Source organism: Chiroxiphia lanceolata, chromosome 25, assembly GCF_009829145.1.
Source record: "Chiroxiphia lanceolata isolate bChiLan1 chromosome 25, bChiLan1.pri, whole genome shotgun sequence".
Lineage (NCBI taxonomy): Eukaryota > Metazoa > Chordata > Aves > Passeriformes > Pipridae > Chiroxiphia > Chiroxiphia lanceolata.
This window is the reverse complement of record NC_045661.1, coordinates 3,760,269-3,831,293: the sequence shown is the minus strand read 5'-3', so window position 1 is coordinate 3,831,293 and position 71,025 is coordinate 3,760,269. Positions and strand designations below refer to the sequence as shown.

Sequence of the window (71,025 nt, the reverse complement as noted above, 5' to 3'; positions counted from 1 at the left end):
TGAGAGGTGGGAATGAGTTCTCAGGTGATCCAGCAGGACTGGGTGCTGTGGCCAGGACATGTGCCCCCTCAATGGCTCTCAGACTGGGAGTCTCAATGGGATTCACACTGGGAATCCTGATGGATGGGCCCCATACTGGGGATCCCACTGGATAGATCCCACACCAGGAATCCTGCCAGCTGGGTCTTGTACTGGGAATCCCAACAAATGGGTCTCACACTGGAAATCCTGATGGAGGGGTCCCATACTGGGGATCCCACTGGATAGATCCCACACCAGGAATCTTGTCAACTGGGCCTTGTACTGGGAATCCCAGCAGGTGGGTCTCTTACTTGGAATCCCGATGGATGGGTCTCACACTGAGAATCCCAACAGGTGGGTTTCACACTGGGAATCCTGATGGATGGGTCTCACACTGGGAATCCTGATGGATGGGCCCCATACTGGGAATCCCACTGGATAGGTTTCGCACCAGGAATGCCAACAGATAGGTCCCACACTGGGAATCCTGTCAGATGGGTGCTATACTGGGAATTCCAACAGCTGGGTGCTGTACTGGGAATTCCAACAGGTAGGTCTCACACTGGGAATCCTGATGGATGGGTCTCACAATGGGAATCCTGATGGAGGGGTCCCATACTGGGGATCCCACTGGATAGGTCCCAGACCAGGAATCCTGTCAGCTGGGTGCTGTACTGGGAATCCCAACAGGTGGGTCTCACACTGGGAATCCCAACAGGTGGGTCTCACACTTGGAATCCCGGTGGATGGGTCTCACACTGGGAATCCTGATGGATGGGCCCCATACTGGGAATCCCACTGGATAGGTTTCACACCAGGAATGCCAACGGATAGGTCCCACACTGGGAATCCTGTCAGATGGGTGCTGTACTGGGAATTCCAACAGCTGGGTGCTGTACTGGGAATTCCAACAGGTAGGTCTCACACTGGGAATCCCGATGGATGGGTCTCACAATGGGAATCCTGATGGAGGGGTCCCATACTGGGGATCCCCCTGGATAGGTCCCACATCAGGAATCCTGTCAGCTGGGTCTTGTACTGGGAATCCCAACAGGTGGGTCTCACACTTGGAATCCCGATGGATGGGTCTCACACTGGGAATCCTGATGGATGGGTTTCACTGTGGATCCTGACAGGATCTGGGATTTAGTTCAGGCCTTTCTCTCCCTGCTCCTGACCCTCTAAGAGGAGGGGGTGGGTTCACAGGTGAGTGCCCAGGACTGGGTGCTGTGGCCAGGCCACACGTCCTCCCTCATCCTCACTCCTGCTCCTCCCTCGCCTCCTGCAGGAAGGGGGGTCAGAAAGAGGTGGCTCTGGGGGGTCCTGCTCCTGCTCACTGGTGGTGGGAAGATGTAGATCCAGGGCAGGATCCCAGCACAGCTCCCAGAACAGTCCCCAGCCATCACTCGCGCGCGCCGAGCTCTGTGTTTGTTTTTGTAATCCCCCTTTTTTTTTTAATTGTGATTTTAGGGGTGGTGAAAGGTGCTGGATTGACAAGCCGTGGAGACTGAAGGGCCTCTGGACTCCACCGAAGTTTACATTTACAAAGGACACAGAGAATAAATAGAAGACAGTGTTTAGAGTCCTCTGTAGACACTTCAGACTTGCTTATAATTCTGCAGCAATTCCATCACCTCCGAAGTGATTGATGCTCTCTATAAAGTCTTGCCTTAAAACATTTTCCTATGTGTCAGGGGAAGAAGTTTATTACACTTTACCGAAAGGGCAGGATTTGTATTGAGCTGAAGGCTGAGTCCTTCCCAGCCCCATCCCCAGGAGAAAAAATAATCAGAGTGCTGGAAAAAAAAAAAGAGCCTGACCCAAGGCAGGAGTGTGGTTTGTGGTGAGCTGGGTGTTGGGATGAAGCTCTCCCTGGGTGCTACAGACAGGGCAGGAGTAACAGGTTTTCATCAAATTGTTGTTTTCTAAAAGCTTATATTTTCCTTCAGTAGAAATGTGAGATGTATCTGCTTTCAACAAAAAGTAAATCATGTTTTTCATTAAATCACCGAATATATTGAAAAGAGGCTGCTTCGGGATGGAGCTGCATGTGTTCTGATCAAAGCACCAGGTCTAAACTTCAGCCTAAATTTCTGCTTTAGAAGTTGTTTTGATTGGGTTTTAACATGGAAAATTCGAGGCAAGGCAATGCTTTTTGTCCCTGTGTCCCAGGGTATCCCTGGGCTGTGGCACTGTGGGGCTCTGTGGGGAGCTTGGCTGCCCCGAGACACTTGCAGGAAGGCAGTGCAGGTGATTTGGACTCTTGGATGGATTTCCAGGCGTTGGAAGCAAGGTTTCCCTTCCCACCTGGTGCTGGTGAGGGGCTCAGTGCTTCAGGGGGGCTGTGAGAGGGCACCCTGATGCCAGGCCAGCTTGGCAGGGGGAAGCTCCCTGCTTTACAAGGCAGGGAAAATCTGCATGAGGAGTCACTTGGTGATGAAATCACCCGGAACAGACACAGATTTCACCTCTGCAAACACGGGGATACCTCAGGGGTGTTAATTTTGAAACCATCTGAAAACAGCTCACATCTTACCCCCCCCCCCCCAACACTGGCTCTGGGCCGACCCCAAAGTTTGCCCAGTGTGGCAGGAGGGATGTCAAGAGCAATGAAGAAAAATAGCAGCGTGTGTGGAGCCTGTCAGGAGAAATAAATCTCCTCTGCTGCATCCTGGGCCGGGCTTGGCTCTGAGAGGAAGGTGCTGACAAACTCCTGCAATACCACAGGAATATCCCAGTTCGTGGAGAGAGGGATGTGACCCTGGGGAGCACCAGGAGCATCCTCAGTCCCAGCCATGGCCAGGGATGCCTCCCTGCTGTGGGCAGGGTGGAGGGGCTCCCAGCCTCTTGCCCAGCCCCTTGCCAGCCTTCTGGAAGTGGAACCTGGAACTAATCCATGTTTGGTGATTTCTACAGGCTCATAATGGTTGGACTCGATGATCTTAGAGGGCTTTTCACACCTTAATGATTCTATAAAACTCTTGGGAATGGCAAATAATTTGCTTTTGGGGGCAGATCAGATTGCTATAAGCACTAGATACCCCATTTTTTCCCCTCTGCCAAGCAGTTTCTCCATAAGGGTTGTGCCCTCCTCCACAGCCAGAACCCAAATGCACCCAGACCCACCCCACCAGTGCACTCACTGGGTGTCTTCCCAGTAAACACTTCCAGCCAAACAGGCTCCTCATGTGCCTCTGCAGGGCTGTGAGAAGTGGGGTTCTGTTTAAAATGGGGACACACAGTGGGAATGTTTCCTGGGACTAGTCCAGGCTCCAGAACAGGGGAGGGCTGAGGTGCAAAGATGCCAAAGGGACTCTGGTGGGCACAAACCCTGCAGGGAGTGCTGGTGTTCCCGGGGCACACACAGCCCTGGGGATGCTCCCTGCAGGTGAGCCAGGCTGATGTGAGTGTCAGAAGGGGGCAAGGTCCACCTGCCAGGTGTCCCCACGCCCCGTGGTGCTGATGTTCACCAACCTGAGGCTTCCTGCTGTTCTTTTGCCTCTAATACAGCAGCTGATGAAACACCCAATTTCTTTAAATACTTGTTGAACAAAGTCAAGCCGTGTTTCCAGGCGAGGCACATGTGAAGCCCTTTGGCACTGGCTGTGGAAACACGGAGCAGAGGCTGTGAGGGGACATTGTTTTCCCCATTGTAGTTCAGTTGCCTGGAACAACAAGTGCTCGGTGGCTTTTGGTGGTGGCACTGGCATCACCCTGTGCCTGTCTGGTTGCTGAGTTGAATCTTTGCATCAGCATCACTCCTGGTTCTTAGGAATCAAACTGGGGGGTGCTGACATGAGGCTGATGACTGGTGGGAGCTCGAGTGTCCATCCTGCTCCTCTCCTGGAACATCCCTGAGATCAGGGCTGGATGCTGCTGTGCAGCCACAGTCGCTGGTGCTGATTTATCACCGGGCCCACCGGCAGGGAATTAGTCGTGTCTGCCTACATTTAATCTCCAGTTTGATGTTTTAGGGAGAGCCTGATGTCAGTTCAGCTAATTATCTCCTAAAGACTCTGCTCCTTCCCTGCTTTCGTGCTAGATTCACCTTTTCTTCTTTCCTTTCCGCAATGCCCTCAGGTAAAAGACAAATTGCAACATATAAAAAATGACCCCAGTCACTTAATTCGAACCAGAGAAGACAATAACAGTCTGGAGGCAGGGCTGGATTTATCTTTTCTCTCCGAAGGAGGCCCCTCCTCCCTCGATGGCTGAGCAGCATCTGAAGTAAATTGAGGGTAACCTCTCGTACTGCAGGGATCTTCCAGCAGGGTTTGCCGGTCCCAGGGACATCTGCAGCCCTCATGTTGGATTTTGGCAGCCTCTGAGCCCATTGTCAGCCAGTCCCATTGCATTAACTGGTAATGGACAGAGAGCTGGCTGCCAAGTCGGCCCATGTGGGTGGAACCGAGAGCTCCGGCCACGGGCACCAGGATGGCAGCAGAGCTCGGGCAGCTCTTGGCTGCTGGACTTTGATTCAGGGCCTTTCCAGAGTCTGTTTATCCACCCTAAACTGCAGCACTTGTTCTCCTCTCTCCTGTTCTCCTCCTGGGCTGAGCGGGTGTGTGCTGGTGTCTGGGCAGCCATCCGGACCTGACACAGGGAGGAGCTGGGAAAGCAATTAGAGACTCGCCCTGCCTGCTAATTCAAAGGGATTTTTTTTTTTTCTTCTTGTGTCCAACAACATGGAAAAATGCAAATGATGCAGATCAAAAAGAGGAACTGGGAAGCTTGACCTCTGGCTTGTGAGCTGTTGGACCAGCAGCTAGGGGATGAGAAGCCAAATGTCAGACTCATGATGCCTCTGCTGTGCCTTGGGATTTAGGGGGTTGTTAATTAGTTTTTCCAAGTTCTGAGGTGCTTGACTGTGTATCAGTCACAGTTGGGTTGCTGTGATAAGTTCCCTCTTTGCTTCTTTTCTCTGGCCAACATTTCCTGGGTGCCAGGGGCTGGTGGGACAGTTTTTCACACCTGTGTGCCCAGAGACCACCACAACGGTGGTGTGGATGCACCACGGGTGATGGAGCCACTGGACTTGTGCATTTAGTGCTGTGGATCTGTCGTGGGTGATGGAGCCACTGGTCTTGGTGCATTCCTGACAGGGTTCCCCAAAATACAGGGCACACAGGCTTGGGAGGAGTGGAGTTAGTGGAGTACCCTCAGCTTTGTAGCCCCAGGTTCCTCATCAGCCCCTTCATCCTTCCTGTATAATCTGCATGTCATCAAAATGCCATTAAACAACAGCCACTTAGGTGGGTGCTGGCCAGAGGACAGAAATTCTGCTGGCAGCTCCCACTTGGGACTAATTATCTATGGGCCATTTCCCAAAGCATGAATGTCACAGCTGCACAACCCCAGGCACAAGCAAGTGCTGAGGAGAATCAGCTGATACCCACAGTGATGCCCACACCAATACCCACAGCACTCCTCCGCCCTCCTGACCATCCCCTTCCCTTCAGTTCTCCATCTCATTTTCTGATTTATGATCAAAATCATTCAGTGACCAAGGAGTGCGCTCAGGACACTTTATAAAACCTTTAATTGCATTTCATAACCTCTTTCCATAAACCATCTGCTGCATGTTTAGAAATTTCCCATCTCTTGTTTCCTGGCTCCCACAGCGAACGCCCTCAGACACTGTGGTGTCTGGGGCAGCGACTGCAGCACTTGAGGAAGAGCTTGTGTTCTCTTCTCTGAGCTGTCTTCCTTATATTAGGAAAATGTTCTTCCCCCAGAGGGTGGTTGGGCACTGAACAGGCTCCCCAGAGCAGTGGGCATGGCCCCAAGGCTGCCAGAGCTCAAGGAGTGTTTGGACAACGCTCTCACGCACAGAGTGGGATTTTAGGGTGTCCTTTGCAGGGCCAGGAGCTGCACTGGGTCATCCTTGTGTGTTCCTACCAGCTCAGGATATTCTATGATTCTGTGATTCTGCAATTCCTTGTGCCTTGGCTGATGGAAGGGCAGGTCAGTGAAATGTCAGCCCCTTCCCTGCCCACGGGAAACAGCCACATCTGTCACCCAAAGGCACGGGCACACTGGAGGGTGCCCCTAAGTTGGCTCCGTGGCCTTGCAGAATCCGTGCTGTGTCCTACACTGAAGCCATGATAAATCCCTGCTCTTTTTTCAGCCAAGCAGATTCCTGCAGCTCTCGCTGCCTTTCAGGGGTTGTTTGTTTGGTTTTACCACAATATAAGCAAACTGGAGATTGCAGGAAATTGCAGCGTCCTCAGCAAAGCTCTTGACTCCTATGGAGGAGTCTTTCCACACAAAAAGTAATGACAAAGTAGTGGTTTCAACCCTCGGGATGTGAAAAGTGCACAGATAAGTTTTATCCAGAAGGTCAACAACTTTTAACTTTCATCCTTCAAATCCAAGCCTCTTTCCCAGGAAGTTCAGCTGCGGGTGGCTCAGAAAGCTGCTGATGCTTTGGACAAGGAGCTGCAAGAGGCTCCTCTAAGCTCCCTGCTCCATCCTCCATTGCTCCATGTCCCACTCTTCCATGCTCCAGTGGTCAGTGCCCCATGTTCTTCTGTTCCATTGCTCCATGCTCTGTGTTATTCTGTTCCATTGCTCCATTCTCCATATTTCTGTTGCTCCATATTCCACATTTCACTGTTCCATTGCCCCTTGCTGCGTTGCTCCCTGCTCCCTACTCCAAGCTCCATCCTCTATTGCTCCCTGCTCCCTGCTCCCTTCCTGCCTCATGCTCCATCCTCCACTGCCCCATGCCCCCTATTCCCTGTCCCTTTACTCCCTTCTCCCTGTTCCCCCACTGTGAGTAGCCCTGGCTCAGGGCAGGGAGGATGGATGGATGGATGGATGGATGGATGGATGGATGGATGGATGGATGGATGGATGGGGTGGCCAGTGGATGGCTGGAGGAAGGCTGGCAAAAGCCTCTGCCCCAGGATTTGGGCTGCCAGCCCGGTGCCAGCAGGGATTGGGATTGTCCAGCTCAGGCTGAGCACAGCACGGAGCTGTTCCAGAACATCAGTGGCAACACATGGCCCTCCCTGTGTCACTTAGGGGAAGCAGGAAAACAAACAAACCCAGGACAATGGCCCAAACATCTTCGGGGGGGGACTTGCAGCTTTCTAATTTTATTTAAAAAAAGAAGGAAAAAAGTAAATTTTCCCTGTCAGAGCACTGCTACCATCACGCAATGACACTTAGGAATATTATAAACAACTGTGTCAGTTTATAGGGCTGAAGATGTTTTCCCGTGGCTCGCTCAGCTTCCCTCTCCTTGGCGGGTTGGGAGCTGGGCAGGATGGCCTGGGAAATGAGGGATCAGCAGGGGGGTTTGTGCAGACCTTGGGGCTTCCCATCCATGCCTCCAATTCCCCCCAGAGTTGTTCTTGCAGCTGAGTTGCTGAGGGACTGCAGTTGCAGCTGAGGGACTGAGTTGCTCCCTGTGTCCCTCCTCAGCCATGGGCATCATAGACTCAGAGAATCATAGAATCATAGAATCAGCTGGGTTGGAAGGGACCTCAGAGATCATCAAGTCCAACCCTTGGTCCACTACTGCTGTGGTTCCCAGCCCATGGCACTGATGCCACATCCAGTCTGTCCTTAAACACCTCCAGGGACGGAGAATCCACCACTTCCCTGGGCAGCCCATTCCAATGGCTGAGCACCCTCTCTGCAAAGAAATTCTTCCTAATATCCAACCTAAACCTCCCCTGGCACAGCTGAAGACTGAGCCCTCTTGTCTTGCTGAGAGTTACCTGGGAAAAGAGACCAACCCCCCCCGGCTCCCCCCTCCTGTCAGGGAGTTGCAGAGAGTGAGGAGGTCTCCCCTGAGCCTCCTCTTCTCCAGGCTGAACAGCCCCAGCTCCCTCAGCCTCTCCTCACAGCACTTGTGCTCCAGTCCCTTCCCCATCCTCGCTGCTCTTCTCTGGACCTGCTCCAGGACCTCAATGTCCTTCCTGAGCTGAGGGCCCAGAACTGGACACAGCACTCCAGGGGTGGCCTCACCAGTGTTGAGTCCAGGGGAAGAATCACTCCCTGGACCTGTTGGTCACACTGTTCCTGGTTGAGGCCAGGATCCATTGGCCTTCTTGGCCACCTGGGCACACTCCGGCTCATGTTCAACATCGCTCACCCCGGCCAGGGCACAAAGGCAGGGCGAGATGACTCCGGCTCCTGAAACCTCCCCGGCAAAACCCCCCTCCCTCCTCTCCCCGGTCTGGTCCTCATTTTCTCCCAGCTCAGCACTTTCTCTGCCTGCAGCCCCATCAGCTGGCAGGCTGTAAATCAGAGCCCGGGCCTGTGTGGCCGCGCTTTGCTCCGGCAGCGCGGCCGAGGAGGACGTTGTTTCGGAGGGGTGGGGAGGAATTATCTCGGCAGCGAAGGAAACCACCCCGGCGTGTGCTCTCTGCTGGCCCTCGCTGCGCTCCCTGTGATGGTTTCCTTCACACAGCTGCTGCGTGGAGGGTTTTTCCCTGCAGCAGAGCATCCCTGCTTGGGTGTGTTCTGCTCAGAGCCTGGCTGTGATGCCTGAGGATGGAAGCGCGTGTCCTGCCGGAGGTGCCCGTGAGGGGCATCCAGCCCTCTCTGCTCCTGTTGTGCTCAGAAATGAATGGGTCTGCTCCAGGCTTTGCTCTACAACGCTAAAACCCCCTAAAAACCTGCTTTATTCTGCGTGTCCAGGGCTGCAAAACACATGCTGGAGCTGGATTGCTGGCGCTGCGGTCCCTTACCTGGCAGATGGAGCGTGTAAGGCACACCCTGCAACGCTCTCACATGGAGCAGCAGAGGATTTATAAGATCAGTACGTGACTGACAAATAAGGGACTCCCACAGAGCAAAGACGAGAGCAGGGGAACCAGAAATGCTCTATGTTTGGACATGAGTCAAGGAATTTGCAGCCCCTCTTGCTCGGGCAGGTTCTTGTAGAAAATTTGCCAAATCAACCGAACGCCGTGAAAACATTTCTTGAGGAAGGGTTGGGGCAGAGATGGGTCTGTAACAAACACCCACCAACAGCCTCGTGTCCCACCCTGGTATTTATGAGATGCACGAGGAGGGTGTTGATAGCAGAGGCATTTTTGCAAGCCGATAAAACGGAAAAAGAGATTCCACTTGGCGAGGAGGGGTGGTGACTTCGAACGCGTCGAGGGCAATGAAGGAGATCATTCCATTGTTCTAAGATTTCCATAACTCACTGTGCTTAAGCACATAAAAATGTAGACATTCTGGCAATAAAGTTTGGGTAATTTTTGAGTATGAATCAAAAATCTCTCCCTCGTGCTCCCCCTCCCCCCTTGTTCTGCCTTTTGTTGTTGCTGCTGGGGCGGCCCCCCCCCCCCCCTCGCCCGCTCCACCCCATGGCCTCACGAACGGAAAAATGTCTTCAGCAGAAACCTCCCAGCGTTTCATTCTCTAATCTGCAGCATCTGTGCCCGGCCCTGGCCTGGCCTGCCCCTCATCTCACACTCACAGGCACGTGCAGGTGGAGCCCCTCCTGCTGGGCAGCTGAACTGCTGGAGGTGGCACTGCCACCACTGCGATGGTGTCACCTGCACCTCTGGGTTCCCACCGCCCGGGCAAGGGGATGTTCTCTCAGGGCACCCCATCAGCAGGGCAACTCATCACAGCCCAGGCACCTGCCCACTGTTTGCTGTCCTCTACCTGCCACGAAGATCAGCTTTGGGCTATTTGTCTTTTATTTTATTTTGCTTTTATTTTATTTTGAGCCCCACGTGCTGCCACAGCCCTCGATGCATTCACCAGCATCCCCTCAGGTCACGGTGGGATGGGAATCCGGGCCGTGGCAGGCAGCAGGGAGCATGATGGCAGCAGGAGCACCAGGGTCTGATTCCTGCTCCCACTTTTCCCATGGGTGACTGCAAGCCAAAGACATATGGTGGGTGCAGGTCCCTGTGGCACTTGGGGTCACCAGCTCTTTGAGACCCAACAGCCCTGGTGATGGGTGGCCATTTCTCCTCTTCAACTCACCAGATGGAGACACTTTCACCAAGAAACTGGAGGGATGGGGTGGTTTCCACCCATGGAGGCTGGGGAGACTCTCTGAGGGCTCAGTGCCTGCGTTCCCAGGGGTCCCTCCTGCCAGTGTTGGCAGTGGGGCAGCCCCTCACCAGCCTTCTCCTTCCTGCTGTTTGTGGGAAGTGCCAAATATTTTCCGTGAAGATTTGTTGGGTGAAATAAACATTGTTTTGTCAACATCTGATTTTTCTGTGGGAAACAAGTTAGTGCTCCCTGTCCCTCCTGGGCTGCACAGGCAGAAGTTTCCCTGCATCGCGTCACCTTTGCTGCTCTTCCTGCCCTGGTGCTGGATTGGGCTGTGACACCTGTGCCAGTGGACTGGGAGCTCTGCCAGCCCATGGTGGTACCTGCTGGGGGTGTTTGAGCTATGTAAAAGAGCAAGGTATTAAAAATTCTCTTGAGTGAGGAGAAACTCCATGTCAGCCCCACCTCGCTGGTCCCCAAAGCCATTGAGAACGCTGGTGTGTGTTCACTGGTACTGACCATGACTGACCATATGCGAACCAGATGATGGCAGAGCCAGGAATTCTCTCACCCATCAGTCACCTCAGATAAATAAAATCACCAGTTTCAGCACCTGGAGGCCTTCAGAGCCCAGCCTGGCAAGGCAGGACATGAGCTCCCGGTGGGAAAACTGCGGGAACCTGGGCTGGGTGTGAGACATCCAAGGGCCACGGGTGACACACCCAGTGTGTCACTGGTACTTTGTGTTGCCCCGTGTTTTTAGCCTGCTCCAGGGGTGAAAAATCCAGAGACCTGGGCTGTGCTGATGGAGCTGTGGTGCCCAGCACTGGGGCCATGGCAGTGACAGTACAGAGCTGGGAATCTCGGGATGCTCCCTGTCGGAGTCATCACACTCCTACCCAGCAGACCCTCACCCTGCACCTCTGGGACTTATTCCTTTTTGTCTTTCCCTTTTTCCTTTCTTTTCCTTTTTGTTCCCCTTTTTTTCTTCTTCTTTTTTTTTTTTCTCTTCAGCGAACAACTTTATTTCCCACTTTGACATTTTCCAGGCCCACCTGGGAGCCTGCTTGCCAGAAGGAGAAATGGCACAAGAGGAAATACATCTTCACAGCCTCAAGAGAGGAGAAGGTTGGAATCTGAGTCCATAAACAGCATTACTGTGCACTGAGCAAAGGCAGAGCAGGTTGGGCTCTGGAGAGTGTAACCCCACCTCTGCTGCTCCAATGCCAATTAAAAATAACACAGAGAAGTGGAGCTTGTTTGTTTTTCCCTCTTGGACTGGGGATGCCGTGCAGGGAAACCCCTTTCACAGATTTTTTTGTCTTGGGAACCCCCCAGGGCACGCAATAGCTCAGGGCTGGCCCGGCTGGCTGGGACCTGCCAGGAGCCACCAGTCCAGAGGTACCTGTCAGTGCCCTCCCTGGCACCACAGCCCCCAAAAACCACCATAGTGGGCACAGAGACAGCACTTCATGGCACAGAGGCAGCTGGGGAGAGTAAAACCACAGGCAGGAGATGGGAACCCCCCCCAGCTGTCCATGGGGTCAACATCTGCCCTGGATGGGCTCTGCCAGCACTGATATCCCTGCCCTGTGCCTGGCTGAGCTCCTGCAGCACCCAGGGTGGGACACAGGGCTCCCTGGGGGTCAGGGAGCTGCCTCCAGTGAGGAGCCACAAATAAGACTCATTTCTGCCCCAAACCAACAGCCCAGCTCTATCCACTGCCCTGAGTGTGGCCACCACCAGTGCATGTCCCCATGTCCTTGTCCCTGTCCTGCCACTGCCCTGGGTTGTCACTGCCCTGCCTCTCCAGCTGTCTGCTGGCAGGGAGGTTCAGCTCAACCTGAGCAGTGGTACAGTGGGTTTAACTTCAATTTAAACAGGTTTTCATCTGGCTTTGAAGATGATGAGTCAGGGTGGTGGTTACCAGGGATGGCAGGGAAGTGGCAAAATCTGCTTCCTTCGATGTCTTTCTGCTGAGCATTGTCACATCACCTGCCAGCATCAGCACTGACTGCCCAGAAAACATGGAAAAATCAACCTGAGATGCGCTGGTGCTTTATTTTATATTGGTCAAAGCCTGATCTTGATTAAAGCCCCTTCCCAGTGTTGCTGGTGCTGGTACCCAGTGACCCGGGGCAGCCCCCGGTGGTGAATCACACAGGTATGGAGCACCATTTACTCTCCCACCCTCACCCACCTGAGCACGAGAGCATTTCTCTGTGCCCGGAATTGCCGGGATAACCTGTGCCTTTCCCTCGGGGGTGATGGATGTGGGCCGGCCGGGAGGAAGCGCTGCCGGGGCTCCCGCAGCCCCTCCCCGCAGCCCGGGCCCTCCCACCCCACCGCGGCTCTCATCCCTTCACCTTTTTTTTCCGACTCACTGAGCAACAACTGTCATGTTTATACTCTTCCCCCACCACGTCCTGCTCTACCTCAAGGATTAAGCTTTCATCCTTCATTATGAGCTTCTCCCCCAAGGCAACATTTTCCACGAAGAAAAAGGAATTTCTGGGATTTTGCTTTTAAGAGATTATGTTACTAAGCGTGTGTGTGTTTGTGCCGAGGAGAGGAGCTTTCCCACACACAGACGGGTGATCTGTCACATCCTGGGGCGATGCAGGGAGTGGGGTGGTGTGGGGGGACACATCCCCCAGATGCTGCCTGGCCCTGGCAGCTCATGGCCCTTCCTCCCCCTGCATCCCTGCATCCTCTTCACCCCTCAGAGTGGTCCTGGTGTGGGTGTCCATGGCCCCACGATGGCCCCCCTGGGGATCAGGGGGGGGTTCCCACCACCACGCTGGTGTGGGGTCACCTCTCTGGGATGGGGAACACAGGGTTGGCATCGCTGGGCATGTGGGAAAGGAGGGGGCTCATCCTTGCTCACTGTTTTGGGGGTCACTGCCCTGGCCCTGCTCTTTGAGCCAGAATCACCAAATATCAGGTGCTCTCTGCCCGAGGCTGAGTTGCTGTGCCTTTGTGGCTTTCCCTGTCCCCAGTGCTGTCACAATGCTCTTGGGGGGAAGGGGGGGGGCTCATGCCCTGGCAGAGCTGGGACCCACCTCCTGTGCCCGCGGGGCAAGCGCTGACCTCGCTGTGCTCTTGCCTGTGCTTACAGGAAACCTCAGCTCCTCACAGGGAGCTGATCCCACGCCTGGAGGCTCGGCCTTCCGAGGGCTTGGCTGCACAGTAAGTGTTGAACAAGGTTGTGCTTTCATTGGCAGCGCCTCTTGTTATTAAATCCTTTTCGGGAGCTCATCTAAGCCCAACAAATTAACATAAGGGAAGCACGACAGCTAATGTCAACCTACCAAAACAATCCAAATCTGTCCTTACGACAGGGAAGACATAAACACAGCCCAGGAGGAATAACTGCTGCGTGTTCAGCGTCAGCATCTGGGCTGCTGCTGCTCAGCAAGCGCTCCAGTTCTGCCGGGAAATAACCAGGGGAAGGGCAGGTGCAGCCTCGGAAAAATTCCAGCCCCTGCCAAACCCTGGGGCGCTCGGGGATGGTGATGTGAGGCCGCTCAGGGGACACCCCGGGACATTGCCTCGCCACAGGCACGGGGGGGAGCAGAGGCAGAGCCCTCTGAGAGCCGGGACATCCCCACCCCTGTTCGCGTCTGCCGGGGGATGAGCAACGGCTTCACCCGGTGAGTCACGGCTGAGTCAGCCCTTGCTCATCCTCTGTGCTCTAAATGCCTCTTATTCGACAGTGTTCTGGGGGACAACACGGAGATCTGTTCCTAGAGAGACGAGAAGCTTTTCCCTTGCTTCGGCTGCAGCCAGTAGATGAAATAATTAACAACTTCTTTCTCAAAGAGTGGCCAGCTTGCTGCCTGGCTGAAGGACCAGCTACCATGACCCTGCTGCTGGGAAATCAAGAAATTCCCAGCTTTTCACTGCTTCTGACAAGTTGTTTTCAACTCTCCTTTAGAAGTCATTAAATAAAAATAGTAGATTCTGCCGAGCTTAAACACAAATGTGAAAGTACATTGAAAAAAGGCTCTCGATGGCACAGGCAGCCCAAGCACACACAAGAACCCCCACCAAAATACACAGAACAGTAGGTCTGTATCACACATGCAGACACACACTATTGTGGGTATTAAAGAGCCTAAATCTGATTAAAGCCTTTCTATCCCCACCAGTGGTCAATTCCAGAAACCAGCTCACCCAGGAGGCCGAATTCATTTCATCCCCGAAGTCTAATTAAAGCCATTAGTGTATTCCTCGTCTTTCTGATAAGATCAAAGCATTCCAAGAGCCAGGCATTACCTTATTTTCAAGACAATTATACAACATACAGCATCGATTTATTCTGCCTCCAGCTGTACACATTTATCTCTGTCTATCATCGGGTAATCGGGACCATCAGACACAGCCCAGCTCTCGGCTGACAAGTGCCTGCGCTGGCTGGGCCGGGTTTCTTTGTCACCCTCATCTCAAATTAACATCTGAGGCAGTGCCTGGTGTCCAGACCCCGGTGCCCACGGGCACGGTGGGACACGGGACTGCTGTGGTGGTGCTCAGGTGCTCCTGTGGCATGTGCCAAAGCCATGGGAAGTTGGGGTGCCCACCTCCCCACAGCGATGCCCCTGAGTCTCCTTGTCCCAGTTGTCCCCGAACAGCCCTGGATTGGTGGGTGTGCAGATCCAGGACTGTCCCTGCCTGGTGCTGGCCCCGGGGGCTCTGCCCAGCCCGCTGCTGTCGTGGCTCAGCTGATGGTCCTCATCAGCCCCGGCAGGGGCTGGGCAGTGGGGCAGCGTGCTCGGGGGTGCCCTCCCCTCGCATAAACACCTCTCCAACAGCTCACGGCCCCTGCAAGAGCCGAGCTGTGAATTTTCATCTCTCAGCTAATCAACTCGCCGGCTAGTCCAAACTTGTCAGGAGCTTTATCCCTGCCCTGCCAGCCTCCTCCCGGCCCACGGGTGACAGGAGACGTTCCCATCCCTCCCCGAGACACATCCAGCTGCTACAAAAACAAACATCCTCCCGCTGGTGATTCCTCCTCGTCAAACAGTGCTGACCCTGGTCCCCTCGGGAACATCTGCGCTGCGCCCGTGCCCGGCCGCCGGCACATCCCGAGCCTCCGGCAGCGCAGGGCGCTGTTTACGGCGGGGACGGCAGAGCCCTGTTCCTGCCTAAGCCGGGGCTTTATTAATTGCCCGCTCTCCCTATTCCTCCGTGACAAAAGATTAATCACCCGGCCGAGGCCGCGCTGCCCGGGAGGCTCCTGCAGACGAGAGGCAGCTGTGGCAGAGTCGGGGCTCCTGCAGCGGCTGAGCCGACAGCCCCGCGCTGTGCCCCGGGAGGATGGGCTGCCCTGGCCGGGGGGCCTTCGGGAACTCAGCAGGGTCTGGGCAGGTTGCACACCTAGGGGTACCCAGGAACCCACCTGGGAAGCAGCTGTGGGATGTAGGGGAGACGGTGGGGCTGGTCCTGACCCTGGCCGTGTGTCTGTCCTGGTCTATTTTGCCACTGTGTGCCCTTGCATTAAATGCCCTGAGTGCTGTGCCTGGCCCAAAATGTGGCTCCAGAACACCCTGCAGACACTGCTCTTCATCCTCCAGTCACCAGGGTTTCCTTGGGGGTTGCAGCCCTGCCAGCCTCAATCCAGTGTCCCCATTTCTGGCACCTGGTTGAAGATGCTGGTGGCAGCAGATCCGCCCCTGGCCTGGGAAGGGAGGCAGGCAGGGAGCTCTGGGCACTGCTGGGCAGCACAGAGGCTCTGGAGGAGTCTCTGCCCATGCATGTTGGGCACAAGGTGAGTTTGTGCCCAGGCCCAGCGAATATGTTGCACCTCCAGCTCCTCACGAGCAGCTCATGGAGCTGCTTCATCAGTGTGTAAACAACTCTTGGACTCCACACGAAACAAATTCCCCTCTGTCTTTCAGAGCGGGGTGAAAACCATCAGAATCAGCCCTTCAGCTGGATTCCCTCGTCTGTGCAGCACTCAGGAGCTGCTCACCCCATGGGAGGGCAGCACAGGGGACAGAGCCTGTGATGGGAAGCTCTGCAGGCCCCTGCCCGACCTGGGACCTGCCACCCTGCATCCAGCACCAGCTTGAGTTTCCAAAGCATCACCCCCCCAGCGTGGCTCTCCCTGGGGCTCAGCAGCTGCCTGACCCACCATGTGGGGTGCAGAGCTGGCCCCTTGTCACCCCTCACAGCCACTCCTGTCAGCCAGAGCTGAGAGCAGACTCGTGGCACGTGGGACCAGTGGCCCAGTGGAGCTGAAATCACGCAGCCACGGGGGGAATGTTTTCAGCTGGACACCCGCTGATTCCTAATTAGACGAGCCGTGTTTGATTTGTGTTGCAGTTACACCTACAAACACCCCTGCAGCCACACACACTGATTTTACAGAACCCTTCCTGCCCCTGAGCAGGTACAGACACATCCCCTGAGCAGGGATGAGCTGCAGGTCCCACATGGAGCAGCTCAACACACCCCAGCAGGACGCACAAGCTGGAGACAGAAGACTGAGACCAGCACGGGGCGTTTCAAACTCCAAACCCAGCCCTGTGTGTGGTACTTTCGCTGTCCTCGTCCCAGAAGAGACCACTACCCCCCAGACTGGTTTTCCCAGACCCTTTAAGCTGCTGCTCTGGCTGCTGGGGTGGTTGCTGTGCCGGGGCCGTGGCGGTGAGTGCGGCGCCGAGCCGGCGCCCAGGGGTTATCAGCGGCGGTGGCCGAGGCTGAATTAGCAGGGCAGGGAAGTGGGGTAAGCAGGGCTCAGCTTCTTGGCATGTTTGCTTGTGCTAAACCTGCGGCAGGAGAACTTTTCACAACAACACTCAGCGCTTGAAGCCTCCCTTGGCTGCGTGCAAGAGATGGGGCTGGGTTGTGCAAACAAACCGTGGCCGCAGGACGGCCCGGAGCTGGTGCTCGGGGTGGATGCACAGCAAAGCAGAAGAGCTTTTCCTGGCAGAACTGCAGGTCACAGCATCTGGAAGGGGCAGCCACGTTTCCCAGGGGATGCTCCTGGTGGGATCACCCCGGCCCTGCTCTCAGTGCTGCCTGACAAAACCTCACCAGCACCCGGCATCCTCAACGCTCCACTGCGTCTCCCTGGCTGGTTTCTCTCCCCAACAGCACAGTTTGTTGTCCTGCAGTGGCTCCATAAGGTGTTCTGGAGCAACATGGTGCACCAGGACTGCTGGCTGACCCTGCTTGAGCTCCAGTCCTGGGAGGGGAGAACACACAGCTGCCCCCAGCATCTGGGAGCTGAGATCAAGCAAGCCCATTCCTGTCTTACCAATTAATTTAGCGACATAAAGCTCCTGCCCTCCCTGCCTTGGGCACCGTGGTGGCCCTGTAGCCGTGTTCCCAGCAGGAGGGCACTACTCTTGGGTTTTGTGCCATGTTTTATCCATGTTTGGAGGAATTCGTGGCTCTGAATGGGAGGGTGGGACCTGGCACGTGGAGCCAGAGCCTCACAGGACTCGTGGTGTGTGGCCAGCTGGGTGCTGGAGGCTTCCTCCAGGGCTGAGCTCCTGCTGGGACAGAGCTGGGAATACTGGGAACAGCTGGTGTGTGACAGAGCCGTAAAATCATGGTTATCCCAGTCAGATGGGCTGTCCTGTGCTGAGGGGTGCCCTGCCATGGGGGTGCCTTATGATGGGGGTTCTCTACAACAGGGATGCCCTGAGATGGAGGTGTCCTGCAACAGGGATGCCCTGAGATGCTCCGTGATGAGGGTTTCCCTACGATGTGGGTGCCCTCCGTCGGGACAGGTGCTGCCCGTTTCCCCTCGCGGGTCGGGCCCTGCCTGCCCCCAGCGCGGTCTCGGCACGAAGCGGCCGCCGGGCGGGTCTGGGCGGGGGGAGCGGGCGGGGAGCGGCCCCGGCCAGGCCCGTTCCCGGGCACAGATCGCCCTCCAGCGGCCACGGACCGGGAGAGGATGAGCCCTGCACAAGCTCTGGCCCGGGCTGCCCTGAGCATCCCTGCCCGGCCCTGAGCATCCCTGCCCGGCCCTGAGCATCCAGTGCTAAGCTCTGAGCTCCCCTGCCTGACCCTGAGCTCCCCTGCCGTGTCCGGGCTGCACAGAACATCCCTGCCCGGCCCTGAGCATCCTTGCCCGGCCCCGGGCTCCCCTGCCTGGCCCTGAGCTTCTTTGTCCTGTCCAGGCTGTACAGAGCATCTCTGCCCAGCCTTGAGCATCTCTGCCCAGCCATGAGCATCCCTGCCTGGCCCTGGGTTCCCCTGTTCATCCCTGAGCATCCCTGACCAGTCCTGAGCTCTCCTGCCCAGCTCCAGGAGCGCTGGAAGCAGAGTGGGAGTCAGGGGCCGCAGCTCCGGCACCGCCGGCTGCAGGGATGGCTCAGGACGTGGCACCCAAGCCACAGCCCCACACCCAGCAGTGCCTGCGGCCGGCCTGCAGAGGGTGGCAAACCCCCGGGCCCCCTCCTTGTGCTACACAGACCTCCAGGTCCCCTCCTTACCCCACAAAAACCCCAGGACCCCTCCTCACCCCACACAAGCCCGGGACTCCTCACCCACACACACAGGGACCGAGCTGGCACGCATGCGTTTTGGGGGATGAAGGGATGTCTTCTTTCCAAGGAACTGATGCCCTGTCTTCTGTGCAGAACTCAGGTGTGAGCAGGGACCAGGACCAGGACCAGGTTCAGCTCATCCCACTGGAAACAGGTTCCACGCTCACCCCAGCTGGGCTGGGACCGACGCCGTGCTCACCACACGCACCGTGGCGTGTCGGAGGCACGAGGAACCAGTGTTTACCCAAGGCTTTGTCAGCATTCCAGGCTTGGGCAAGGACCTGCCACCGCTGCTGCTATAAAAAGCCATCAGGGCTGTGGCTGAGCCACACCAGCTCCCAGTTCCTGCCCGGGCAGGGCTCCTCACCTCCGGCTGCTTAGGGGCAGGAAGCAGCGCTTGTTCGGTGGCTTTCGGCTGGTGCCACCATGGGCACAGCACTCTGGGGTGTCACCATGCCTGGAGAGATGAACAAAGAGCTTCTTCCCAGGCTGCTGCAAAACCTGTTCAGCTGAACTGATGTAAAGATAAGAAAACCAGGTCACTACCGAGGTGCACATTAGGGAGGCACAGGAGCCGTGGGCTCTTCCCTGTGGGTGGGAGGGGAGGCACCTGCAGCAGCTCCAGCTCTCCGGGGCAGAGAGGTGATGGTTCTCTGCAGGGACACGCTGCATCCTGGGCAAAGGGGGGTTTTCCACAGCCTGGGCCTGTTCTGAGCTGGGTCACTCCCTGTGACAGGACTGAGCCACACTGCTCCATGGCAACCTCCATGAGAAACTCTGCATCCTGCCTGAACAAATCAGCAGGGGACTGGCACATCCATTTCCTGCACATCCACTTCCTCCCCAGGTGTTTATTCATATAATACCCCAAAAGCGTTATCCATCCAATATCACAACACTGTGGCACACAGGTACTCTAGGAAAACTGGTTTTACTTGAAAATACCTAAAAGGCAGAGTTGTGTGGAGCACCCAGAGTGTGTTGTGCCACCTGAAGCACAGGGTGCCCCAGGGAACCTCCCAAATTACAGCACCAGCAGCTGCAGGTGGGGGGGGATGGAGGAGCCACACAGCCCAGGCAGCAGCAACAACTGCTCAGGACTTGCTCTACTCCCCAGAAATTTGCTTTCTTCTGATATTTCAGAGCCTCCATTAAAGCTCCAGGTCCCTGTCTGAGCACAGACACCCCCTTCTCACCACCAGGACTGTTTCCTGCTGGGCAATCCCAACTCCAAACATCTCCTTAAGCAATTTGCACATCTTAAAAATAAAATCCTTTATTGATAATATGAATGTTTAACATGTTTAATGCCATCAGCTATAAAAATGATTAAAGACTTCAGCTTGGTACATTTGGCTTTACAAATTTACAAGTGTTAATGAATTAATACTAGTGTTATACATTTTGCACTTCATTATACTCCATTAGCCAGTGACAAACTCTGCAACAATGTCTGCTTAGGACTGATGTGAGTTAGAGAAGAAATATTTAGTTGCTTCCACACAGAATCTACATCAACAGTTAAATACTAACTCTAAATGTCTTACTGAATTAGTTGGATCCATTTTAATCCCTTGTGCTTAGTCTCTCTCAGAAGTTAGGCTACTAGCAAAAATACATTCTTTTGCATACCCCCTTCCCATATTATATTTCAGAAGAAACAGTACTCAGTGCATTTCCTATTAGACTTCATCATAGTATCTCTCTCTCTAGAGCTATCAATAAAGGGGATAATACCAGTTAGATTAATGTAAAAGCAAAGAAACTCGTTAAAGCAGTGTATACAAAAGCCTCACTTTTGAATTGGAAGGGATACATGGGCCAAAATCCACCTGCCCATCCATTTTTACAGTTTCTCTCAGCAAGAGGAAAACAAAAAAAAAAATCTCCTGTGGATACTTAGTTAAAAAAGTAATAAATGTGCTTCCAAAAGAGTCACTGCCCATTTAGCTCTGGCTGCCTCTGTCCCTCTGCTGTTTGTGCACAGCCTGCTCCACTGGATTAGGAATAACAGCCCATAAGATCACAATTTAAAAGGCTGCTAAAGGTCTGTCCAAACCTCTGTTCTAGTCCAAACACCTGCCACGGTGTGTGGGGTCACTCAGAGCAGCCCAGAGCTCTGCTGTCCCATGGAACGAGGCTCAAAGCCCCAAGGACCCTCCCTGCCATGGCCACAAGTGCCTCCTCCCATGGCCCAGGGATCCTCCCCCCAACAAAGGTGTTTTGTCTGAGGAAATATTGAAAACTGGCAAAGGAGAAGGTGTCTCTGGCAGTGGGAAGCTGTGCTCTGTGTAAAACCACACTGCACCCAGGGAAGGGCTCTCAACTCCGGACGACACCGGGCAGCAAGTCCAGGTTCTAAATTTAGGATCAGTTCCCATCCAACACCAGAGATCATTAACTCAGGGTCGTGCTCTCAGCCCCTGCCACTGATCTGTGGGGTTTCTCCTGTATTTCTCACCACACTGACTCAGAAAACCACCGTGCTGTGCTGGCTGCTTTGCCTGCAGCAAATGTTTCTGCACAGGAACCAGCTGCTTTCTCCCCTCTCGGGCCCAAATGCTTTTTCACACTCGTGATTTGCCTCAAACTTAGACAACTCCTCACTAAATGGTTTTTTTAATTGCCACATCTTCTTCCTATTAGGCAGGAGATCAGGAGTAGATAAAGATTTCCCTAATACACTGTGTGTTCAGTACATATGTGTGTGATATACCTACACATATATACATATTCATTTCCACGGCAGTCACGATTTGGTTCCATAATTGCAGCCAAGAAAAGCCAGCAAGATCCCAAAGCTAGTGGGTAAAATCCAGGTCAGTCAGACACAACTGACAGAGATGAGGAACAAAATTATTGCTTTTGTTTATAGTTGAAGATCCCATGTTACTGTGTTGCAAAAAAACTGTGTCACGTGGATTAGTGATTTTTTTTCAAGTAATAGTGAGATCTTTGTCAAGTAACAGAAAGATCCTTTTCTCAGAAGTTCTACACACAACAGTAGAATGCTTGAGGAGCTCGAAAATTCCAGGTGACACACCACAAACCAGAGTTTAGCCATTTAAAGCACATAGGCATCTCTGCAGAATGTGTGAGAGGAAAGCAAAAAGAACTATATGGACAAGAAATACTGTGAGAAAAAAAGTATCTGGATTGTATTACAGCTACATTTTACCCCAAAAAACTCATGTGCTTCCTCAAATTAGCTGGGAGCTGTGTCCTGAAGGGCACAGCATGGCTGGTTGTGTTGGTCTGGTGGTCACCTTACAGAATTTGTAGTGTATTTGCTAACTTCTTGTAGCAAATGGAAAGAATTCAAAAGAAAACCAGTGTTGGTTTCAACATTCAGGACTCAGAAGGATTTGTTTCTGCAGCTAGATGGTCCCCTCCTCACCTTTTCCCGAGAATCACATTCATATTGCAGGCTTAGTTCAGGCACTTTTATAAAATGTTCATCTGGAGTAAAAAGTCTGCAAAAAAATCTTTTTCTGCATAATTTAAAAGTAGCATTTCAGTCCCATTAGAGGTTGACAGGTCCCACCACACGACTATGGTTCTCTCTAATGATTTGACTGTTGCCATGAGACGTTTGGAGGCTACTGTATAGCTGTAGTTAAGGTTTCTTCATAAACAAAAATATTTTCCTACCTATTAAAAAAAAAAAAAAGGAAAAAAAAATATACTAAATGCTTTATACAGACAGAATCTGCTACTATGGAAATAAATAACATGGAGTGGAAAAAAACCAGTGTCTTAGCTCCAGGGTGCTGAGCCGTGGAATGTCACATTCCCAGTTTCTGGAGACTAGCTGCTGGTTGGCAGGAGGATCTCCAGGTCTTTGCCATTTGACACGACAGCGTTGTTGGAGCAGCTGCTTGCCACGTCCATGGGGGCACCCAGGGGGGACGCCTGGGCAGGGGTTTTGGTGAGAGCAGCAGGAGCAGCAGGTGACTGAGCCAGGCCAGGCTTCTTCGGAGGGATGGGCGGAGGGTTCCCCCTCTCTGCTCTAGGAATGGTCGGCGACTTAATCCCAGGAGACAACGGGCTGAGAGGGCTGGACACCTTGACAGGGCTGGGGGAGTGCCCAGACTCGGCTTTGGGGCTCCCAGCACTGGCCAGGGTTCGGTAGTCCGTGCCAAAGGGGGAGCTGTTGGGGGAGACGGGTTTGATGGGGCCCTGCTGGCTGGTGAACCTGGAGAGCACCTGAGTGACCGTGTTGCGGGCCAGCTGCTTGGCTGCTGAGTTGTCTGCCAGGGTGGGGGACAGGTCCCGGGAGGGGGGGCTCTGCAGCCCACTGGACTGATGGTCCTGCTCTGCCTGGGACTGGAACTTGTGCCTGGCTGCGTGGAAGCGCTGGTTGATGCCCACCTGGTAGGAGGACTGGTAGCCAGGGCTGCTGGCCGAGGCTCCCACCAAGCGTTTGGTCAGCACCGGTGAGGAGCAGGGAGAAGGTGTCAGGGAGGACCCAGCTGTGCTGCTGGGAGACAGGGAGACCCCCCCAGAAGGGTGCTGGGACATCAGGTGCACCGGTGACTCCGTTCTTACGGGAGAACTCCCGTTCTCCACCGCGCTTTCCGAGGCTGCACCGGCAGATCTCTCCCTCTGGCTCTCTGCGGGGTGTGTCTGCAGGGGCTCCCCACCTGCCTGCCCATCCAGGTCACAATGCCCATTGGATTTTGCATAGGAGTGAACTGGTGCAGAGGGGCTGGGAAACATGCTGTGAACAGCTTTGTTTGTGCTGGCAGGGTTTGCCCTCTCTGCCTGCAGACACTCGGTCTGGCAAGACACAGACTTCACCGGGGGACTGTCGGTTGTGACACCTCTGGACATCACCGAGGGGCTCGGCTGCAAAGGCTCAGAGGGACTGTGCTCCTGCTGAGAAGCCTCCAGCTCTTTCAGGGCTTTCTTCAGACATTCCACCTCTTCTTTGAGTGCTTTTGTACGGTTTTCTTCTCTGTTCAGCTTGGCTTTCAGCTGCTCCCTTTCAATGTCGAACTCCGAGAGCTGCTTTTCGACCTGTGCTTCCATCTGCAAACCCCTCTTCCTCTTGGCTGCCAGCTCCTCTTCCAGCTTGCTCACCTTACTCTTCTCCTTTTCCAATTTCAAGCTCAGTTCTACTGTCTTCTGCCCCTCCTCAGCTGCTTTGGCAGTGGCTTTCTTGCACTCCACTACAAGCATGGAAGACAGTTGCTTGTGGCGTGCCCTCTCCTCCTCCAGCTGGCTTGACAGCTTCTTCTGCTCTTTCTCAAACTTTTTCACTTGGGATTTTTCAAACTCCACCTGCAAATTAAGAACAAAAGAGATTTTAAGGGAACCTTAAAGCCTTGAAGGATAATGCCCCAAAAAGGAATGGGGTTAACTGTGTATCTTGGAGAAATCACACAGTAAAAGATGGCTAAGAAAGAGGTTCTTGCCCCAGGAAGCTGCAAGACAGTCTGGAATGACTCAGCTTGCACGTAGTAAGAATTATTACTTACTAGTAGTTTTATCATGTATGAAATTCAATTGACCTTTAGTGAGATATACACCCAGCCTGCCATGCACTGATGGAACAAGCGAGCCGGAGCAAAGCCTCCTTCCACCTCATTTACTACTTTGTCAGTTTGCCTTTTAAAGGCATTTAGGCTTTAAAATGCTGATGTGTTATGTGTGCTTAATAAAGGCAGCAGCGCTGGAGTAACTGAAAACAGCGGCTTAAATATTTATTAGCATCTCTGAATAACACCCCCAGGAGATCTCTCATGACTTATTCTGAATTTTGAGCACACAGAGCACCACCAATTGTAAGTTCAGCCCTGTTCTTGAGCACTCCTCAGATTTCAGGCTGAAGGAAGATCTGATTGCCTATTAAAAGCTTTTAGCACTGCTCAGCCACCGAAACGCCCCGAGAAATTAAGGTTGTTTTTCGCAGCAAAATGATAAAAGCCAAGAGTGCCTTAGAGAGGGAGGTTCCTGCTACTCTTTCAACACATCCCTGAGGGGTTCAGCACCCAGGAGCTCGGGGGTTTCTGTGGGCTGGGTAATCAGCAGCTCCCAAACTGTACCTGCTGGGTGAGCCGCTCCCGCTCCTTCTCCAGCATGTAGGTGACATCATCCCCCTCGGCCGTGTCCTGGGCGTGCCGCTGCCTCTCCTCCTCCAGGTCCAGGATCACCTGCCAAACAAACACCAGGGGATGCCCAGCTGTGCTCACAAGCAGGGAGAGATCAGCAGAGACATCCACACAGGTCCAAAGCCACAGGGAATGACACACGGGAGCGACCGCTGCGGGTTCAGACACCCAAATTCAACTCAAAGTCACATTTTTGGACAGGCTCAGTGCTGTGTTGTTACCTGGTCTAACCGAGTCAGTTTGTGAAAGAAGCTAGGAAAATGTCACACTGCATCTGTCTTCACATCTTCATTTTATTATTAAATACCTGAATTGCACGATTCTCCTCCGCGCTGTGGAACAGCCTTGAGAGGTTCCTGTTATGAACATTCCCATACCAGAAGGGCTGGGGTTGGAAGGGCCCTCTGGAGTCCAACCCTCTTGCCAAAGCAGGTTCACCTGCAGCAGGTTGTACAGATCACACCCAGGAGGGGTTTGGATATCTCCAGAGAAGGAGAGACTCCACAGCCTCTCTGGGCAGCCTGTTCCAGTGCACTGCCACACTCAAAATACATCAGTTTTTCCTCATATTTAGATGGAACTCCCCGTATTTCAGTCTGTGCCTGTTGTGCCTTGAAACCCAGAATTTCCTGGCAGGAGCATCAATACAAACCCCAGCAGGAGCAGAGGTGCTGCATCCAGGGGACACAGCAGTGACAGGACAGTCCTTGCTGTGGTTCCAGCAGTAATTCCCACACAGGCTTCTCCCCAGTGCCTTACAGGGATTTGAGGACTCCAGTGCCAAGTTTATTTTAAAGAACATTAATTTGTTCCTCCACTTAAGAGCAAGATGAGCTCTTGAAATGAAACTGCTTCCCATAAGGACCCAGTTAAGGAGCTCCTTCAGCTTTAACGCTGAATTACATGAATAATTGAAATTCTATTAACTCAACAAAAAAAAAGCAAACCACCCAGAATACAAACTTTCCAAGAGGATCTGCTGTTTCTCATCACCAAAACTCTGAGCTCTCCCAACACATGCTCAACCTGAATTTAGCAGCTCCTCCTTAGCAGTTCCTCATAAGCTCCGTCTTCCTGAAATTTAAGCTTCCAAATAATGCTTATACATCATTAAGTATTTAAGGGAGATTTTCACAGAAGGAGACAGGAAGAACAGAAGGAGAAGGGAAAAAATATCTGATTTTAATAGTATAATTTAATTAGATATTTGGCTGAAAAGTGAACCACAGCCTTGCTGTCACTTCCAGAGGCTTCTATTTCTGTGGAATTATGTGAACCAAGGACTATATTGCTGTCAACATGCTGAAGAATAACAGGTACTTCATTAAAGAGGCCAAATAGCATGGAAAATACTTCTGGTCACTCCATACTTCCTTAGGGAAGCACAAGGAGGTGCTGTCCCATAACTACCTGGCACCAGCTCTTCAACAACCACAAGCCACAAGTGGAACAGTGACTTTCTGCTGAGAATTCCATCTTCCAGAAACCCTTTCCTACATTTTGGGAAGCACTACACCCTCCCAGCTGTAAGCCAGTTCCTTTTTGGACTGTCCCAACAAAAACATCTTGTGTGTGCTTGAGATCTTATTTGAAGCAAAACCTACCTTTCTGTGTCTGCTTTCTGCAGCAGCCAGCTGGGATAACATTCTTTCCTGCATGTTCTTGCAATGTTTCATCACCACTTTCAAAATAGATAAAGGATTGGAGCATACTGGCTGTTTTTCACCATGATTCCCCTCTTTCAGGGTCTCAAAATCCCTCTGCAAAGCCATCAGTGGGTCGCTGATGTTGTACTTGCCATAGCGTTCCTCGATGAACGTGTCTCTGTGCTGGGCCTGCAACACAAAAACAAATTTGCATTTTAATATCCTTGAAGCAAAAAAAAACCAAAACAAAACAAAAACAAGCTAAAGAAGGAAGCATTTTGTAGTTAATATTCCTCTCTCTCTGTTTTCCACTTAGAGATAAAGAGAACTCCACACAGTCTGATTCATATCCTGTTATCTGCTATAAGAATAGGAGCATTCAGACAGGAAAAAACACAAGTGTGTGTCATGTTAAAGGTTAACAGGCAGGAGAGTAATTCATAAAACAAAGGGGTCTACCCGAAAGGCAGCACAGCCCATGCCACTGAAAAAAAAAAAGTCCACCTGGACCTTCTGATCACACCAATAACAAAGGGACAAACACTCTGATCAAATTAATACCACGAGAAGGTAAGTGTAGAGCAAGGAAAATAATCCTTCTACCATCAGAAGGGGTTTTCAAGCTGTTAAGTTTAAGGTTTCAGCTGGGCCCCAAGCTAATAAAAATGCTCATTAATACATTTAAAATGGGTAATATACCTTGAGTGCTGTGTCCAGCTCTGGCCCATCACTGCAAGAAAGACATGGAGGGGCTGGAGCATGTCCAGGGAAAGGGATGGAGCTGGGAAGGGGCTGGAAAAGGGGCTGGAGCACCAGGAGCAGCTGAGGGGGCTGGGGGGGCTCAGCCTGGAGAAAAGGAGGCTCAGGGGGGACCTTCTGGCTCTGCAACCCCCTGACAGGAGAGGGGAGCTGGGGGGTGTCGGGCTCTGCTGCCAGGGAACAAGGGACAGGAGGAGAGGGAACGGCCTCCAGCTGTGCCAGGGGAGGGTCAGGTTGGACACCAGGAGGAATTTCCTCCTGGAAAGGGTGGTCAGACATTGGAAGGGGCTGCCCAGGGAGGTGGTGGAGTCCCCATCCCTGGAAGTGTTCCAAAAATGACTGGACATGGCCCTCAGTGCTCTGGGCTGGGGGACAAGGTGGTGTTGGGTCATCAGCTGGACTCGATGATCTTGGAGGTCTTTTCCAACCCTAATGATCTTATGAAAAGCTGGTGGTTTCCCACTAATAAAGGCAATAAAGTCTAGAATATGGAAGTAAAGCCAGCTCTGGCCTGGATCAGATGCACAGCTGGGCACCTCCCCACTTCACAACTGCTCTCCAGGTGAGACACCTGGAGTGGTTTTTGTAAATGCTCTCATTCCCACAGCTGGAACAGAAGCAAACCCACACTACTCAGCCTGAAATAAGCCCTGGGGAGGTTAGAAAAAGCATGTGCTTGATTAACTTCTCACTGTCCCTGTTGAACAGTGATTTTTTAACCAAGTGGCCCCAGACAAACAAGAAATAAAGGAAAATCTTGCTTAAAAACAGCATCTCCACAATACATTCAGTCTCCAAACATCCTCATACCACAGCTACCTGCCATGGCCATGACTTACATTCCACAACTGTGTGAAAGCAAAGAAGGTAAGAACCAACTCCTGCTCAATAAAAGATTTAATCATTTACTGTCCCATCAGTGAAAGAAACAGTTTGTGTGGTTTCCTTGACTGTGTCACCATCAAAGAATTTCGTGTTGAGCAATTAAAGAGCTTCATTCTTGCCAGAGCCTATAAATCCGTGAATTGTTAATAAAATCCTTAATGTTCTCATCCAGACTAAACAGAGTTTAGTTTCTCAAGAAGCAAGACAGGACTGATGAGGTTTCTTTGGTGACATGTAAGAATTGAGACGACTCACATGTACCAGGCTCCACATTTACAGTGTTTAATGGTTGGACTCGATGAGCTCAGATGTCTTTTCCAACCCAAATGATTATGAATCAGCCATTCCATCTGGAAATCTGTTTGTTAGGATACCAATAGGCTTATCCTACTGAATGATTACTGTGAAGTTCTGAAAACTAAACAAAACTTCATAAACACCCAGATATTAAAGTATTATCTGCATGTTTACCACCACGATAAGAAACCACGTGAAAACAGATATTTATGCAACAAAAGACACAGGAGGGAAAACAGTTCTAGATACAAAAGAGCCCTCAGAGCTGCCCTGGCTGGGAGAAACATAATCATTGCTTTCTACTGAAGTGGTTCTGGGCTTTGTGAAAACCTGTGACTCTTTCAGTGTGGGATTCTGAGCATTTGTGAAAAACTGTGACTGTTTCATTCCCACGTGTACCACTGACAGCACAACCCCGTGCCCAGCAGAGCTGCTGCACCTGCCAGGGAATAACACCTTCCAAATCCCAGGTTTAACTTGGATTCCTCTGGATCCATATTGTCTCCTAAGGACTGGTTACCATGATAATTCACACCTTTCCTTTGCCATATAAATGGCTCTGTTCTGTTTTAGTGAGGCCACACATGTGGGTTTTCCTCTGCACGAGTTCCCTGCAGCACTGCAAGGCAGGAGTGAGTTCTAGTGCCTTTTAACCACAGTGTGTTTAATTTAGAACAAACTTCAGCACGTTCAAGCAGCCCAGCACTGTGTGACCCACAGGAGGCTTCTGATCCAAGCTGCACTTTTCCTGCCAGGGCACACAAATGACATGTTTTTGCCTCCAAACAAACGCTGCCTGTACTTTTATCAGATGTGTTTCACCTTTCTGCTCCCAGCAGAGCACAAACAGCAACTAAACCATCTCAAATTGAGCACAGCAGCTTTCCAGAGCTGGTGGAGGGCTCCAAGCAGCAGCTCCACACAAGCCCTGACTCTGCTGATGGTGTGAATGGCACAGAGCTGGCACAGGGTGGAAAACAAAGCTCCCAGCTCTGAATGCAGAGCCAGCCCGTGCCAGCCTCGCTGGGCACTTCCCCAGAAACCCCTTCAGGGAACAGGACTGGCAAACTGTCCCCCATTTCTCATGGGACTGCACAAGGGCATCTTTCAGATAGCAAGGACTGAGCCTGGCTCAAATGAAAAGGCAGCTCAGAAGCCAGGACTTCTTGGAATGGCTGTTTCCTGATGTCCCAGTATCAAAAATGCAAATATTTCACTTGAGCACACAAGGGCTGTAGTCACAGAGCCATGGAATATCCAGAGTTGGAAAGGACCCACAAGGATCACTGCGTCCAACTCTTGGACCTGCATTTTAAGGTGCAACCACATGAGTGGCATGAAAAAAAAATTAATAAAGCCAACTTCTGCTCTCCAAGGGAGAAGTGTTTGCATTGCCTTGACAAAAGGCAGAAAAAAATGAAAGCAAAAGACTTTTATTTGCATATCTCCTCCATAATCAAACCCAATTAGGGACATTCATCCTATTTGGAGCTGGGGTTTAACCCCTGCAGTAAACAACCACAGAGGAACAGCTCACACTCACAGAAACCCCTCCCTCTCTATCAGCAATACCCATCAGGAACTGTGGATACCTTTGATCAGAGCTCCAGATATTGTTCTAACTTTACATAATGAAAAAAAAAAAAGGAGAGGAAGGAAAAGATCAGCCCAGGAAATGGGAGGGCAATCCTGGATAATGGGGCAGCCCTGGTTTAATGAATCACAGGAAAAAACTACAGGCTGGGGTTTTTTAGTTTTTTTTGGTTTTGGTTTTGTTTTTTTTTTTCCAGGAACAGGGAATCTTCAGTTTTTCTGAAGAATTTATAAAAATGACTCAGTGAAACCTCAGTATAAGTGTGGAGGGAATTTCTACGTGACTCAAGCTTTAAAAAGCCTGTAAATATAAATTAGAATATCCATCCAGCTGGCCTAATTGCCTTGACAGATGAGCTTAATCCCAACTCATCCCAGTGCTGGTCATTCCACAATCACACAGGAACATGGGAGAGACCCTTCCAAAGGCCACCAGTGTTTCAACAGTGTAAACAAACCTTGCTTTTACTGGGCAAGTTCTTCCTAATAAAATCTCAAAGAACTGGGCTTAAGGTGTGTCCCCCTCCATTTTTTGCAACACTGGAGGTGTAACCAAAGCCCTGTTTTCCTCTGCTCCTCACAGCACTGATCCCTGTTGAATTTAGTGGGATGGTTTATTTCCTGTCTGGGAAAGAACAAGTAGTTCTTCCTTGCTCCTCTGAGCAATTAAGTGTTTTCCTGCACTGGCATGACAAACAGATGAGACTATCATAACATTAAGAGCCTTCTCAAGTCCAGCTATTCTTCTTTAATAGCCAGCAGAGCATAAACACTTAATTAAAGTTGTCTAGACTAGGAAAAGTCTTAACCAGGTCATCCTACACCGACCACATCTCGTTTGCAAAAACAAACCCAGTGCTTTGGCATTTGGGCCACCGTGCACTTGGGAATGCAAACAGGGATTTTTTTGCAGAGCAGTCACCAAAAATCATCGAGGCAGCTCTCTGAAAATGAAGTCACAGTGCCATAATAGGCAGAGGTTGTTTTATACAGGTGTGGAAGTGTCACAGAGTGACTCGTGCTCCTCGCTGAGACAACTGTGCAGCTCAACTTCTCCATCACTGGAGGTCACATACAAACATCTCCAACAATTGGGATTTTGTCCTGTCTGAACTGGAGTTCAGTCTTAAATACAGGTGTTCAACTTTCAAAACAGAAGGAACTTGATGATGGAAGAGAAATATTCTGTTAGCGAGCCCAAAACTTAGATCTCAGATCTCATTGTCAACCTAGTGAAACACAGAGATCCACAGGAAAACAGGCTTTGATAATAAGGAAATAAGGTTACAAAATGCATTCTTAACTCAGGAGTGGAAAATTTCCTCTGGATCAGAGATGACATATATACTCCCAACAGCAGCAACTGTGCTTTGAAAGAAGATGAAATCCTCTGCAACTGGATGATCTCCTATTTTAGCATCTCCACCTGTATCATCTCAAATATTCGGTTGGGAATTTCCTACCAAAACACTCCAACTCCTGAAGCAATTAAATGGATTACTCAGCAGTTTTGAAGACTAATAAACTGCCCTTCTCCCAACAGGAAAAGAAGACAGCATTTAAGCTTGGGCTGCTTTTAAAAAAGGAAGCAGCCACGCACATCAAGTGCTCTTAAAAATAACGCTGCAGATGATTGGAAGAATTAGGCAACAGCAGAGAGGGTTCCATGTGGAACTGGCTGGCTTTGAGCTCCAGTTTGGGTGATGGACCACTGTTAGTCCATTTGGGAAGAGAGAATTCTGATTTTATGGAGCAGAAGCAATATCTGACCCAACTGACGAGATATTTCCCATGCAGGCAAAGCAAAGGTTTCGCTTTCTTAGGAAAAAAGTTACAGTTTCCTCTTGGGATTTCTAGACTGGTTTGGGATGAATGTTTCCCATAACCTCTTTCTGTAGGATTTTTTTTAATAAAAGATTTCCTTTTGCTGAAGCCTTGTTTATGTGACAGCGTTTTCTCCCTGCATTCAATCATCTTTACGACTTGTTTTACTGGAACATCAAACAGGGAATTTCCAAGACTTTGTTTCAAGTATTTTTTGGACACAATGTAGAGTATTCCTCCTGCCTGTAATTTCAGAGCTCATCAGCACAAGGCAAACACACTGTTAATTAACTGTAGCTACTGTGTATGCAGTTCTCCAGTAATAATTTGCACAGAAGTTCCTCCTTCATGCAGCAGAGAGTGGAATAATCTTTAAATAGCTTCTTGCTGCCTTGAACTTCCTTATTAGCTTCTCTCCCCAGAGACAGATATTGGGAATAAAGACAGGCTGAGGTCACAGCAACCACTGACAGAGAGAAGGGAAATGGGGGTGGGGACCACTTGCTTTGCCCAAAAATAAATGTCAAAAAATGCTGGAGTGGGATTCCCAGTGCTGCTTTAGCTCCAGCTCTGCAGCAAGAGCCACAAAGCAAACTGCTCCAATGCAGCTTCTGTCCTAATTGCCATCATTATATCAAGTGAACAAACCAGATAAACGAGAGCTGCCCACTTGTAACACATGTAGGGCCTGTTATCAGCTTTGAAGAAGACGTGGAGTTTTCTTAGGAAACGTCAAAAGAGCATAAAATTGCAATTTCTTTCTCTGGGAGCTTCTGGTGCAGTGTGTAAAGCCTGGCTGTGCCCAGCTCCCAGTGGTGCAGGGATGGCACCGTGCTCAGGAACTGCACCTTGGTCACCCCTGAACCAGGGAGCCCAACGACACCCCCAGAGCTGAAATTCCGAGCAGGAGCCATTCCAGAGTGGGAACCATTCCCACACCTCTCTGCTCCCTCCTCTTGCACCTTCCTGGGCGCTGGGGAGGTGAGGAAAATCAGGGTTTTTTTGAAAGATCCTGGCAAACTGTGCTGCTTCCAGCAAGGAATAAACAAAAAACTCCCCCGAAGCTGCAAGAAAAGCTGTGAGGAAGGGCTGCATTCCAGCAGGACAGCACCCCTGGGAATGCTGCTCCATGGAAGCTGCTTTCCAAGTGATGCAAAAGCCCAATTTGCCCCATCTGTAAAAGATTTAGCAGCATCTGCAGCAAGGTTTTGTATTACTGAGCCTTCCTTTCTATTTAAACAAGAGGTAGGCTTCAGGTTTTGAAACTGCTCTGTAAACTGAGTTTCTAAATCCACTGACAAAGGAACACTCAATTTTGCAGTGCATTAATATTGCTTCAGAGTGAATCACTGAACTCAGGAGCAGAGAGATGAACACCAGCTCCCAGTCATTAACACAAAATAGTTTCTATCCCAGTGTCAACTGCCTGAGGCCTCATTAACATAAAAGAAAAAGCCAGAAAGCTGTTTCCTGTTTTCTAAAAGTAAACAGAATTTCGGTTCTAATGTATGGAAAATTCTCTTTAAAGAGCAGGGGGGGGCAGAGAACAAAGTGCTCTAACACAGCACTAGAGACCCATTTAAATATTGAATTGTTTCCAGTCGTGGTGTGCTATTTCAGAAGATGAACCTGTGGTTCCTGCAATCCTTTCCACACAGCAACAAGGACTCAGAGTCTAATTCTTACTATTATGCAACTCTCTGACAGCATCTGGGGTTTTTTGGATGATATAAACACAATTATAGCTACAGGAAAAGGAGCACAATAAGAAGTGAGACTTAAGGTCTGTTCCAACACTGAGATTTATGCAGTGGACAGGAAGCTACTTTCAGGCAAAAAAAAAAACCCCAAAAACTGATATATATATATAACATATATTGAAATATATCTAACAGATATTGAAATATATCTAACAGATATTGAAATATATCTAACATATATTGAAATATGTATCTAACATATATTGAAATATATATCTAACATATATTGAAATATATCTAACATATATTGAAATATATATAAAATATATTGAAATATATATCTAACATATATTGAAATATATATATAACATATATTGAAATATATCTAACATATATTGAAATATATATAAAATATATTGAAATATATATAATATATATTGAAATATATATAATATATATCAAATATATATAATATATTGAAATATATATAATATATATTGAAATATATATAATATATATTGAAATATATATAAAATATATTGAAATATATATAATATATATCAAATATATATTATATACATATTCAACATATTTTATTTTATTCAATATAATTGAATAAGTAATTGTTGAAATTGAAGTAATATTACAATTTTAAACGGGCATTAAAAGGCAAGACCAGGTTCACAGGGAGGGATGATTGTCCTCATTACAATGCCCAGCACTCCAATACACAGGAAAAAAGTAAACTACAGGAAAAACAAGGACACAAGTCAAGGAGGGCAAGTCCTGATATGCTGGAAGCATCAGTCAGAGGTGACCTAACAACTGCTCTGGGAGCACAAAATACATCCCAGGAGTTTAAAATTCCACCCCAGCACATGGAGAGCTGCTGGCTCCAGGGGGGGTGTGAAGAGATGTCCCCAGAGAAGGCAGCAAGGAGTAAAAATTTGGGCAGGGAGGAAAGCAAAGGAGCACAAGTGGTCTCTGGAACCCCTGGTTCAGCAGCTCCAGCCTGACCCAGAGGGAAGCAGGGCCAGTGCCAACCAGCGAGGGCTGATACCAGGAGGGAGAGGGAAACTATTTTAAGCTTTGTCATCTGCATGCATGGATCCCCTCTGCTAAATGCCAGATGCAAAATGTTTGTCCCTGAGTGTGCAGGAGGATCAATTATTGCAGACTGGGTTACAGTCAAATTACAAGTTTACAAATGGAGGGGCTTTTTCCCTGCAAGTTCTTGTCCTTTCCTATTATGTAGCAAAGGATTTGCCTCAAACGTCCAGAGTTCAGAAGCACTTAAATCTGAACTAGAAGTTAAATCAGCCCATGAAGAGAAATGCATTTTTTGCTACTATGTGGGAAGTAAATAGGCAGATAAAATTCTGATTTTTAACCACTGACACTGATGTGTTTAATGTAACTGCTGGGGAAAATCACCGGCATGATTTAGGATCCTGTAATCCCCTAATAAAGTTCAGAAGTTTGAACTCCACCTTTTTCCCCAACATATACCTGCACTTCCCATAAAACTATCACTCCTCCAAAGAAATTTGGCAGCTGAGGCAGGATATAAAGTCCACAACACTTAGGGAACAGAGAGAGCTGTGAGACCACAGTCAGACAATTCCTTCCCCCAGCCCTGGGTGTTCCAACCCCTCTCAGGGCAAATTACAGCTCAATTTGTCCAATATATGCAAGTTAAACTAAATGCTCTCAGAGTTTCAATCTTTAATTCGGTCTTAAAAGGTTTTTTTTTTCTTCTGGGCAGCACTTAAATGTATCAAAACGTGAGTAAACAGATTAGCAAGGTTTCCTTTAATTAGTCACACACAATCAAAGTCTTCAGCCAGGAAGGCTCAGTAAAGCTGTTACCACAGTTACTATCAGCAAACAAGGAGAAAAACACAGCAAACCCCAGAATTTCTCTGGCTCCATATTCCAAATAAGTGGACAAAGCAAAGCTGGGAGTTCTCTGCTGCTGAACCTCTGCCCAGCCACCAGATTAAGCAGTTACATGACTTTTCCTTCCACGTATGGAAAGGGCAGTGTGGGCTCCTGCCAGCAGGAAGCCAGGCTTGGGCTGCAGCATCCCTGGGAACAAGCTTTTGGATGTGAGGAGCAGCACAGCTGGAGATCTGCAACATCTCCCACTGCTGCAGGCACTGGCCACTTTTCAGGGGTTGCAATTTTCATGCTCAGGAGGCAGCAAGAGCCAGTTCTGACTCGAAGCTTTCCCTGCCCTTTCCTCCCACCTCCAGCTTTCCTCCCAATCTCCAGATGAAACCCTACAGCATATCCCTGACAGAAGAAGGGGAAAACAGCACTAACCTTTGATTAGCTCAGTATTTTATACTCCATAATTACCAAGCATAGGTTACAATTTCATTTAATTTCGTCTCAGTTATGAGGACTTGACAAATTAAGTCAAAGGGTACTCTGACTGTATTAATGTCCTCACACGAGAGGGAACTGCAGGTTAAATTTCAACAGAAGAGATAATTGCTTTACACTGGAAGGGAGGCAGTAAAAGGCCTCTGGAATGGAGCTGCTGCATTCCTTCCCATTGGTCTCCCTGTGCTCCATTACACGCATTTCACACTGAAATATTAAAGTGAGGCTTGTTTGGGTAACAAATTCTGACCACACAGAATGAGAAAACAGATCTCAGGACAGAGGAGAAACAAATCTCTTTCAAAACAGGAGCTAAACCTTTCCACCTGATCCACAGTTTTGAGAGGGTGAAGATATACCTCCAAAATGAAAATATTATTTAAATGCAAAACCAATTAACAACAAACATAAGCAGAGGACATCTCTCTACTCCCCTAAAAGGTGTTTGGAATCAAGCTACAGAAGCTTTTGCTGGAAAACCAAGCCCTGCAGCTCCCAGGCCTGCAAGCTGCCATTCCTCTTTTGAAATAGCTGGGAATTTTAAACATTATCAGCACTGACAGCTCAGCTTGGAAAAGCCTTCAATATTCAACCCTGCCACAACTCATTGCTTCAAAGATTGACCCCTTCCATCATTTATACCACTGGGGTTTTTTCCACCTTACTGAGGTTGAGTGCCAACCAGGTCTCCTTCAAAGAGCAGCAGCATCACACATGGAATATATATATTTTTAAAATTATTTTCCAGGCTTAATATTAACACAACAAACTGGCCAGAGAGTTCCACAGACCACAGCACTTCAGCCAGTTTTCCTGCACCATGAACAACCCCTGCAAGAAGAGGCTCCAGTACCATTGTCCCTTGTCCCATCACCACCACCACCACCACTTCACCTGCACTGATGGGGCTTAAATTTGACTTTTTTTTGAGCAGTTTTAGCTGGTTTCTGCCTCACTGGAAGGCTACACTAATGCTTGTGCCAGCAAAGGGAAAGAATAAGTCTGGGGTTCAGCAGTGCCAGTGGCTCAGTCAATACAAAGCCACGGGTGCTTTGTTATTCTCACTAAAAGACTAATCTGGGAGCCCTCCTGGCGAGCAGAGTTCCTGCTTTAAGCAGCCCTTCCCTTGCTAAAGGAGAACAAAACCAACAAAGGAATTCTGAGACAGCTTCTGCACAGCAGAAACACGTGGGGTTCTTTTATGAGGAAGGATGAAAACACGCAGGTAACTCTGTGTTTCAACGCTGAAATGCTCCTTGCAGCCACCTTCCCAAAATGAATTCCAAGGCATGGGTGATAATACAGCATTTATTATGTAATCCTGCTGATATTAACATGGGATTCTGAGCCAGTAATAAGTCTTTGCCTCCCAGTTTCACCCTGGATACAAGTGCTCTGCAGAACTTAAAACAGCAGAACTGGTGTCATTTTTGCCTCTTATCCTGGTGCTTACAAACATACCTTTAAGGCCTCTATGACAAGATCTCTTGCTTCTAATTCTCCCTCTAGAATGCTAAAGAGTGTCAGTAGTTCTGGTTTGCTGAGTTTTTCCAGATTCATCCTGAAAACCTGGAAAAAAAAAAATGGAACAGAGTTTAGTTTAGGTGTTTCTTTGGACATTAAAATCAGTATTCTAAGCTGTGACATATAATCTCTATTTAACTTCAGCTTCCAGATTTTGGATTGCAAATTGCCCTGAGGGGGGGAAGGGAACAATAAACAAGGGGATCATTTTCTCTCCAGCTTCCAAGACCAGTTGTAGAAGATGCATTGCCACCTCTTCCCAGGGGACATGAACATATGCACCCCCAGATGGTGAGGGCAGAGCGTGCAGGGCTAAAGTGACAGGATAATATTCACCAAGAAGTAGCCAAAGTTAACAGGAAAGGGGGGGGGGGAAAAACATGGATATTTAAAAGCTGTAAATGACACATCTGGATCACGCAGCTGCAAACATCACTGAGGAGCTGTGATGAATGAAGGCCAAGCTGGGCCACCCACACAAGCTCCATGGTGAAGGGAATATTGCAGAGCTGAGATATGTTTCCTAGGAATGCCATTATCCATTCCTAATGGAACAGGCCCAAACCACTTTACAAAAATCAATGCCACGGAAAATACACATTTAATTACCACTATTTCCAACTGTTTCACTATCACCATCATTTATTAAATACAATTTTACTGCCTACATAAGAACAGAGATCCATCATCTGAACTGCACTTGAAGAAGCTTTTTATTCCCTTGCATCTTTGCTGCTACACTTAATGCTGGCCAGTAATAAGCCTTTTCATTACATTATTTTGTTAAAAATGGAAATAATTGCGAGACTAAATTCTTGTCTGTTATGCAAATATACCCATTGAGACAGTCCTGTGCTTTGCACAACCATCAAATACACTTTTCTGAGTCCAGGTTTCACCAAACTTCATGTCAGCAAGAAAATGCCACAGCACCAAGAAGCTTCTCAGAGACTTCAACCTCCAGTGGCAAGTGATAAAGGGTTAAACTGGCCTTTACTGGAGAAGCCTATCCAGCTAAAACATTCAGCTGAAGCCTAATTTGTCTGAAGTCACTGCTCCTTTACAACTGATTTGCATAACTGTGCCTTGGAGAGTTATACACAAAAGCAAGTTCTGTCTTGTTTGTGCCAGAGCAGTTTTCCAGTCACTGGGAACAGAAAGTTCTGCTCAGAGAGGAGCAAGCAGCTTCATACAGCAAGAGAAATCAGAAATGTGCTCCCTGCCCCTCTGCTAAGCAGGGAGGGCTCTCATCACACGCTTCATGCAGTGTTTTACATGAAATTCCATAAAGCAGCAACATTTCTTACTCTCAGACTCTTCTGGCTCATCCTCCCACTGCCACGGGCTGCTCAGGAAGCATCAGTGGGAGTGCCCACGACTGGCTGTTCCAAACCCAACCTAACTGGACACCGTGGATCTGTCAGCATTGCATCCACACATTCCAGAGGAAAACCCACGAGTGGAGTGTTTGGAAAACCTGTTCAATCTGTCATCATGTTAAAAAAGCCTGATCTGGAGCTGACACAAGAGTGTAACTTAGGAAACTTGCTCTACTGACTCAAATCACACTCTGGTGGGCCAGGAGAGTGCTGGTCACCCTTTAGCAAGAGTTACACCTTCTGAGCAGCCAACACACCTTGAGTGGGTCAGGATGGGAAGGACCATGAGCTTCAGGAATGGCTGGATAATTCTGTCACCATGAGGATCCTGCCTAGCTGAGACCACAGGGAAAGAGTGTGATTTACAACTTGTTTCTCTTAAAAAGGGAGAGAATGCAACAGAAGCAACAAATTAATGCCAGAATGTAATTAAGCAGCCATACAGGGTGAGGAGAAAGGGCTTGTTTTTAGCCTTTACTATTTACTATGCTTGTGTTGGTGCTTAGGTCTGAGCTGCACCACTTCCCTGGGCAGCTTTTAAATGTGGAATATCCAAACATCTGCTCAGGAGATGCACAAAACCACCCCAGTCCTTGCTCAGGCTAAATTCACAGGTGCTAAGACTGAATCAGTACTGAGGGGAAGTAACTTTTTCTGCCAGATACTCCCCAAGTTATATTGGTTTTCTGGCATTATAAACCAGAACTAAAAAGGAGAAGTTTCCTTTGAGATCTCGGAACAAAATGTATCATCTAATTCTGTCACCCCAGGACAGCAAGTGTCGAACAGGGACTTCCAACGTGACTCTATCCAGGCTTTTCCCTTAAAAAGGGATGACATGGAAAAGTGCAGCTGCATCTCTCCATGAGCTGCATCTCTCCATGAGCTCTCCACCAGCTCACTCTTACAGCAGGGATAGCTACCAGCTGCAGTTTGGCATTTAAAAGCTATTAGTCTGGGCAGTAATAATTTCTACTCTATATCCTAAATACTCCCATTGTGACTTGCACTTCCCAGTGTTATAGGAATAAGCCCTGCTATTCTTACCATGCCTCTGTAGTCTTTAATCAGCTTAATAACATAAACAAGCCCTGGCCTAAAATATACAGGTAAAAATACTTAAGAGAAATAAAGAGCAGGAGCCAGTTTGCAATGGCAATCATTTATACAACAAGAGGTAACATTAAAGGTATAAAAGTGGTGCAGCCTCAGCTTCCTTCAACCTCTAACTGCTCTGCTGGCATCAGTTACCCCACACTGAGGGGACAGACTGGGAACAGAAGCTACAAGTAAGGTCATTGCCCTAAAAAACCCATTAAAATGCACCTGTATTCTGCAGGGATCCACAGGGAGCTTCTAGAACCCACCTGGCAGATTCCTGTTATGCTGAATGGATCACAACCCCAAGAGTTCCCTTTCAGGGCCTCTCAACCCCAGGGAGCTGAAAACTTGGGGGGAAAAAAGAAGTTCTGTTCATTCTAAGCTGTTATTTTACAAGAACAAGAAGCATCTCCGGATCAAAGAGCTAATAAGCATAAATTTGAGGTCCTCCTCCCCCTGTCCAAATCTAAATCCAAATCCATTCCCAGCCCTTCAGCATCACAGGCTCCTGAGCTGACCATTCCAAGGCTGCTTTCAGGCTACACATCCCTGGTGCCTTCCCTCTTCCCACTTTTTAACAAAAGACCACACCAACCCTATTCAATCACCCAGTTCTCTCCCTTCCACCCAGTTCTCCCCCTTGCAAACAGCCCCCTTCTGCCAAAGGGATCTGGATGCCTCAGCTGGGGAACCTGACCCTCTGTTTCCAAACCTTTAACCAGGAGATAGAGTTTCCCAGCATCAGAAACAAGATCTAGCAATTCCCAGGGCACGTTACCCCTTCCCATCCAGGGAAACAGGCTGAGTGGAATCAGAGAGCAAACCACAAGGACCTCATTATTTAGTCTGATGGTATAAATATTTTCCCTGAGCCTGAGATATAGCACCATTTTTGGACAATAAGCCCGAGTTTAGAGCATAAACAAAGATAATCACTTATTGCTTGCCCAAAGGTGAGCTTCCTTTCAGCTATGGACCATCAGAGTCTCCCCAGCAGAGCGTGAGTGGAGATAAAACTCTTCTAAGAAAGTTATTTCCCAGTATTTAACTGAAAATAACCATCAAGAGCAGTTGAAACGTACGTACAACCACGCAAGCCAACAAACCAGGGGGAGTTATCTTTGGCATGTGCCACTTGAGGAACAAAACAGATAAGCTTCCAGAGCGTGGCAGCTCCTCCTCGCCCTGAATCACGGCGAGGTGATTATGAAACCAGTGCAGGTTCCATTTCACTCGTCTCACACACATACGAGCACGAACCGAGGGAAAGAATGTTGCCAGCACAGGGGAACTTCACCCACCGACTTGCAGCAAAGGTTGGAGGCAGAGGGCAGCAATCAAAGAACAGCCCGAGGCACAGAGAGGGGAGTTTGTCAGGTGGAAGCTTCAAGATCCTCTGCAAGCCCTTGGCTCAAAACTCTTCCACTTCAAGTGATATAATGAAGAACAAAGCTTGTTGTTCCTTTTTCCTCCGAAACAGGGTATTTCCAAAGCTGTGCCAATGCAACAATGCCTCTATCTCCATAACCCCGAACCAGCTTCCTTTTCTCTTGCCTGTCCCCGAGGAGGAGCTGATATTTCCCAGGAGCCAGCACGGGCAGTCGTGTAATCGCATTCCTGGGAGAACCCAAATGACTAGTTTGGGAACTCCTGACAGACAAGTTCCCCGAACTGCTGCTGCGTGTGCAGCGTGATGTTCGAGTCGTCACAATAATTACACGATATGTTTATGTAATAGGGAAAAAAAAAAAAAAAAGCCAAGATGCACTTTATAATTGTGCATCCACGGTGCTACCTGGCGTTGCATCACAACTGTGGAGGATTAGGTTAAAACGAGAAGGGTTTATGTGTCTATCTCACAGGAGAAAGGACATCTGCCCCCCCCCAAACATCCTCGCACTGTTATTTTTTTAAGCACTACAGGGAAAAGAAGCAAACCAGCAAAATTTTGAGCGTGTGCTTTGTACGAGTCCTTGAACAGCCCCTGTGCAGCTCCTTGAAAGAGAATCAAAACCATCGCTGACCTTCAGCCCCCCCAGCCCGGGGGGAGCCTCGTCCCCTCCTGCCACACGATCGCCGGTGACCCCGGCACAGGGACGGGACGAGGGTCACCCCGGGACACGGGGCAGCTCCAGCGGCACATCCCCGGCACCGGCACCCCGGGAGGGGGCGGCTCGGTGCCTCCCGAGCTGCACAACCAGGCCGGTGCAACCGAAACAAAGGGAAACGCCGCCCAGGAGCCCGAGCCCGCCGCCGCCGCCGCCCGGAGCCCCCCAAGCTCCCCCGGCACCGGGGGCGGCACCGCGGGTCCCTGGGGGGGCAACAACCCACCCCGCCGCGCCAGGCCCGGCCCAGCTCCCGGGAACGCCCCCCGCTCTCCCCGCGGCCTCCGCGCCCCGCGGTACCGCCCAAGCCGCGGCCGCGGCCGCCCCCGCCCGCAGCGGCCCCGCCACCGCCCCTCTCTCAGCCCGCGCCGCCCCGCACCTGCCGCTGTCCGCCCGCAGCCGCAGCGCCGCTCCAGGACGGGCCGGACCGAGCGGGACCGAGCGCGGAGCCCGAGGCGGGACCCGCTTTACCCTGTACCGACCTGCCCTGCCCCGCACCGACCTGCCCCGCGCCGCCACTGCCGCCGCCACCGCCGCCGCAGCCGCCGCGCCGCTCCGCTCCCCATCGGCCGCCCCGCCCCTTTGCCCCGCCCCTCCTTGATTGACGGCACCCCCGCCAATCAGCGCCGCGGCCGCCGCGCCCTAGAGCCAATCCGCCGCGAGGGAGGCGGGGAGAGGGCGTGGCGCGGTGGCGGCAGCCAATCAGACGAAGTGGGCGGGGCGCGGAGGGCGGGGCGGAGGGTGAAAATCCCTTTTGTTCGCGGCGGAGCGAGCGGGCGGCCGTGATTGGCGCGTCACTTCCGCCGCGGGCGGGGCGGGGCCGCCGCGGGCGGGGCCGGGGGCACCGCCCGAGCCACCACCCCCGCGCTGAGGCGACGGCCCGGGCGGGGACCAGGGAGGGGAGCCCGGGCGGCGGGAGTATGGTGTATACACGCACATCGAAACGAGCCCCGCAGAGCCCCTGGTTGGGAGAGCGACGGTGCCTGAGCTGGAGGGGGATCGGGGCAGGAGTGTGCCCCTCATGGAGCCCGTGGCAAACGAGAGCCCCTCACAGCCCTTCATGGTGCCCGTAACAGACCAGTGCCCCTCAGCCCCTCATGGTGCCCGTGCAAGGGCGGTGCGTTTCAGAGTCCCTCGTGGTGCCTATGGCAGACCAGTCCCCTCAGTACCCATGGCAAAGCAGTGCCTAGGGCAGACCAGAGCCCTTCATGCTGCCCAGTCCCACACCCCTCACAGCAGTTCTGAGCTGTGCTCCCCTCACAACTCCTGCTCCCGCTCCCCTCACAGTGTTTCTGAGCCCTGTTCCCCTCATGGTTCCCAGGACAATCCCACTCCCCTCACAGTGTTTCTGAGCCCTGTTCCCCTCATGGTTCCTGGGACAATCCTGTTCCCCTCACAGCAGCTCTGGGTCTGCTCCCCTCGCTCCTCCCGGTCCTGCCTTTCACGGCAGCCCAGCCTGAAGTTGGCCTCGCTCTCGAGACTGATGTTTTGCCCGAGGGTGTTTATAACGCTTGTGTTTTCTTTGGGAAGGACCATTACACCACGGCGTGACTCACCTGGGCACATCCCTTACAGCCTGTCACAACTTCCCTCTGATGAGCTTTCACAAGCACCGAGCCACTCCCCTGCATGGAGGTGCTGTGGAAAAATCAGTGTTTAGATTTATTTACCTGCTGTCAGCTGAGGAAAGAGCCCTGAATACGCTGGAAACGGTTGCTGGAAGGAATGTTGCCCATGGATGCCTCAGCTGGAGCGGGATCACCGACACTGTTGAGGGCAGCAGGATTTTCGCTGCCGGAGCTGCTTACCCAGCACTCTGCTAAGCCAGAACGAGAACCGACCCTTTCTGTGGAGAACGTGGCAAATCATTCCACCCCTGACCTTCCACGGGATGTGCTCACTCGGCATCGCTAACGTGCTCAGTTCTGTTGAGCTGAAAACGGTTTTTCATGGCTTTTCCCACTGCTGGGACTGTCTTAAGCTGTGCCGGGGGAGGTTTAGGTTGGACATTAGGAGGAATTTCCTCACAGAGAGGGTGATTAGATGTTGGAAGGGTGCTGGTGGAGTCACTGTCCCTGGAAGCTTTTAAGGAAAGACTGGATGTGGCCCTCAGTGCTCTGGTCTAGTTGACAAGGTCGTGTTTGGTCATAGGTTGGACTCGATGATCTCAGAGGTCTTTTCCAACCTCGTTGATTCTGTGACTCTGTGAGTGTGACTGTGGGGAAGCACTGGGAGCTGCAGCACAGGGCCTGTGACACCTGCCACGAACCCAGCAGTGTCCAAATCCACTGCAAAATGGTGTCACATGGTGACAGGACTTTACACAGAGACAATGCCACCTCTAACCATTGCAGTCTCGTGTCTAGGATGTTCAGAGGATGGCTTTGTCTAGACAGGCTGTCTGAGCATTATTTCCCAGCCTCGATAAATACTGGAAGTTTTGCAGCGCCTCCGGTGTCTCTGTCTCAGAGCCCAGGGGGGAAAAAAAGCACATGGGTTACCTCTCCTGAGCTGTGCCAGGCTGGAAATGCCCTTGTGGCACTGCCACAAGCAGTTGCTATATTAAGACCTATAACTGTAATTACCTTTCTCTCACCCTGCGCTTCTCCCGTCTCTCTGCTTTTCACCTGTTGTCTCTTCTTTTATCCTTGGAATATGGTTTTAGGGCAGACATCCTTTAATCATACACATGAAAAATGGTGATAGCTCCCATCACAGGCTTCTCTTTACTTCCTAAACACCCTCACTAGGACACGAGGGTGCTGAGTGAAGCCCTTGGAGAGGGAAGGATGGGCTGGAGAGGGTGTAAGAGGAGGGGGATCCTCTGGGAAGTCTGGGTAGAACCAGGGGAGGAGGTGGCTGCTGGCAGAGGGAGAGGGGCTGGCTGCAGGAGGGTTGCTCAGAAAAGGGGAAGGGGGCTCATGGGGTGCCACAGATGAAGGAAGTCGGAGAAAGCAAAAGCTGACTTAACTCACCACATCCTGTGAGAGCAGGACATGCAGCCTGCCAGGGAGACCTGTAAGCTGGCTGTAAACTGGCACAGCATCTCATCTTCCTGGAAAAAAAAAAGGGCTTTGGGGAAAAAGCGGGTAGGAACACAGATCCACATCGGGTATGATGGTCAGTGAGGGATCGATGCTCGCACATCGCTGCAGCGAACATCCATTCCCAGCACAGAACACTCCCAGAACACGCAGACCGTCCCCACCACCTGCACTTCTGTGTTGACTTTGGGGTCAGTCACCGTTTGAAATCCAAACCAATCCAGGTTTGCAGCCCCGAACCGCTCCGAGCCCCGGGAATCCGGCGTGTGGAACACGGGTGGGTGGGATCTGCTCCCTCGTTCGCGTGGCTGCAGCTCCCCCGCGTGTCCGCAGCACTCGCTGCTCAACGGGAGCTCGGGTTTTCCAAGAATTGCCGCGCTGGAACTGTTTTTCCAAGTCCCACAAATTACGGCTGAAAGGTTATTGACATTTACATCTCGAGCGGCGAGGGAGGGGTTGTATTTCCCTGTATTTCCACGTTGGCACAGATCATGGGCGGGATCATCTGCTCGCTGGTCGTTCCTGCTGCGAACATTCCTGACGCTGCCCGGTCCCACTCCTGGAAACACAGGAGAAAGGAGACCTTTGTGTGGAAAGAGCTTTGCGTGAGGCTGATTGACTGGTGATGAATCGAGCCTGGAAAGGTCACGGATACACGAGTTACATCAGGGAACATCTGGCACCAAAAACTTCTCTGTTCTGGGCCTTGGGGAGGACACTTGGTGAATCCACAGCAGCTGAAGAGCAAACATCTGAAGGGACTGAGAGTCCTAAACGTCCTAGGTGGTCTCAGGGATGGCAAATAAACAACTGCAGCCTTGAAATCCAGAAAATTAGTGCAGATGAGAGAAAAAAAATCATTTCATAGCTGAGCCCATACAGAAAAAATATATTAAAAAATAAAGAATATATTCAGGTGCCCACGGGTCTGCATTTGGGGGGCAATAAATTAGCTGTACAGGAGAAGGAGGAGGCTTTCCAGGTCTGGAACACATTTCTTTCCAGGCTGTTTGGTCACTTTATATTTGTATATTTTTTTAACATGCAGTGCAGAGCCTGGCACTGGTTGCCCAGAGAAGCTGTGGCTGCCCCACCCCTGGAAGTGTCCAGGGTTGGGTGGGGCTTGAGGCAACCTGGGCTAGTGGAAGGTGTCCCTGCCCATGGCAAGGGGCAGAACTGGAGGATCTTTAAGGTCCCCTCAACCCAGCCATTCCATGATTTCTGTGATCACCAGGAGTGTCAGATAGAGGCAGAAAAAGGAGGTGCCTGCCTGTGATTGCCTGCAGGGTGGATTTCTGGTGTAAGGACACAACAGAGGCGTGCAAGGTGAGGGCACGTCCAGATGGCCCCAACACCTGCACATCCATGAGGACAAGCACAAGGGTGTGCAGGTGCTTCTGGTTCCCTGTGTCTGGTCACAGCGTGTGACACGAGTCACAGAGAAGAGCGAGGGGCTCTTGGGGGGCTGCAGGTCCTGCAGGGTCAGAGTGGGAGGTCTTGGCTCTTTGGGAGCCCAAAGGAGGAACCAGGACGGGGTCCAGCCCCCTCAGCAGCACCAGGCAGGCTCACAACCCTCTGGAGAGCATTAACCACCAAAAAAAACTTCCAGGAGGGAACACATCACAGAGATAAACCACAAACACAAACAATTAGAAAGAAGCACATCTGTCATGTTCTTGATGTTGTCGGAACGAGAATCCATCTGGGAGAAGAGCCAGCCCTGCCTCCCTGGGAGTTATGTATTTTTTCTTTTTAAATATCAGATGACATCCATCTCTAGAGCTGCGTCTTGTTTGTGCTGGCAAGGGGGGGTGTGGATTTCTGAAGGCTCCCCCTATTAACACAAGATCTATAGTCTCATTCTAGAAATTTTCTGGCTATAAAAATATATTCTGGGTTTGACTGAGTGGTTTTTCCTTCCCTCTTGAAACTCCGGAGCTGTGTAAAATAGCTTCATAAAACTTGTGGGGCTTTTTAAAGCACAAGTTACTGCCTTGCCTTGCTTTTAAAAGTGCACCCTTGGTTTTAAGTGTTGGGGTATTGTTTGCTTTTAAACAAGTGAATGCTGAAGAGGTGTTCTAAATTCCTTTTTTTAGCTTATCGAGAAAAAGCCAATTATACCTCAGGGAAATAGGAATAAAGCATTTTATAAAAATATATGGTAGGCAAGCCAAAAAAACCCACCAAACCTCAGTCTTCCAAAGTAAGCATGCAAAAAAGGGGAAAATCCTTTTAGCATTATTCCTTATACTTATATATACTCTCTCTTGGGAACATAGTAGTGCCCAAATTATGAGTGTGCTTCCTGAGCACCAAAAATTCCTTTGAGTGGTGTTGGTGTCTCAGGAAGGAGCGATGGGCCATGGGAGCCCTGGATCCAGCCTGGGCTCCCTGGCTGGGTTTGGCTCTGCCAGATTTTGGCTGCTGATTCCCATCCCTTGCCTGGGCCAGAGGGACCTGCCATCAGTCCAAATGTCACTCCAGAGCCACGCAGGAGCTCCTGGAGCTGTTCCCAGCTGCTGTTCCCTCCTTGCAGGAAAAGACACTCGGCTCAGCAGGGAAGCGACTCCTGGCTGAGGGTTCCCTGCCTCGCAGCCAGACTATCACTCCTTCCATCTCCCTCAATTGCTTTGGGAAGTGCTGGAGTGAGCCTACTCCAGCAGCCAAGAGGCAGCTCCAGTTCAAAGGATGTTGGGAAACCCCTTTTTCCAATCAGGCCCTTTGTAATTTCAATTGCTAAGTGTTTCCCTTTCATTCCTTGGCTCTCTGGCTCCGCCTGAATTGGCTTTCTCAGCACTTCAGGAAGGCTTGTGTTACACTATGTAAGATTTAACAGCCGTAACTTCTCCAAAGGTAACAGAGAAAAGTCTTTTTTATGACACAAGAGGGAGATTTCTCATTTGGGAAACTGATTCTTTGTTGTTATCAAGTGACTGCTTCGGTGCCTCCTTCGTGCAACTTTATGAAAAAAAAAAGAAAGAAATTTTGTTGATATATCTGATAAACGGAAATACCCGCTGAGAGGAAATTAAATTTGCTTTTTTTATCTTTATACATGCATATCATATGCATTTATGTGTCACATTTAGATAAAAAGACCCCTCAGGACACTGCCTGCATTCACAGAAGCACAGAATGGGTCAGGTTGGAAGAGACTACAGGGGGAAGGTGCAGCCTTATTCATGCAGTTCTGGAGCTGAACAAACTGGGCATGAAGTCTCCAGTAGGGTCTTGTTCATCCCAGTTTTGCCCTGCAGAAGCTGACAGATAATTCCTCCCCCAGTCCTGTCCCAGCCCCAGCCCAGGAACCACTTCAGGCTTTCTAATCCCTTCAGATGATTTCTCTTTGCTCCATGAGCATTTATTCATCCATTGACTCATCCCCCAGTCTCTCACATGGACATCATGTCCCTTTGCTGGGAGCAGAGGGGGCACATGGGACACACAGCCTTTGCTTCCTGGCAGGTGGCTTTGACCTCCCTGGGCAGGGAGCTTCTTGCCGCACCTAAAATATCAATTATAGGCAGTGAGAGGAAATGTTGCTTTGCTCTCCTGAAGCTCTTTAGCAATTCCTCAGGAAAAAGCACTCCAGGAGTGCTGGGTTAGTGAGACTTTCCTGACAGTGATTGAATGCTTTGATAAGGAGCAGGAGTTTGTTGCCACCTCATTTACCATGCTGGGCTCTTTCTCCAGAGCTCATAATACTGTTCTGGCCAGACTAGGACGTAAAAGAAGTAGAAAACAGAAATATACTTTGAAATTACCCTCACCCAAGAGCACAGCCCGTGGTCTTGCTTTCTTTGAATTACCCTACGCTCTGTGTGTTGGGAAATTGCTTTCCCTGATGGACAATCTTCCAAAAGCCTTGGGACCCTGATTGATTTCTGTGCCTCTGCAGTTGGGAGAGCAGAGAGGAGAGCAGTGTGAAAACCAGGACAAGAAATGGGAAGGATGAGTTCTCCCTGAACTGGCTGGCTAATGTTTCCTAATTATCCCTCTAAGTGGAAAAGAGAGGGAGTACAAGGAACCGTGTTAGGCTCACACAGCTTCATGGCAGCACAGTGTAAATTAGTCCTCATTTCTGAGGGACATATTTCTGCATGGCACCTGTTCTTACCATCAATCCCTGGCTGTCTTTCTCCACAAGCTGCTTCGTTCTGTTTTATTTCTCCCTCCTGGAAACTCATTTATTATTTTACATTACTGTCTGAAGCCTTGAAGCATCTCTTCCTGCATTTAAAAGAGGAGGAGAAACCTCCCTCTGTGACATCCCCATGCAGGGCTGGCTCTCCCAGCCCCACTGAACAGCTCTGAGCTTTGGGATGGGAAGCTTTGGTTAAACCAACCCACTGTAATGAGCAAAACATCTCATTTTAAACAGCATCTCATGAAAGATGCTGTAGGAGGGCTGGGAGCATCCTGACACTTGATTAATTGCACTACAGCATAGTATAGGACAGCAGCACTAAAACAAACACAGACACATTCAAAAGGACATAATTAACTCAAAACCAGCCAGCTCTTGGCACTGCTGACCCTGCTCACAGGGAACAAACAGCTCTCAGCACATGTGCAGGTTTGTCCTGCTTTGAACCTCACCAGGGAGGAGCAAAATCCACAAAAAATGAGGTTTAGACCTGTGTTCTGAATGCCAAGAGAAGGATGGGATGGAGGAGCCCAGCTGCCTCCCTTCACCCCTTGCATGTCCCTGCCCCGGGTCTGTCGAGACCCACGTGCAAGGAGCTCTCAGGAGCCAACACCAGGAATGAACAGCTTTGCTGGACATTTCATGGGCACCAAACGGGGAATCACAGAGCAGAAAAGCTCCAAGAAGAGGAACTTGCTGCAATCCTGCCAGTGGTGGAAGGGACACCACAAAGAGCTGAAGCTGGGGAGCACGGGGGAAGTTCTTCACCCACCAGACATCCTGTGGGAACACCACAGACAGAGCAGCCACTGACCAAGGATGCAGAAATTAGGAGTTATGCTGCATCACAGGGGATAGAGGAAGTCAGCAGAAAACAGCTGTGCCTTCTGTGGGTATTATGTGAAAATAAGAAATACTGACTGTTTCAGGAACTTGGTATCTTTAGGGAGAACTCTGTGCCCTTGGAGAGGAGGGAGCCTCTCCAGAGGAGGAGCAGACCTTGCAGCAATGGGCTCCTTCCCCTGTGTCTACCTCTCTGTAGGAGCACAGGGGAACTCTGCACTCCAGCTCACTTCATCTGGGAAGCAGCAAATGCTCCTGCAGACAGACTGCAAAATGCATTGAGTCTATCACTGAAGGAAAAATATAAATATGCTCATGCTGAGTCTTGGTTTATGCAGAGATGCAAACAACACCTGGGGTAGGAATTGTTCCCATTCCAGCCTCTGGTGCAATGCAGGGGCAGAGGTGAGTTTTCTCCCAGGACAGCAGCCAGGAGTTTCCCTGCTTCACAGAGTTTGTGAAGGTTTGGGTTTTTTTTAAATCAAAACAAGAGCACGAGCAGCTGGTTCCTACAACAGTAAACTAATGTTCCAGAGACATTTCTACCCATGGATTGCAGGGCTCCTGCACTGCCAAATGCCATTCACACTGATGGTTAAGGAGGTCACAAGAATGTCCCTCAGGGGAGAAGCCAGCCCAGGACTGTGCCAGCCAGCTCTGGCACTGTGGGGCCATGCCTGGCCACCCACACCTGAGGATGCCCCAAATTTGCTCCTCTCTGACTTGGTTTGTCTCCCTTTCCCATTCATTCCATCTGGTTTGTGAGCTCTTTGGAGCAGGGACAGTGCTGCACAGTCTGTTTGTACAGCCCTCACATAACTGGACCCTGATTTCAGGGAGGGTTCCCTAGGCATCACTGCAATATAAATGTTAATTAATAATAAAGCCTCCTGAAGTCCCACATCCTTAATGATATATGTGGCCTGACTTCAAATTTGTCTTTAAAAATCACCTCGCTGCACCTCCACAAGAAAAAAATTCAGGATTCAGACCTCTCCTCTCAGCAGCAGCAGCACTGTAACCCCAGATTTGTCCTTGGAGTCACATCCTCATTCATCTTCTGAAAACACCCAGACCTTCCTCCAGCCCCTTCCAGATATCAGTTTCTCTGCCCCTCTCCTGCACAAGTCTTTGGGAAACCACTGTCACAGGAGGGAATAGTGGTGGGAAGAGGTTGGATCCAGCTTTGGAGGAGAACAAGAGCCTGGGATTTTCCTGGTCCTTCTTCCCCGGCTGCTGCTGTACTTGCTCAGCTCTGAATTCCTACTGCAGCCCAGGTGAGGATGGGATCCAGGCTTCCAAAACTGCTCCCACCTGTGACTCTCAGATCACAGAATCCCAGAGTGGTTTGGGTTGAAAGATCATCTCATTCCACTCCCTGCCATGGGCAGGGACACCTTCCACTAGCCCAGGTTGCTCCAAGCCCTGTCCATCCTGGCTTTGGACACTTCCAGGACTGGGGCAGCCACAGCTTCTCTGGGCAACCCGTGCCAGGGCCTCCCCACCCTCTGAGTAAATAATTTCTTTCTAACATCTAATCTAAATCATTCCTCTTTTAATTTAAAACTGTGCCCCCTTTCCTATCACTATCTGCCCATGCCAAAAGTCACTCTCCCTCTGTTTTGTAAGCCCCCTTTAGGTCCTGGAAGGCTGCAATGAAGCCTCCCCAGAGCCTTCTCTCCTTGATGCTGAGAAGATCCCAGCATCACATTATTTAGATTATTCAACTTGCAGGTTTATGATGTTTCCTGTGCCCACAGAAATTTGGCCCTTGCTGCATCCCCAGGCTCTGCCTTCCTGAGCTCTCCACACTGAGTCTGCCAGCAAAGGCAAAATCCTCCAGCATCTCCCTCTGACTCCACGTTCCTTGGCTTCAGCTGGGTCTTTGTGTGCCAGCTCTGCTGTTCTGTTAATGTGCTGAGGAGGGTTTCTCTCAGCAGGCAGAGCAGCACCGAGGGCTTTCCTAATGGGGATCAATGGGCCAGAAAGAAAACAGTGTGAGGGCTCTGCAGCATCCCCCCTCCAGCAGCCCCTTGGGACCTGCTGAACACACCCTCCCTTCCCCAAACTGGGAAAAATCACACTATGGCCAGAAATTCTGGGTTAATTCACCAGGGGCTGCCTAAAGCAAGGATGAGTGTGCCACGAGGTGGTTTTCTCTCAGCTCTGAAGTGTTGTTGAGATGAGAGTTGCTGGGAATCAGGCACAAGAGGCAGAGGAGATGCAGCAGACCCACAGATGGGGAGGCAGTGAACAACCTCAAAATTTCCAGCTTCCCCCTCAAAGCCAGGACTTGCAAAAAAAAAAAACAAACCCTCAGAATAAAAATCCCCAGCACTTTCAGTATGTCGTCTGGCTCGTGGCTGCTCAAACGCATCCTCTGTCCCACGTTGACCTGTGCCCAAATCTCACTCTGAGCAGGAACACTCACAGTGGGTCCTGGACCAGGGTGGGATGGATGGTACAGTCCCAAGTGATAGATCGTTGTTGATCCTACTTATATTGATGAGCAACATAAACATACATCCACAAGAAATGCACTCTGCAACAAAACAGACCTTTGAGTTCCAGAGCTGCCTGTGTCCCTTGGAGTGCAGGGCAAGGAGCAGGACACAATTCCACAGCAACTTCAGCCACAGCACACGAACTCTTCTGAAATAGAGAGAATATGAAAGAATATAAATAAAATTTCCTCCTGCCTGGAAGGACTTTTGACTGTTTCTCAGCAGCATCCTTCCAGGGAAGAGGTGGATGGGGAAGAGCTGTGGGACTGAGGAAAGGTCTCCTGAAGGCTCTGTCTGGAGAGGTTAAAGCAAACACAAACACAGGGTATTTCTGAGCCGTTTAATGCACCAGGCTCCCTCCCCTCCCTTCCCCCTGGCAGATCTCTTATTGCAGGAGCCTCAGAGAGATTCCTATTCTTCCAAGGTACATGACAGACATCAGCCAGGGCTAAGGCAGCTCTGAAAGAGGAACAGGAGTCACCCAGGTCCTGCTTGGATTAGTTCTGAGCTGGCAGAGGGAACATGAGAAGGAAGAAGATGTGAAAGCAACATTTTAAAGGCCATGGGCAATGAGGCAAGTCAGGAGGAATAATAAGAGCCCCGTCTGCATTAGGACTTCATTTACAAATAACTCCTGGAAGGCGGCTCTGAGATCACTGTGATTTCATACCCGATTAAACTGCGGTGCAGAGTCCTGGAGGCAGCTGAGACAGTGATTTCTGCTCTGTGCTGCTCACACGCTTACTAATTGTGTGTTTACTCTGCTCAAGTGCTTTCTCAGCGTAGCTGGGCTCAGGTGTGATCAGTGGGCAGCGAGGTGGGGGCACAGGGGTGCCCCAGATCCTCCATCACCCGGCTCCACCGTGCCAGCACCCCAGCTGGTACAGGATGGAGCTGGGCACTGTCCCCAGCACCACACACTGCAGCAGGAGCCAAGGGCAGAGCAGAGCATCACTGGTGGTGTCTCACTTGCCATCTCAGGGCTTGGTTTGTGTTCAACAATGGACATTTTTACGGGCAGCAACCCCACATTCCCAGCACCTGCTGCTGAGAATGATGTGCAGAGGAACACCCAGCCACTGGCTCTGTCCCCTGCAGCCTCCCTGCTTTGCAGAGGGAACATCACCCAGCTGTGCCAGAAGCCCACTGCCCTGGCCAGCCCAGCCTCAGACCTAAATAGTGAAAATAATGAAATAACACAATTACAGTGAGCCTGAGCTGCTCAGGAGAGCTGACACCCAAACCCCCTCACCTATTCCTGAAAACAAACAAGGCCTGGGAAGCAGCAAAACCTAAGGCTGATATTTCCTCTCCAGCATATTTAATAGTACAAAGGCAGAAGGAGATGGTGGGGCCAGACATTCAAGAATATTTCCTATTCTTCAGGTTTAACTCCGGTGGGCTTAAACCACGACAGATCTTAAAATATTAATGCAGTGACTGTTGAAGATGATTTTCCTTCTCCAGCTGGAGGAGCAGAGGTGAAGCAGGATGGCTCAAGCATGATGTCACTGCAGGAGATGGAATGCAAGGGCAAGTCCTTGTTTAAATATGAACACAGAGGGAACAGGCAAAGCATTACAGGTACAGGGAGAAATACCTGAGCAAGACGCGGGGCGACTGTTTCAATCCGGCAGCTGCGAGGTTTAAAACCCTCTCATTAAATCCATATTCTTTTCCCAGAAATCATAAATTACCCTGCACTTCAGCAAAGTCACAGTAGCATTAAATCAGCCTGAGAGGAGTGAGGCTCCAGCCCTCTCTCACAGTTCAGGAAATCACTGGTTCATGGGCAAGAAGCCGCAGCATCCAAGGTTGCCGTGCCACAGGGAGCTCCAGGCTCCTCTCGGGTGATGGATCGTGTCTTGGATGCTGCTCCAGAACTCGGTCAAGTCCTCCTTTTATTACATCTGCTGAGAAAACACAGTTGAGTTTTTATTACCCAGGAAAGCCTTTTCTCCAGCACGTATAACAGTTTATGGAGAAAATGACTCATTTGGTTTAATAACGAGAGGACACTTGTGTGGCCGCCCCGATTAATCCCCGGCCAGCCTGCCAGCATCTTGGAGCCTCTGATAATTCCATGCTGAAAAGCCCTGGCTCGGTGGCCTCATGCAGAATTCTGCTGGCAGCTCTGCGAGAGATCCTCTTGAAAAACCCCCAGTGCAAAAGGGAGCTCAGAGGATAAGTTTCCATCGAGCCAACCCACATAAATCCAAGGATTCTAAGGCAAATCTCAGGTTCTTCCCCCAGGAGATGGTCAGGCACTGGAACAGTGGGCATGGCCCCAAGGCTGCCAGAGCTCAGGGAGTGTTTGGACAACTCTCTCAGGCACAGGGTGGGGTTTTGGGGTGTCCTGTGCAGGGCCAGGAGCTGGACTGGATGATCCTTGTGGGTCCCTTCCAGCTCAGGATATTCTATAATTCTGTGATGGACTGGAGTTAAGGCAGATGATGGTCCCTGTGAACCAGAACAAACTCTCTCCCATCCATGCTGAGCAAGTCTCCCCTCCCAGGAGGAGCAAGGGACAGAGAAGGAAAAGGTCAGAAAGAATGTATAATATTGTCATAATATGTCTATTATTGTTATAATACGTATAATACTGTTATAATATGTATGACATTGTTATAATATGTACAATATTGGAGGGAACTGAGGTAGCAGCAGCACAAAGGACCAGGGGAACTGGCCTGATTTGTCATGCATGTCAAGCTTGCTGGCATTTGGCAGATTGCTTTAGAATTTGCATTCAGGCAGTGTGAGTTGAAACAGCAACACCAAACTTCATCAGTCTAATGTACAGGTGATTTGCATAACTTCCTATTTGCACGGGGCTCCTGTTTAATTTCCCCCCCCTTCTATGATCAAATATACCTACCTGTGTCAAGTTTAGAGGGTTAACCTGCCTGCAAGAAGGGACAGTGCTGACTGCTTGTTAGCTCCAAAATACAACTGCAGGATCCCTGCAAGCTGGAGAAATCTCAGCTGCCTCCATCCCTCAGGGAATTGCAGCACCACCAGTTCTTTAAGAAAGAAGTCGCATGCCCAGGGCCCCCCTTCCTCCCTCTCTTTTAGTGCTTGGGTTACTTAGGCTTAAATAGATCACAGAAAGCTCGTGTGTGTCCACCCAGAGATCCCAGGTTTGATGTCCAAGGCTCCCAGCTCCCACAGGGGTGCAGCATTGCACCTTCTGCCCGGGGAGTGGAGCTGAGTTGTCACTGCTGGTGTTTCAGCTCCCTCTCACACGGGCAGAGACAGGTTCAAAGCTGCATCTGAAAGAAAGCAGCTTTTGGGAAAAGAGCAGCTTTGTAGCTTGTCTGAATGACACAAGTTTGCAGCACCAATGCACACTAAATGATTGGACTGGGGACTAGGGTGACTTGGGCTCAGTGGCTCTTTGGAGGGCACAGAAGAGAAGGGTCATCCCTGCCTGCCTCAGTTTCCCCACAGCAAGTACCAGGGTGGCAGGACTGGTGTGTGCTGTATTACAGTGCAGGAACAAGGGCATTGCCAATGTTAATTAATACCAGCTTGCAAAATGCTTCAAACTGAGGTCTCAGACACTGGATTCATATCCAATGCCCTGCTCAAGGATACGCCACCTCCACCCGCAGATGGATTCATAGACCCATCAGCAGCATAACTCAATGAAGTATCTGGCTGATTGCTTGCTCAAGGAGTGGGAACTCCTCAAGGATGGCAGTGCCTTAGTGCTGCCAGCTCAGTGAGGTGCCTCCTTGCACCGAGCTCATCCCCATCACCCTCAAGATCCCGTGTGGATTCTCCCTCCGCATCGCCCGAGCCACGGAGACGGAGCGACTCTTTGCCTGACAGGAATGAATATTTAACACAGCCTTCCTCACACCTGCCCTGCTGGCTGGACAGCCCAGCCTGCCTTTTCCTTCACGGGCAGAAAAGCCTACATTGATCTGCTGCTAAAAATAGGAGCCCTGAGGTTCGGAGGCAGCGGCACCGGCTCCGCCAGCGAGGCTGCGAGAGGTTCCTCGCATCTGTTGCCTGGCAGAGGCCCAGAGTATTTTTCTGGTACAGGGGGCTTTTTTTTCATGCATCACCAAAGAACAGAGCTGCTATTTTTAGCTCTAATAAGCATATTTAATTTCCTACTGCCTCATTTCTACTGTTTTGTGCAACGAGCATTTCTGAGCACGTCCCTGGGGAGCAGGTGAGGAGCAGCTCCTGCCTTGTCCTCATCCCTCGAGCGTCTGAACTGATGCTGTTCCCCTCAGCACCACCAAACCCTGGGATTCAATAAGGAACAATGTGCTGGGGCTGCCCCAGATGTAACCTCGAGGCTCCCACCTCCATCAGGGCCTGTGGGGTCCTCTGGGAAGGACCCCCACACCCCCCAGTACCCCAGTTATTATCTGGGGCAGCAAAGCGCTCCCATTACACAAATGATTAATCAACACAACATCAAAGGTCGCTCATTTGAAGGTATAAAATGCAGAGTAAGGCACTAAGAGTCACTGTCAATTAAAAAAGAGCTGCAATAAGAGTAGGAATGGTGGAGCCATTTCCCAGTTGGAGACACTGGGAGGAGAGTGGAGCCAGTGCTGCCTCACTGGGACTTTGCTCCTGCATCAGTCCTGGACCACACAAGACAAATAAAGTCACATCACGAGCCCTTCAGACTTCAAGGTGGGCAGCCAGTGTAGCACAGACAGGAAAAACAGAGGACTTAGAGAGAAATCTTTTGTTTTCACTGATTTCAGGGAGGGAAAAAAAAAAATTCAACAACAACAAAAAAAAGCCTCTGGAGCAGATGGCTGGCAAAAGATCTACAGAAAACATTTCTGAGAAGTGAAGAAGGGGAAAAAAAAGTCCTGATAAAACTCTAAATGCTGAGTGAGTGATATCATAGAATCATCAAATGGTTTGGGTTGGAAGGGAACTTAAAAATCACCCAGTTCCACCCCCTGCCACAGGCAGGGACACCTTCCACTAGCCCAGGTTGTTCCAAGCCCTGTCCAACCTGGCCTTGGACACTTCCAGGGATCCAGGGGCAACCACAGCTTCTCTGGGCAACCTGTGCCAAGGCCTCCCAGGGAGGAATTTCTTCCTAACACATAATCCAAATCTCTCCTCTTTTAGTTTTAAACCATTCCCCACTGCCCTATCACTATGTACCTCTGTAAAAAGTCACTCTGTTTTTATAAGCCCCTTTTAAATACTGAAGTGTTCATGAGGTTTGATGTATCATCAGAGTCAGGAAAAATAAAAACAAGATCTTATTGCACTCAAAAGTGCCAATGAGAAAACAGTGGGGCCACACTGTCCTGCAACTCCCAAACTTCCACTGCCAGCAGCTTATGGACACCCTGGGCTGATTCAAAGCAGGGTCCAAATTCCCTTTCTATCCATCATTGATCGTGGTGACAAGGGAGGGGATGCAAATGCTGAACTGTGTGAGAAGGAACACAACCCATGGCATCCTCCATAAGTCACTGTCAAGCCCAGGCTGCAAACACAGATCTACCAACCAGACAAATAAAGAATATGGGCTGTTTATACCTCAGTCCTTTTCCTCCAGTGATCAATATGGCTCATTAGGTTTATGAGACAATCATGTCTTCTGCTACCCTGGCCCAGAACCTCTGAGTAGTGGCTGCCAATGCCAAGTAATTATAACGACCTCTTGCAAGTAAAGCAGAAACAACCAAGTAAATGGATTTAAACTGTTTAATCAGGCTGAGTTTTCCTTGAGCTCAGTGTCATTCCAGTGTTCTATCAGCCCAAACCTGCACTTTAGGAGATGTTCTTGTTGGCTTTCAATGCCAAAGGAGCTACTCTTCCTTTCCAGCCCTCTGCTCACTGGCCATACCCTCACCCTGGGAGCAGAAGACCAGCTTGAATATTTCAAAGCAGTGTTGTCACTCTTCCAAGCCAGAGTGACAGCAGCTGGATGAGCAGGTAATGCTTTTCTTACAACTGTACCTGAAAGAGGTCAGCAGGACATGGTTTTGGATGAGGACATGGACTCCTTCAGGAAAAGCCATTCCACTGCCAGTGGCTTGGCAACAAATGGGAGATGCCCTGAGGACTCAGTATAGGGATTAAAGTAATGGTACTTACAGGAGCAACACTGTTAACCAGGGATAGGAAAGCAGCTACTCCAAGCCCTGCAGTGTCTGTGGGATGAAGCTCTCCAGGCCCATCCAGGTCCCTTCAGCCACCTCATCCCTGCAGTTCCTCCAGCTGTGGTGCTCCAGCTCTCACTCAGTGTTTCATTTCATCACAAGCTGCTGCTCTGCTTCAGAGACAAGGTTCACCCTTTTCCACCTCCCCAGAGCAAAGCAACCCCTCAATCCACTAACCACACTTGACCAGGGCAGGGTGGCTGTCAGTAAAGATTAACTGAGAGGGGATCTCATCAATCCATACAAATATCTCCAAGGGGTGCCAGGATGGTGCCAGACTCATGTCAGTGGAGCCCAGTGACAGAGCAATGGCCATAAACTAAAACACAGCAAGTTCCACCTCAATGTGAGGAAGAACTGGAGGGTGACAGAGCACTGGAACAGCTGCCCAGGGAGGGTCTGGAGACGTTCCAAACCCACCTGGATGATTTCCTTTATAACCTGCTCCAAGTGACCCTGCCTGAGCAGGGAGGTTGGACTGGATGATCTCCAGAGGTGCCTCTCAACCCAAACAATTCAGTGATTCTGCACCAGCCAGAGCCCATGGAGGTGGCTCAGGGGTGAAGGTTTCTCTCCCTACAAAGAGCAGCTGATGTGTTTTCCTGGTGTCTCTGCAGCCCACACCACGCTGTCATTTCTCCCACCTGTCCCCTCCTTCCCAATCCCTCTTGGCTGCAGTTGGGCACAGCCCCTGTCCCCCCAAACATCCCTCCCACTGCTTCAGAGACAAACCCAGCCCCTGCAGGCTGACAACTCCAAGTGTTCTGTGGATTACTACCTTGGCAGGGCTTAAATGTTTGCTGCAGACACAAGCCTTGTCATGGCTGATTTTATTTATTGTTGTGTAAGTGTATTTCCAAATAAAACAGAAAGTGAACAAATAAACTGGGTGACAGAGCTATAAACCCCAAGCCTGCTCATTCACTTGAAGAAAAGCCTTCCTCAACTAATTAACCTGTGCAAGCCTTGTGCTGTTCATAAACAAGCCAGGAATTAATAGTGTGTTTTTTCAAACAGCCAACATATGCCACTGAATCTTTATTGGGCAGCAAAACAGAAATAACTTTGCTTTCTAGGGTAAGTACAACAACAACAACAACAACAACAACGACGAGAGGTTGAATTCTCAAATAAAAGATTAGAACAAGTTTATTCCCTGCTTTTTCTGCCTGCACTGGGCAGCATCTGGGATGTGCTGGAGCGAGGGTTGTGTGAGTGGAAGCTGCAGCCTCCAGGGATTACAGAAACAAGCACCAAAACATGGCTTTTCTACACCAAACCTGCTCACAGATCCAGCTGGAGGATGGATGACGTGGTGCAACAGAGTGAGGAGCTGAGAGGAACCTGTGGAATGGGTAAAGGAAGCTGTGGATCTGCTGGAACAGAGGGAGGATGGTCACAAGTAGCCTCTAGGAAAAATAAACAATGGGAGAAGCTGGCAGAGGGTGTGCTGGGCACAGGGACCTCCTGGCCCTGCACAGGTACTGCAGAAGGTGTCTGCAGGCTTTGCTCTGAGACCAGCCCTGTGCAGTCACTGGGCACACACAGGATGGGACACCTCAGGCAAAACAGAGAGGGGGCAGACACACAAATCAAGGAGTAACACTTTTGAAGGAGAAATTATAAATTGCAATTTAATCACATAATCACTTTGACACTCTCAAGCAAGCTAATTTCTTCCCTTGCCTCATTTCACCCACTTGGCAAGATGAATCTTGATGAATAATGTCCTATGAATATTTAATTTTTTGATCAATTTGATTTTTTTTCCCCCTCCTGTCCCTACCTGCTGGATAAATCAGTTCTTTCCTCTTTTCCTCTCACAAACATTCAGAGAACAACAGCTTCTCCTTTGACTTCCATCCTCTGCTGATTTCATCATTTCTTTTTCGTTCTTCTTGAAAGCTTTTTGGCCAAACTGATCATTTCCATCACACCTCACCTGTTCTCTGGCAGCTCCCTGGGGCTCACCCTTACTGGGAAACTGGGGCCAACAACACCAACTTATTTCACCCTGAAAACCACCCTCCAGCTCCAGGGAACTTCCTCCAACCAGGAAAACTCTGCAGGCAGACGAGAAAATCGATTGCAGAATGGCAGATCTTTGCTGTTAATTGATTATCTCTGACGGATTTTAAGCAGTTTAAATATAATCAGATTGTTTGTGCAAGAATTCGGGGACTGAGGAGAGGGGAATGATTATCTCCCTGCTAATGAGCATTGACAGCAGCACCCTGTGATGGGTGGTCTCATCTGTGGGACCCTCAGGGTCAACCCCACAGCCCTCATTCCTTCCCTGAACACAAATAGGAGTGGTGTTGGGGAGCAGTGGGATCCCTGCTGGTGCAGGCTTCCAGGAATTAGCTGGATGTGCCTGCAAGATCTTCCTTAAAAACAGCCAACCACCTCTTGGAGCAGGAGGGAAGGATAAGTGGTCCACCCCAATCCTTGTCTACTTTATTTCCTGTTTTTTCTTTGTCTCTCCCGGCTGTTTAATCCGTTTCTGCCTAAAATTACCAAATTAGGAAGCTGCTTTCAAAAGTTAACACTGATTTCAAGCTGCAAATCGATGCCCTTGGCTTTCCAGAACAATCCATCCCCACCACTGCTGCTCCTAACGAGCTGCAGGGAACAACCAGACTGTGCTGAGGCCACGAGAAATACGGGATAAACTCTGCCTCGAAAGCCATCGGATTTGGGGGCCTGCAGGTTTGTGCTGCTCACTGAAATCTCCAGGCTGAAGGCAAAGCTGCACTCCTGGCTCAGCCTGACAAGAGTATTTTCTAAGCTTGCTATAAATAGATGTGGCACCCAAGGAAAGGCTGGGAAGTTATCGCAACCACGCTCTGGGATGGGGGGATTTTGTCTCCCAGTGAGTTCCCACGAGAGGAGCACGTTGAACAGGCTGGGATCCAGCTGCCTCAGGAGAGGGGAAGGTGGGGTGTGGAAGCTGGGATGGTTTGCTGGGTCCTTGCTGTGCTGTGCCTGGTGATAAATCACCATTCTGAGCTCACCAACACGAGCAGTGTTTGTATCCCAGGGGGGCAGAAACACCCAACCCTCTGAAGGGCTCCGAGCGGGGGGGGACAGGACAGGGAGGAATGGCTTTGAACTGACAGAGAATAGGTTTAGATTGGATATTAGGAAGAAGTTCTCCCCTGTGAGGGTGGGGAGGCCCTGGCACAGGTTGCCCAGAGAAGCTGTGGCTGCCCCTGGATCCCTGGAAGTGTCCAAGGCCAGCTTGGAACAACCTGGGCTAGTGGAGGGTGTCCCTGCCCATGGCAGGAGGTGGAATGGGATGAACTTTAAGGTCCCTTCCAACCCAAGCCATTATGGAATTGGACTTAAGCTGTGCCAGGGGAGGTTTAGGTTGGATATTAGGAAGAAATTCTTTACAGAGAGGATAATCAGCCATTGGAATGGGCTGCCCAGGGAAGTGGTGGATTCCTCATTCCTGGAGGTTTTTAAGATGAAACTGGATGTGGCATCAGTGCCATGGGCTGGGAACCACGGCAGTAGAGGATCAAGGGTTGGACTTGATGATCTCAGAGGTCCTTTACAACCTGGCTAATTCTATGATTCCATGACTATTACACTCCAGGCAGGGATCACCTGTGTACAACACCTCCCTGGCTGTCACACAGAGGGGTTCTGGGACATCCTTCAGTGCCAGCCCACTTACTCAAGCAGTAGGAAAAGGATGTAAGGACCAAGAGTTTAGAAACCACTAAAATAATCATTCCCAGGAGAGCTGGTACTGCTCCCATTGCTGGCAGGTTATTGCAGACTTCTCAGCTCTTGCCTAAGGAGAGACTCCCAAGCACACCGTGCTCCAAGAGCACTGCAACTTCTGTTTTTAGACACTTGATTTATGAAATGAGCTCTCCAGGCCATTTGAAGGAATTCCAGCAGTTTTTGGCTGGTGTGTCTGGAGCGATAATGAGCCTTTGGCCAGAATTCCACATTTACAGCACCCAGGAAGGCTCCCCCAGGCTCCAAAAGGCAGCTGCTGTAACCACGGCCTTGGTTAACTCAGCATCCCCCATTTCCCAGCACACAAGTGATCACTGAGTAATGTGCTTGATGTTTTCTGTAAATTATTCAAAAGAAATCTCAGATTACAACTTATGAATGTTCTGCAAATGGCAAACATGAAACTTAAGGCCTGTTTTGATTGAAAAGCAAAAAAACTGATGGCCTCATGAGGAGGTGACCTGAGTTCTGGGTTATCCCATCGACACCCCATCTGTTATCTGACCTTATCCCATCCTGATCTGCTTCCTCCAGTCACCTTCCTCACAGAAAGACTTGAGCATCAACTCAATCTCACAGGATTCGTGTTTGCTGCCTTTTTAATACCTCAGGCTCCACCACCTCCAGCTGAAATAGGACAAGGGGAAACAACCTCAAGTTGCACCAGGCAAGGTGCAGGTTGGATATTAGGAAAAATTTATTCCCTGAAAGGGTGGTCAAGCACTGAACAGGCTGCTCAGGGAAGTGCTGGAGTTAAAAAATGTGGCACTTTGCACTATGGTTTAGTGGGAGTGGTGGGATTTGACCAAAGGTTGGACTTGATGATGTGGAAGTCTTTTCCAACCTTAATAATTCTATTCTATGAAATCCTTGCACATAATGCCAAAATATCATCCTCCTGTGACCTCAGATCCCTTCCCCTGCCATCCCCTTTCCCCATATGCCAACCCCAACCTTGGAAAGGTGTGCAGTGGAGCTGTAACAGGGGGCACAGTGCTTCCCACAAACCAGTAAAACCAGTCCCAATCTCTGTGGAGGATGAAGGAACCATCACTGAGGGTCCCTGCAGATTTGCATTATTGGCTGCCACTGACCACCAAAAATTAAGTTGAAAGACTGAAAGGAAGGGACACAGTTTAGTGGTGGCTCCACCAGCACTGGATTAACACTTGACTTGATGACCTTGAAGATCTTTTCCAGCCTCAACAGCTCTTGGAAGAGATGGAAGAACTGAGCTGCACTGAGGGGAAAGGGCAAAGCATCCAAGAGCACCAGCCAGGGCTGCAGGAACCCTCCGGATTCAGGATCCCCTCCCCTCCTCCTGCTGCTCCAGCCGAGCTGTTCCGCCGACAACTGTGCCTGGTGCACGAGCACAAACACTTCCCTTAAATCCATCGCCCAATATTCAAATCTGCCAACTGTTTGAGCAAGAGAGAGGCTGTGAGAGTGCCTGGCACGTGCTGTTTGTTTAAGCTGTTTATTAAAACTGACAGTCAAGTCACTACAAATCCAGCTGAAACGCCTCCGTGGGTTTAAGGAAGGAGAAGGAAGCGGGAGTGTTGCAGCACAGGGGGTTTGTAACCTCTGAGACTGAGTCTTGCAGAGGGAGAAAGGAGGACAGTGATGTCTTGGGAAGCTGCACAGGCCCCAAAATGCTGTGAACTGTTCCTGCCTCTGCCTCACATTCTCCATTTCCCTCCGTGCTTTTGGGAGGTTGTGAGCTCAGACTCCCACTTTCCCTCTGTGCAGTGGGATTTCTGAGAGCCTGCCCTTCCCCTGGAGCTCTGACAGGGTGAAGTGACCCCTTGCACTCAACAAATGCTGCTCCAGACCAAGCTTCCCACTGTGCCAAGCACCAGTGCCAACACTCATGGCATCTGCAGGGAACACAGATGTTTCCTCATTCCCTGTTTTCCCTCTTTCTCTGCTGTTTTAGAAGCAGCCATTCATTTACTGAGTCCCAATCCATCCCTGCTTTCAAAGCAGCCAAGCTATTGGCTTTCCACATCCATCATCCCATCTCCAGGCATTCCACTGGAATTTCTCAAGCAGCACAGGAAAGGGAGTAACAGTTTACAAACAGAGTTCAGTCCCTTCAGGCTGATCAAAGGGAGAGAGGACAGTTTTCTCTCTCTCAGGTAAATACTTCAGCACAGAGTTTGTCTCTGATGATGGAGATCCCAGAGTGGGCACCAGTGGAAAACGGATTGTGTGGAAAAAACATGAATGGGGAGACAGGAGCAGCCTCTGGAGGGAATGACTGAGGCTTTGTGTGCCTGGTTGAGGTTCTGGGGTTGGTGCTGCAGCCAAGGGAGAGGCAGAACTGCCTGAAGGAGCTGCTCAGCCACGTCACCTTCTGGCTCCCAACTGCTGCTGTCAGTCCACTGGCCTGATCTTGTCAGTGTGTGAAAATGAATCCAAGGGAAACGTGTTCCAAAGCAGTTGTGACACGACACTGTCTGAGGCTGCAGTCGGGTTGGATTAGTGTGTGTTTGCTGTGAGTCAGGGTGACAGTCCCTGGTGGCTCAGCCCAGCTGACACTGGGTGCCTGCAGACACCTCCCACCAGCAGGAAGCAAAGAACTCTACAGGCTGGGATAATGCCCTGCATTCCCACATTTTCTGCCTGTAGAGACAGTCAGAGTGAGTTTGAGCTTAGCATGGACCTTGTTTGCAATAAACCCATTCTGAAAGGGCCAAGAACGGAGCTTCAGCACCTGGACCTGAATCCTGACACCCATTGGCTGGGTGATGATGGTTTCTCTGCACTGGGAACAGTAATAAATAAATAAATAAATAAATAAATCACACACAAAAGCCTCTAGAAAATCTCTGTGATGTGCTGGAGAGCAGAACAACTCAAACAGGCACTTCTGATGTGCCGGGGAGAAAGGAGTGATTGCCCAAGGATGAGCTCGTCAGGAACTGGGGACAAAGGGATGTGGGAACAGGAATGAAAACAAAGAGAGATGGAGATGTCTGTGGGAGGAAGGGCAAGATTTAGATGGCAATACAGTTAGACAAACCATTCCTGCTGGAAATCAACACACCACTACAGCAGCACAGGCACAATCTACAGCAAATTTGGCCAAAGATACCTAAATTTGGCAACAGGAGAAACCTCATCATAAATTATTACCTTTGGAAAAAATTAATACTGAAGAAGAGAATGAGAGGAGAGGGTGCCCTGGTGTAATTTTCAGATCTCAAACATTTTCTTGTTCTCCAGAGCTGGTTTCTGTGTCATTTCCCCAAGCACACATCAGCTCCCCTTGGTGACATCCAGGATTGTGGTAACACTGCCAGAACTGCACCCTCCCACACCAAACTGCACTGCTCCCATTGCTACCAGAAACCCCCTTTTTTTATTTAATTGGGTTCTTTTTATTTAATTCTACATCCAAGGCCACTGCCAGGATGTGCTGAGCAGCTCCTGGCCTGGAGGAGTCCAGCCCTGTGGGTGCTGGAGGGTCAGGTGGGAGGGCATCGCTCTGCAGGGCACGCACGAGGGGTTTGCTCTTTCACTGCCCTCATCATGTTGCCATTTGCTCTCCTAAAAGGGGAGCAGAGTCGTGTTTTGAGACAACCAATGCTTGCAAAAGGTTACCCTCCCTTTGGCATTTTCCTAGTGGAAGTCACAAGACAAGGAGCTGAAGTTCACAGCCAAGCTGCAGAATTAATCCTTCGCTGCTCTCGCCGGTTCGTTCGCTCGGTGGAGTGAAAGAGTCAGGGATGGAATTGAAAACAAACCCCCTGGAAACAACTCCACCCCAAAGCCTCCCCATGCCACCTGCTGCTGGAACAACCCAAGCTGAGCTGCTGATACAGAGGGTCCACTTCCATGCATGGCACATTGGAAAACTTCCCTGGAGCAGCACAGGGGGCAGGTCTGGATGAAGATCTCAGTGGACACTGAGCCTCTAGCAGGGGGTTCCTGCCTGCAAACCACAGCCCCTCCACCACCATCTTTAAAATCTGCCTCCCTGGGCCAAAAAATGCCTGACAAAATTCTAGGACAGAGAACAAGCCTGCTGTTTGTGAATGCAGCTGTTTGTGAAGCCATTCCAGGGAAGCCAATGTAATACGAATGATTAAATAACACATGAAATAGGGGAGCTTCATCTCCATATATCCCCCAAATCCCAGGGCCCTCCTCCTAGTGGGCTGGGCAAATCCTGGTTGCTTCCTCTCCTCTATCCATCCCTTCCTCCTTCCCTCAGCAGTGCCAAAGCAAAGCCCTCCTCTGCCCACAGCATCCCATCCCAGCCAGCTGGCAGCTTCCCCTCCTCCTCCAATTATCCCCACAGTTCCTATTTCCAAGGTCTTCCCCACGACCTCTGCCCCTCAACAACTTTCTCTGAAGCTTGTCCTTAGTCCTGCACAGAGTGAGAAATACTTCCCACCTATGAAAACTTCAGCACAAACCTCTGTGTTCTTTTAAAGCCTCATCAGCACAATCCCTGTGCTGCTGCTGCTGCACAGAAACTGCACCTCCTGAAGTCCTCTCAACTTTGGTGCCTTGGCCGTGCCTCTCCATGCCTGATTACGTCCCATCTAAAGCATTTTTCTTCATTTTCAGGAGCACTGGTGCTGCTTAACGAGGGGCACAGTGCATGGCCACCCCCTGCTAATGGGAGTCACTTCATTAGGAGCTTCAAGCCACGGCTCCACAGCACAGAGAACCCAAATCTCACCGCGAGGACTTTAATTTGGGATTAACCGATCGGGAAATTAGATCACTCCTGACATCAGTCATCCCCCTCTCCCTTCTCAGCTCGTGCTCAGGAAAGCTTGGCTGCAGCAGGGAGGTGGGAACAGGCTCCCCAAGGCTGCCAGAGCTCAGGGAGTGTTTGGATAATGCTCCCAGGGACAGGGGGTTATTTTGGGGTGTGCATGGAGCTGGACTTCATGGTCCTCGTTGGTCCCTTCCAGATCAGCAAATTCTCTGATCTTTACACCTTAAATAAAAGCCACTCCTACTCCTTAAATAGGAACCACTCCACGTGCCTTTGTTTCTTTGGGAGGAACCTATCCCTTAGGATTGTATTTTCTTACTTATGAAAATAAATTTTACTCTTAAGAGTAATTCCTTCAGACTCAGCCTGGACATTCCAAAGGTTTCCATGGCAAAGGGGCAAAACAGTGCCCAGCACCTACACAAACCTGTTGCTCATCCACAAGGGGAAATCTGGGGAAAAATGAAGAGTAGAAGGTGGGGGTTTTTTTGTTATTTTCTTAATTTTTATTTAAATGAAATTGTGTTTGAAAAAGTAATTAACTATCAGCAAGTAGGAAAGGTGTGGCAGGATCAGCTCCAGCTGTGGAATGCTCATACACATCCCCTCATCCAAGGGGATTTTGGTAGTGTTTTTAATGCAGCCCTCCTACCACAACAGCAGCAATGCAGATACTACACCAGCTTCTTGATTTGGGGTCTGAAATATTATTACTGAGCATGAAAATGTGCTTTTCTATCCTGTGACAAGTAGATACAGGAAAGATTTGGCAGTATTAGGTTTGCAGTTGGACTCAGCCACCTTAAAAGTCTTTTCCACCCTAAACAATTTTATGATTTTATCTGCAATTGCTTGCAAATTACCCCCACTCCTAAAATAATCCCTATTTCCAGGAATACTCCTGTTAGCAAACCATGTCACTTGTACATTCTCAGCACAGAAATGCAAGAGAGACACAAACAGAGGAAACAATTTTGTGAAACTCAGGAATCACAGAAAAGTTTTTTCATGCTTTCAGTAGAGATGAAGATTCAACAATAAATTTTTCTTTAAAAGCCTTTGATCTCAGAACTCACTGGTTTTTGTAGTCCAGGTCAGATTCCAGCAGCTCTGCAGCCTCACCGCTCCCATCAACCATCCCCAGGTGCTCCCATGGCTTTGGATTTATTGACTCTCCCTTAATATTTGGCAGCTGGTTTAAATGAAAACTAATTAATAATGATGCTTACTATTCAACCATTGTTTGGTGTGAGTGTATCTTGTATTATGGGATTGCTCCTTGGTTTAAAAGGCTGGAAATTCAATGTTTATGGAAGGAAAGCTTCCTGTACTTACCCTGAGAGTCCCAGAGGCACAACCTGGTTTTCCAGTGGGTCAGCCTGGCAAGCAGGGGTGGATTAGGGAATCATGGAATGGTTTGGGATGGAAGAAACATTAAAGCTCATCTCATTCCACCCCCTGCCATGGGCAGGGACACCTTCCACTAGCCCAGGTTGCTCCAAGCCCCATCCAACCTGGCCTTGGACACTTCCAGGGCTGGGGCAGCCACAGCTTCCCTGGGAATTCCAGCCCCTCCCCACCCTCACAAGGAGGAATTCCTTCCTCAAATCCAATCTAAACCTCCTCTCTGTCAGTCTGAAGCCATTCCCTCTTGTCCAATCACTCCAGCTCCTTGTAAAAAGTTTCTCCCCATCCTTTCTGCAGGTTCCCTTCAGGCACTGAAAAGCTGCAATTACATCACCCTGAAGCTTCTCTTCTCCTGGCTGAACAATCCCAATTCCCCCAGATTTTATGTTCCTTGTCGACAGGAATTCTTTTGGACTGCGAGCTACTTCCCAAAGAAATCCAAGTGCAACATTTACATGCTATAAGCAGGATGTGGGAATCCCTTGTCCAAGGTCAAAATCAATTTATTCTCCCGTTTAAAGCAATATCCTTGTGAACACATCACTCTGTGTGTGTGTGTCCCTGCATAAACATGCACACACACCTTATCTTGTAAATTCCTGCTTTTTGCTCTCATTTCTAGGGCGACACTTAATAGAAGATGCAACATAATAGAAGGCCCAGCTGGGGAAGGCACGATAGAGCCCAGGCCCCAGAAAGTCAATTACTCTGTAGGAGAGGGTGACAACTAATGAGATTTGCATGGAAATAACTGATCTCCTGATACAAAGGATCACACAGGCTGTGCTGGCAGAGAGTGCTGAAGGAAAGGTAAAGGCAGAGGATCAGAATACATCAGACATGGCTGGGATAATCAGCATTTCTTTGTTGGAGATGGCCAGGCAGGAGACTGAACTGGGGGAGATCCGGCTGCGTTCTTGCAAAAGCCATTCATTGAAAATTAATGGCAGCTTAAGTTTTCAATTAAATTTTAATTTAAACTCTGTGACTGGTGCAAATCAGCACAGTGCCACTTGTGTCAGTGATTTATGGGAGCTGAGGGTTTGGCCCCACGTCTCGAGTGAAAGCTCTGCCAAAATGTGCTGCGACAGAGATCCTCTGGCCAGATTCTGGGATGTGTTAAAGCCCTGATAGGTGCAGATAGGCATGAAATCAATGGAGCCAGGCACCCCTGAAAACTCCATTAGGGGCCTGTCTGAATCTCCTGATACTTCAAAAACTGCCCCCAAGCAAAACTTTGCCATAAAGGGAAAAAAAAAAAGATCCTGCAACCCCTAAATCCTCTTTTCTTTTCCGAGTGGGATCAGTTCATGGCACTGAACAGATCCCATTGATCTGGGATCTGGGCTGAGCTGGTGGCTGACACCGCAGAGTCTTTTAGTTTTGAGGGATTTAATTTGCTTTCCTGCAGCTCTGCTCTCATTTTTCCACATTTGGCCTATTTGGGCATCGACCTTTTAAAAACCTAAATGGACCAGGGGATAAAAATCAGGAGTTGGACGTTCTGATGTTCGAAAAACACCTCCTGCACTTTGGAGAGGGCACAAAATAATTGGCCATTGTGAGATATTATATCTAATTCATAAGGCATTACTCCTGTATTTTTGGTAAATAATGCATTTCAATGAACACATTAATTGTACAGGAGCTGAATGACTGAGGTGAGGGCATTTGGTGTCAGATCCCAGCCTGGACCTGCACAACCTCCCCACAGGCTGCAGCTGTTTCCTCTTCCAGGGATTCCTCTCCCAAGGAATGATATTCCCACATGCTGCCCACCCAAAGCCATGGGGGGAGTGGAGAGTTTCTGGGCACATTCCCTGTGGCTTCATTCCAGAGGAGGGATTTGATTCGGACTCAGTGGCTCCTCTAATAGATCCCTGGCAGGGAATTTAATCAGTTAGGAAGTTTTACACACTCTTTTTCTTTTTCATATTTAATGTAGTCATTTCTCAATCTGCCATCCTCGAGAGGTTCTTTCTTTCTCCTCCTCTGTTGAGGTCTAGCTGGACTGAGTCATTATTCCTGATGTTCCACAAGTCCCGTCCTGAATATTTTTAGATGAAAAAAAAACGTGAGGTTTCTGCCCAGCGCCTTTTTTGTTTATAAATTTTGCATAAATTTCCGACACAAAAGCAGCAAAAAAAAAAAAAAGGGATTCAACTGAATCTTTTCAAGAACAGGAAGAGCTTGTGATGTGCAGAGCAAAACCACTGGGTTTAACAGGCTGAGAGGCTGGAAGAGAAGGAAGCAATTAAGGGGAGGGAGGGATGTGGAAATGAGGGTCACTCACACTTTGCAGAAAACCAGCCCAACATTTAGTTATCTCTTAAACCCTGAGGGCTTGGAAAATCCAAGGACAGGGAGGCCAAGGCTCTCTTGACGTGAGTATTCTGGTTTTTACTGGGGAGGGTGCTGAGGGTGATGACAGAATCACTTGTCACTGCAGCTTTAGCCCTGAAAGTTCATGTTTTTGGGCATTAGGCTGGAATAGCCAGTTCCAACTCATCTGGCAATGATTGGGCTCCACTAAACTTATGGAGCCAAGAAGTTCAGGAGAGGTGAGTCACAGCCTTCCCACTCCCCAGGATCAGGGGTGACTGGACGAGTTTGACTCACACCCAAA

At 49.9% G+C, this 71,025-nt stretch overlaps 1 protein-coding gene across 3 annotated transcripts; it reads right to left on the bottom strand.

The window, feature by feature from the left end:
• Nucleotides 1-22,301: 22,301 nt before the first annotated feature.
• Nucleotides 22,302-42,376, bottom strand: CTTNBP2NL (CTTNBP2 N-terminal like). 3 transcript variants are annotated; one of them, XM_032710807.1, is made up of 5 exons: nt 42,311-42,376; nt 37,161-37,268; nt 26,212-26,442; nt 24,542-24,649; nt 22,302-23,777 (listed from the first exon to the last, which is right to left on the bottom strand). In XM_032710807.1, exons 2-5 carry the CDS (start codon nt 37,257-37,259, stop codon nt 22,302-22,304), a joined length of 1,914 nt encoding a protein of 637 aa, XP_032566698.1. In that variant the 5' UTR covers nt 37,260-37,268; nt 42,311-42,376. The 3 variants fall into 3 exon arrangements, with proteins under 3 accessions (XP_032566698.1, XP_032566700.1, XP_032566697.1); XM_032710809.1 differs by lacking the exon at nt 42,311-42,376 and adding an exon at nt 42,188-42,211; XM_032710806.1 differs by lacking the exon at nt 42,311-42,376 and adding an exon at nt 38,860-39,046.
• Nucleotides 42,377-71,025: the final 28,649 nt, after the last annotated feature.

What these genes read in the sequence shown, in the direction of transcription:
- CTTNBP2NL (XM_032710807.1), bottom strand. Translation starts at nt 37,259, where the DNA reads ATGAATCTGGAAAAACTCAGCAAACCAGAACTACTGACACTCTTTAGC. An exon ending in CAGAAAGCAGACACAGAAAG is followed by an intron (nt 24,650 to 26,211) that starts GTAGGTTTTGCT and finishes TTTGTTTGGCAG; the next exon opens with GTGATCCTGGACCTGGAGGA. An exon ending in GGGAGCGGCTCACCCAGCAG is followed by an intron (nt 23,778 to 24,541) that starts GTACAGTTTGGG and finishes CTTAATTTGCAG; the next exon opens with GTGGAGTTTGAAAAATCCCA.